Consider the following 72,089-nt stretch of genomic DNA (forward strand, 5'->3'; position numbering starts at 1 on the left):
TCTCTAGGCTTCTCGACGTCGGACTTCAGGTAGTTACCAGTAACCAGGTCAGGTACTTGCTGTTCTTTACTTTTAAGGCCTGTTCCTGCTGTCCAGGTCCTTAAGATGGTTTTTCTTGCTTTCTCCCACACAGGGCTCCAGGCTGGGCTCAGTCAGTAGGGACTAGTATCAAGGGTGGGTTTATGGACCCCACTCCAGGCACAAGTTTCCACCCCTGCTGCCTCACTCCTTCCTCCTTCAGGTTTCTGCTGCTCTCTCTTCACCAGTCAGGTGCCAACTGCCAGCTCCAACTGTCAACTCTGGCTTAGCTTCTCCGCATTCCAAACCGCCTCCAACTGTCACATGGTTCCAGAATGTTGCAGAAGGTTCTAGTAGGTTCCAGTGGGTTCTGATGATGTCACAGGTGGCCACCATTTTGTGCTCCAGGCCCTCTTGAGAGACCGTCTGCCTTGGCGTGGTCCACTCCAGGCCGATGTTCCACCTGAAAGTCCATTCCCTGTAGGGAAATAGACCACCTCAACAACTTGGGATTCTCCCCCTTCATCTGCATCAGCCAACGAAGGGGTCTGTGGTCGGTCTGAACTAGGAAGTGCGAGCCAAACAGGTATGGCCGCAACTTCTTCAGAGCCCATACCACTGCAAAGGCTTCACGCTCTATTGCACTCCACTTCTGTTCCCTGGGAAGTAGTCTCCGGGATAGGAAGACCACGGGTTGATCCAGACCCTCTTCATTGAGTTGCGATAACACTGCCCCAATGCCATGTTCTGATGCATCTGTCTGGACAATGAACTTCTTGGAAAAGTCTGGGGCCCTTAAGACCGGGGCCTCGCACATGGCTTGCTTCAGCTTCACGAAGGCCTGCTGACAAGCCTCCGTCCAGACTACCCGTCGAGGTTGTTTCTTGGACGTGAGCTCCGTGAGGGGGGCCACAATGGTTCCGTACCCCTTCACGAAGCGGCGGTAGTATCCCGTGAGGCCCAGAAAAGCTCGGACCTCAGTCTGTGTCTTGGGGGGTTCCCAGGCCATGATGGCCTCGATCTTCGCCTTGAGGGGTTGCACCGCTCCCCTACCCACCAAGTGTCCAAGGTACACTACCGACCCCTACCCGATCTGGCACTTGCTGGCCTTGATCGTCAATCCAGCTTGTCTCAGGGCCTGGAGAACAGCTTGCAGGTGACGCAAGTGATCCTCCCAGCTGTTACTGAAGACGGCTATGTCATCCAGATAAGCAGCAGAGAAACTCTCCATTCCGGTGAGGATCTGGTTTACCAGGCGCTGAAACGTGGCAGGTGCGTTCTTGAGCCCAAAGGGCATCACACAGAACTGGTAGTGGCCATTGGGCGTGGAGAAGGCTGACCTTTCCCTTGCTCCATCAGTCAAAGAGATCTGCCAGTACCCAGAAGTAAGGTCAAAGGTACTTAGATATTGGGCAGCTCCCAGCCGGTCAATCAATTCATCCGCCCTAGGGATCGGATGAGCATCAGTTTTAGTTACTGAATTCAGTCCCCGGTAGTCCACACAGAACCTCAGTTCCGGTTGGGCACCCGGTGGTGCAGCTTTTGGTACTAGTACCACCGGACTGGACCAGGGGCTGCTAGAAGGTTCGATCACTCCTAGCTCCAGCATCTTAGTGACTTCACTGTTAATGCTGGCCTTCACCTTGTCTGACATCCGGTAGATCTTGGACTTCACAGGTTGGCTGTCTCCTGTGTCCACGTCATGGACGCACAGGTGAGTCCTACCCGGAACAAGGGAGAACAACGAAGAGTACTGTCCCAGGACCTGGCGGCAGTCCTCCTGCTGTTCAGGAGTTAGAGATGGGGAGAGAATCACTCCCTCCACCGACCCATCCTTCTCTTGAGACGCAAACAAATCGGGGAGAGGCGTGCTTTCCGCGTCCTCTGCTCCGTCAGTCACCATCATCAAGATGACTTCGGGCCTCTCGTGGTGGGGTTTGAGGCGGTTGGCGTGCAGCACCCGTAGGGGCTGACGAGGGGTCTTAAGATCCACCAAGTAGGTAGCCTTACCCTTCTTCTCCAATACCTCAAAGGGTCCTGACCAGCGATCCTGGAGGGCGCTAAGCTCTCCTGGTTTGATCACCCACACCTTCTGGCCAGGCTCCAACTCCACCGGGTGAGCGTTGTGGTCATACCACGCCTTCATTACTGCTTGGCTGGCCTCCAAGTTGTCAGAAGCTTGCTTCCACAACTTAGCCATTTGGCTCCGGAAGGCCAGCATGTAGCTCACCACGTCCTGGGGAAGCTTTCTGAGAGTTCTTTCCCATCCGTCTCTCACCAGGTTGAGAGGTCCACGTACAGGGTGCCCATACAAAAGCTCAAAGGGGCTGAAGCCCACTCCCTTCTGTGGCACTTCCCTGTAAGAAAACAATAGACAGGGTAGGAGGACGTCCCATTTCCTCCGCAGGCTTTCAGGCAGACTTCTGATCATGCCTTTCAGGATTTTGTTAAACCTCTCCACCAGACCATTGGTCTGGGGGTGGTAAGGAGTTGTGAACCGGTAGGTCACTCCACACTCCTTCCACATGGCCCGCATGTACGCTGACATGAAGTTGGTCCCCCTGTCGGACACAACTTCCTTGGGAAAACCCACTCGGGTAAAGATTCCCATCAGGGCCCTAGCCACAACAGGTGCTGTAATGGTCCTCAGAGGTATTGCCTCTGGGTACCGTGTGGCATGATCCACCAGAACCAGGATAAACCTGTGACCAGCTGTAGTAGGTGGATCTAACGGACCCACAATGTCGATGCCCACCCTTTCAAAGGGGGTGCTAATGACAGGAAGTGGTTCCAGGGGAGCTTTTAGCTTCACCCCTGTTTTCCCACTGGCTTGGCAAGACACACATGTCCGGCAGTAGGTATCGGACGACACTTTCATTTGAGGCCAATAAAAGTGTGGGACAAGACGGGCGAAGGTCTTGCCTTGCCCCAGGTGTCCTGCCAATGGGATCTCGTGAGCCAACTCCAGAAGGAAGGCTCGATAACGTTGAGGGACTACCAAGGCTCGTGACGATCCATGTAGGGGTGCCTTGGGTTCACTGTAGAGGAGGCCATCCTCCCAGTAAACACTGTAGTTCCCTTCAACGTTCCCTGCTGCCTGGGCTGCGGCCTGTCGCCTCAGTCCCTCAAGGGTAGGGCACTCCCTCTGGCCCTGGCAGAATTCCTCCCTGGACGGGCCTCCCTCCACGTGCCACTCGGCCGGGATGGGTAGGTCCTCCAGTTTGGTAACATCCCCCACCGCGGACTCCTGGTCCACCACCTCCGGTGGCCTATCCGTCCTACGGGGGGCGGACGCCGAGGCAGGCTCCTCCTGTCCTCGGTTCTTCCCTTGACTGGCAGCTGGCTGGGCCTTTGTTCCAGGCTCCAGCCGAAACGAACTCCCTCTCCGGGTAGTCGCGGACCTTGTGCTCACACAGGCCCAGTCAGGTGTACCCAGCATCTCAGTATGAGTCCGGTATTCCACCTCCTTCCAAGCATTGTGCTCCATGTCATTCCCCAGTAGACAATCGACTGGCACGGCAGGGCTTACGGCAACTCGAAGTGAACCTGCAACCCCCTCCCATTCAAAGGGAACCTCGGCCACTGGATAGTGGCCTGTTCTGCCGTCAGCCATCGCGGCTGGGTGGAGTACATCGGGAATTACCTGCTCTGGAGACACCAGTTGGCTACGTACCATAGTCATACTGGCTCCTGTGTCTCTCAGAGCCTCCCCTCTTTGGCCGTTGATGGTGACCCACTGCCCATACTTTACGGTATTTGCGGGCACCTGGATCTTAGGAACCATCTCCCGTTCTCCCAGGGACACTAAAGTGACACCCGCCCACTCCCTTCCCTTAATTAAGGGCATCTCCTCCCCGAGCACTACACTAGCTACTCCGGGGGTCTTTCCTCCAATGGGAGGGGGTGGTCGTTTCGGGCACTTTGCATCTCCCTTGTAGTGTCCAACGCCACCGCACTCGTAGCAATGGACAACCCTTGGCTGCTGACTCTGGCCAGGATTAGGGTTTCTGGGTGGGTTAGCCCTAGGGGTGAATCCTGTTCCCTTCCCTTGGAAGTTATTTTGGGGGCCTTTGGAGAACTCCTTTTTCTTTTCCCCTCCCTCTTTCTTCTGGGGGGCGCCCTGTCCGGCCTTTTGAGTATCCCCTCCAGTCCCCCTTGTGGACACCCGGGTACTAGCCCAAATGTCCGCCTCCTCAGCAAGCTTCCGGTGATTGGTCAGCTTGCTATCCACCAGGTGTTGACGCAGTTCAGGGAAACATTTTTCGAGCAGGTGTTCCTTCAGTACTAAATCAAACAACCCCTCGTAGTTCCTCACTTCACTGCCCTGAATCCAACCCTCTAGTGCCTTCTTTGCATAGTCCAGGAAGTCCACCCAATTCTGTGGGCCCAGTTTGTGACTACCCCGGAACTTCTGTCTGTACTTTTCGGGTGTTAGTCCAAACTTTCTTATGAGCGCCACCTTCATGGTGGGGTAGTGGGTCTGCTCATCCTCCTCTAGGGCCAATAATGCATCCCTACCAGCTGGAGGCATGTACTTGTACAATCCCCCTCCCCAGTACTTCTCTGGAACCCCATGGGCCCTTAACGAGACCTCATAGGCCGCTAGCCACTTGGCGATATCGTCACCCGCTCCATAGCTAGCTACTATGTCCTTTGGCAAGTAGGGTTTGGGTTCCCTAGTGAACTCTTGGTCTTTGCTGCCACCATTAGGAACAGGGTGTGCCCTAGCTCTTAGGATCTGAAGATCTATCTCTTTCAGCCTTAACTCATGAGCCATCCTCTGTTCCTCCTTCTCTTTCTCCAGCCTTGCTAAGTCCCATGTGAGCTGTCTTTTCTCCCTCCGGTCTGTTAACTCCACTTCAGACAAGCCACCGCTAGAGGCACTGCTGCCCTTCCTAGAAAGTGTCCTGGGCCCCGCTAACAGGTTCCCCACCTCAGGTTGGTACAAACCAGCTCCCTCACTGTCGGGCTCTCTATCCCTGTCCTCCTCCTCAGCCTTGCTTTCTCGTCGTGCCTCCCCCCAAGCCCTTAAGCTGGTTTGGAGTGCACCCTTCTTTGCTCCTGGGGGACAATACACCCCCTCCCGCTGACAAAACTCCCTGAGTTGGGCCACAGTATAGGTTTCCAGGTCTTCTAGCACAAACTCCATTTTGCCCACTCAGGTCAGAGGACAGTTATTTGCAGAAGCTATGCAGGGGGGTACCTTATATAATACCTCCTCCCACCACCAGAGTAAATTTGGAAAAACAAAAACTCACAATTAGGAAGGCCGCTTTGAGAACTCCAGGTGTAGGCCTATGGACTACCCACAGTTATTGTCGAGTATACGTAGGCACAGCTCAATCCCGCCGCTGAACACCAATTATGTTAGAAAAACCCCACTCCCACACCGGAAGGGTGGTGGTAATGGGATTCTTCCAGACATACACTGTAGTAGCTTGGCTCGAGTGGTCAGGGGTCAGGCACCGTGTTAAGCATACGTCATACCCACACAATAACCATGCGTGCATCCGTTCCAAAAACGACACTACACCTTAAAAATCATACTGAAAATATATCTCTTTATCTTCTTTTCTCTTAGTTGCTGATTAAATAAATAATAATACAATCACAGTACACAAAGCTTTTTCTTAAAGTGCAGGTTAAATAAATAGTAACACTTTACAGGTGCAATAAATAGGATCAGGTCAAATAAATACTGTGAGGCAATAAATACTGTGCAGGAATAAGTTAGCTCAGGACAATAAATGCATCACAGGAATAACTTAGATAAATACAATAAATACAGTACCCTCAATAAATAATATCAGCCAACAATGACATTTGTAAAATCAGATCACATTTAAAATACTATGGGCTGATTTGGCCCAGTCCCAGCTTGTGGTTAGGTGGATGGCCTGAGGGGTATACTCCCTGGCTTGGACAAGGCTGAGGCCTAAACTGAGGTAGATCAAGGGGGAATCTAGAGATCTGGCTCTCCCACACTACACAACCCCTCTGTATTAGTCTCAGCTCACCCCTGGCACAATCAAGCTGGTTCCAGCACCTCTCTAGCCTCTAGGATAGTCTCTCAGGGCTCCACAGGGCCTTAGGCGCCCTCTATTCCACTTACTGCCCTTTTTATGAAGCTCCGACGCCGCTGGAGTCGTGTCGACGCCGTGAGGCGGTTCCGGTTCGATGTCGGCGGCCTCGGCGCTATGTCAGTTCTTGACGACGTCGATAGGCGGTTCCAGTTCGATGTCGGCGGCCTCGGCTCGATGTCGACCTCCGGTTCGATGACGTCGGGCAGTCTTGGCTCGATGTCGACTTCGGGCGGCTCCGGTTCGATGACGTCGGGCGGCCTTGGCTCGATGTCGACTTCCGGCGGCTCCGGAGTGCGATCTCCACTCCCGACCTCCGGTGCTCCTTTCTTCAGGTTCCGGCGACTCCGGAGTGCGACCTCCACTCCCGACCTCCGGCACGATTCTCTTCAGGTTCCGGCGACTCCGGAGTGCGATCTCCACTCCCGACCTCCGGCACGCTTCACCTCGGTCTCCGGCGACTCCGGAGGGCGGACTTCACTCCCCCGTCGACGCCGCTCACTCGACCTCGGGTGACTTCCTCCTCGACCTCTGGTACTCTCCACGACCTTCGTCGGCACCCTCTCTCAACCTCTGGCGGCTCCGGGTACGACGTCTGCTTTCCAGTCAGCGCCGCTTCTCCACCTCGGGCTCCAGGTCTCTAGGCTTCTCGACGTCGGACTTCAGGTAGTTACCAGTAACCAGGTCAGGTACTTGCTGTTCTTTACTTTTAAGGCCTGTTCCTGCTGTCCAGGTCCTTACGATGGTTTTTCTTGCTTTCTCCCACACAGGGCTCCAGGCTGGGCTCAGTCAGTAGGGACTAGTATCAAGGGTGGGTTTATGGACCCCACTCCAGGCACAAGTTTCCACCCCTGCTGCCTCACTCCTTCCTCCTTCAGGTTTCTGCTGCTCTCTCTTCACCAGTCAGGTGCCAACTGCCAGCTCCAACTGTCAACTCTGGCTTAGCTTCTCCACATTCCAAACCGCCTCCAACTGTCACAGGGTTCCAGAATGTTGCAGAAGGTTCTAGTAGGTTCCAGTGGGTTCTGATGATGTCACAGGTGGCCACCATTTTGTGCTCCAGGCCCTCAGACAGAAGTTCCAGGGGTAGATAAAATGGCTCCCTGAATCTGCATCAATACGAAAAAGTCTGGTGGTTCCCAAAAAGGAAAAAATACTAACAGGGTTTGAGGCAAAAGTGGGACAAAATAAATAATGATGAGGAGGGACCACCCAAAGGGCTGACAGGTCTAACACCCATACACCTGGGCACCAGACAGTGGTGCCTGCTTACCCCCCTGCTCTTTGCTCTGGTTGTGGAACCCCTAGCTATTGCCATTCGTCATGATGTGAATATATGGGGTATACCCATGGGGGTACAAGAGCATAAAGCCTCTCTCTTTGCTGACGACCACCTTTCATTATCATCCCCGTCTACGTCCCTGCCGGCGGTGGCTTTTCTCTGTAGGAGAGTAGGATCTGCTTCACTTGGGTACCCCCACTTTTTGCTGCTGTTTCACTGTTTTTCGACCTTAATCTGGCTGTGGCCCTGCTAATCAGGCCCACAGCCTAGCTGATTCCTCTCTAAAATGGTTTCCATGTACATTAGGTACATATGTAAATGGATTCTGGAGTGCCTTATAAGCCCCTAGTATATGGTATACTATGTACCTAGGGCATAGGTAACTCAGAGTCCTACCAGGGGCTGCAGTATGTATTATGCCACGCCTGGGAAGCACTCAAAAATGAAACCACATGTCTGCACCTGCAACCTGGGTAAGGGTGTGCTTGCACTCCTTACTGCGGTATAGGCTACCTATATCACTACCTTATACAGACACATATAAACCTATGAGCCACTCCTATGGTAGGCTTTGACAATCCTGAAGGCAGAGTGCTTGGTTTTATGTGAGAGGGTGCCCAAGTATGAGCTGAGCCCCTCTGCAGCATTCGGAAATTCTTCCTTATGCCTGTTCTGTGATACAGCCATACCATATACTCTTAAGTGCATTTTAACCTCGCGGTAAAAGCTAACTTTGGGATGGTTGCATCAAAACATGTCGTGTTTGGTGTCAAACGCTTTGGAATACTACCGCCCTGCCAGTTCTGGTGACGGGGGTAGAATTCCACCCTTCTAGAGGGAGAGACATGTTCACAATGGCTTAACCCGGTTAGATCCTTTCAAAACCCTGGCATCACAAAATGGATGCCACTGCCACAGACACGGGTCTGACCTTCTGCTGCAGGGGGAAACTCCGGCAGCGGAGGCCTGGACAATAGGTTTCCTGTCACAGGGAGGTGTAACCACCTCCCCAGATAGGCAGATGTGTATTGGGGCAGGGTGGGTGCCTTCAGAGAATGCTTTTGAGACACTGCCTGGGGCACACAAGGTGTCCCTGTGCATAGCCCGGTTCAAACTGGTTGCAGGGGCACTCAGCCCCTGCTCTGGCGAGAAACTGGACAAAAGGGAAGGGGTGTAACCACCCCGACCCCAGGCCCACCCATAGGTGGAGCCTTAGAGTTAGTCCATCCCCTAAACTTAGTATAAGTACAGGAACCCAGTCCCTAGGACTTTAGATTACCCTGGACGAACCTCTGAAACATATATCCTGGACCTTCGACTTTCTATCACGACTAGAAGATGGAATAAATCTCCCTTGGGGTCAAGGAGTGACTCCCCTGCTTGGCAGGCACCAAAGAAGCAACTGACCGGTCTGTATTACTGAAGCTCCCACCGGACGCCGAATCTCTGCATCCCCAGAGGTAGATTTCCAGACTTCGCAGAGGTTACCCTGAGTCCACAGCAAAGCTGAGGCCCATGGCTATCGTGGGTAATGTGGAACCGTGACCCCAGGACACCATGAACTTTTGCAGCAACAACACCTTTCTGGTCATCCTCGAAGTTGTGATTTTGGCGCTCAGTAGCCCCAGCCTTGAGCACCTTCTGCACTGAAGATTGTTGGCCTCCACTCCACGTGTGACCCGTGGGCCAGCTTCCAGTGTGACCGCTGAGGCTCCTTCACGATCAGTAGCCCGTTGGCTAGCAGGTCCCCGTGAAGGCAACTCTACTTCTTTTGGGGCTTTTCTAGTTGCTCCAGACTTGCTCTTACTTAACCTCACTGGGTGAGTCCATCAGCCCTTGCTGGTCTGCACCGCAGTCCTTTCTCTGATTTCCTGAGAATTGCCGTTGCCAAGGCTTGTTGCGTCCTTTCTGGTCGCCGACACCGCAGCACTCGACAAACTTTGTGGGACAGCTCAAATTCGGCTCTTGGACTTAGTCGACACCTCCTGGACCTTGTGGCTGAAGAGTCAAGACACATTTCAACTCACCTGAAGCACCCGACATCTGTGGGCATTGGTCCATCCTGCCCTAGGTCACTGGCAAGTGACCCAGACTCTGTCCCCTCTGCTTTCAGGTTCCTTACATCCTAGATCCAGGCTTGGATCTCTCCGGACACTTCTCCTCTTCATGGCAGCAGCAGTTCTTTGCAGGCTTCCATAGAAATCGATGACGCGACCCGACACCAAAAGACACCTATGCACCCGGCTTCCCTGGGTGAGGTAACTCAAGTACTCCGGTACTCTCAAGGGTGCTAGCCCTAGAACTTCCTAAGTCCAAGAGGGTTTGGTCCTAGTTTGATTTGAAGTGTCCCTAATCTTTAAAATTCCAACGTGACATTCCCCATAGAAAGTTTGCACACTGCATACAGCTCCCGTGGGTCCCCTGCGTCACTACCTTGGGTGGTTCCTTGGGGTCCCAGTGATTCTAGAGGCAATAGGCATACTACCTATTTCAGTCGTGGTTCTCATACCACTATTTTAGAATATGGTTTGGTACGCCCCTAGGACCCAAACGTGTATTTGTGCTTTTACTGATTCTTAAACACTTGTAACTGAAGTACTTCGAACTCCAGTCTCATAAAGAGACTAGAGAGGTGTGATGTATCTTAAATACATATATTTGGAATATATACCTGGTGTGGTTGTCTTTTCATTTGATCATTCAAGAGATTATAGACTGGTAAAACAAGCTGCTTTACATTCCTTCAAGACTTAGCCTGAAGGATGATCTCCATAGCTACCACTAGGATAGCTTTCACATAAGGTTGTCTTTAACCATTCACCATAACGGGTTGTTTGGACTGATACAAGGTGCCCATTAGAACTAGTGGACAGCATATATCAGGAAACCTTCTCACATTGATGTGCAGCGTGTGGAATTCCTGCTTGCTATTGTTTTACCAGATAATCTCAATTGAATTGATCAACTGAATCAACTAAAGGTACCTGAGGTACATATAATATCAAGTTTAGCTAAAGTAAGTTCTACTGAACTTAGAGTTGTGTGTTAAGGGATAGCACACCCTTTCTACAACTCAAGAGAGTTTAGTAGGCCACACTAGTGGAGGTAGTGCAATACACCACACCACCAGCCAGGAACCACTAATTCCCTACCAGGGACCAGTGAGCTCCTTCCCTACAAGTATGAGGATCACTCCTTTGCTAGACTTAGGGCCTTATGCACCATTAGGAAGCTGAAGACAGGCAAAAATCCATCCACACAGCATATTATACAGATACTGAAACTGGATGACATCACAAGTCCTAGAGGGCCTGTAGATGGAGACAGTATGGGTGGGGCAGCACCTGAGAATGGGTCCAGGGGTGGAAACTCCCCTGACCCAAACTCTGATGCTGACCAGACTGGTGACAATGACCAGACTCTGGTGGACACAGACCATCAGGATGAGGATAAGGATGAGGACAATAATGCTCCTTCCTTCATTCCTCCTGGTAGGCCTGGACACAAGGATAGAAGGGATAGATCTCTGTCAAGGGGATCTATTCAGTCTAACTCCTCTATTGGAACCTCTATTGGAACCAGGAGAGGAGAGAGAGACTGCTGAAGTATGAGCAAGACAAGTTCAACCTCAGAAAGCAGCAGATGGCCTGTTAACCTTCACTCACCTGAAAGGCAGGCTGTTCAACTTGAGAGATGCGTGGATAGCTCTCGACTTCCCCCAAGAACTTTCTCTGGACTCAACTGAATATTTAACACAGTTGGACCAAGTTAAGTTCCTAAGGGAAGGGGGAATTGGGACAAAATAATAAACTAAAAGACACTCCGACTTTCAGTGTGCTCTGTGCTCTCTTGTCAGGCTTCTCATGAAAACACAGTTCTAGTAATATATAAAGAACAACATGATTTTAGCACATAGCACATAAGATTTGCAAGAATTAGATATACATATATCTACATATATTTAGTACCTTGTTGGCCCAATATTCTGATCTACACCTGAACACAATGTGGAATATACATCTGCAAAGATAAAAGTAAAACTCTTGATTATTGTTGAATGGTAAACCTGATTATGCCAAGGTGCTGTTGAATGATGCTCAAAGTTGCTTTGTAAATACTCACAAGTAATAGTCTAAGAAATGCCAAAAGTTATCAATCCAAATGTCTCTTTTTTCTGTTCTGTAGGGTTGATTTTTTGCACCTTGGATTAGGAGAATGCGCTGCGCCAGAGTGAAAATCCACTTTAGATAAGTATTGTCTTTTATATTTGCATTGTTCTGTGCTTGTTTAATCACTAACTCTAACACTTGGCCAAGTATTAGTTAAACTAGAATAATGAAACGATGTCCGAGAAACTTACAGTTATTTTGTAGTAGCCAGCCGGTTACTCACTGATTGCTGAATGCTTTCTCTTTTGTTTCCTTTTCTCCGTAGGAATCTTTTTAATGTGACTCCAGATTTGCAGAAGGGAAGCTTGAGGCGTCTCCGTGGCAACGAGGGAAGAACTTTGGAACCGGACCGGATGCCTCGCAGGACTCGGGAGCCGATGCAGGATCACAGAGGAGAGTTTTCTGCCTTCAGGTAAGCGTTGGTAGAAAAACGAGCGTAAGCACTTTTGTAGGGGTTTCAGGCTTTAAATACAGTAGCTGGAGGGTGGGGTTAGCATGCGGAGGAACCAGTGTTCCACGTGTTTGGTTTAATGCTGGTTTGCCTGCAGGGAACGTGAGTAGGGAACGTGAGCTCAACTGTCTGAAGGGAACGTGAGCACAACTGTCAGAAATACAGCATGTTCTGTAACGTGCGCCTCTAAACTGTGCAAATAAGAATTATTCCATGTGCCCCACGTTTACAGCAGCAGGAGCAAAAGACAAAAGCCTAATGATTTCATTGCTACCAAAACGTGCACCTGTGAGGAGTTTTAGCACACAAGACCAATGAAAAGACTTTACCATTATTGCCATCGAGTTTTTGTCATTCAAGACTGATGCACAGTTTAACAACAAGCATTGGCAAAACGTACAAAGGAAAACAAACTAACATTACTATTTCTGTACATAATTACAAGGTGATTCTTCCAGATGGGTTCGAGCATGGTTGTTACAACAGACTGTAACATGGCCTTAGATAGGGAAGCCCTGGAGCTCTACAGAGCTAGTAAAAAGGAGGGACTAGAGTCCCTTGGTGGCAGCAATTTCCCTAGAGATAGGGAGAGGTCGTATGACCATTGAAACCTAAGTAAGATTGTCCCTCCCTATCAGAGTGGGGATGACATCCACAAATGGATAACTGCCTTGGAGAGGGCCTGTAAAGTACAGAAGGTCCCTCCAGGTCAGTGGGCAGCAATCTTATTGCTCTCCTTTGCAGACAAAGGTAGAGACAAGCTCCTCACTGTAAGAGAAGAGGATGCTGATGATTACAAAGTCTTGAAAAGTGCTCTGATAGATGGGTTTGGCCTAACCACTGAACAATACAGGTTAAAGTTCAGAGATACCCAAAAGGCACAGAATCAGGACTAGGTTGACTTTGTTGACTGTGCTGCTAAGGCTCTGGAAGGTTGGTTATTGGGCAGTAAAGTGTGTGACTTCAAAGGATTGTACAATCTGATAATGAGGGAGCAGATTCTTATTAACTGTCAAAATCAGCTGTTGAACCAGTACCTGGTAGACTCAGATCTGACCACTTCCCAAGAATTGGGAAAGAAGGCAGACAAATAGGTCAGAACCAGGGTGAGGCAGAAGGTACAGAACCAAGGTGGCGACCCTAAGAAGCAAGATTCTAAAAACTCTGATAAGGGTGGGGACAAGGGTAAAGACCAGAAGTCTTCACAAGGGCCCCAACAATCTTCTTCAGGGGGGGATTCCCAGTCAGTAAAGGGAAAAGGCCAAAAGAAGCCCTGGTGCAAAATCTGTAAGCAGGAAACTCACTGGACTAGTGACTGCACCAATTTCCTCCTAGCACAGTTACAATTGGTGGTGGAAATACACAGAATATGGGTGTAGTAGGGTTGACCCTGGTTTCTGAGATGGACTCTGGCCTAGTCAGAGTACCAACTCAAGCTGTGCTTGTCAGTGATAGGGGCATGGATATATCCCCCTTTGTGTGCCCCGTTAACCTGGGCAAATACAGACAGCAGCCTTTAATTAATGGAGTAGAAGCTTGGGCATTCAGGGACACAGGAGCAAGTGTCACCATGGTGACAAAAGAGCTTGTGGATCCTGGGCAGATTATACTTGGTGAAATGTACCAAGTGACCAATGCTAGCAACGTCAGAACAGACCATTCTCTGGCAGTTGTTAACTTCTCCTGGGGAGGGGTAACTGGCCTTAAGAAGGTTGTGGCAAGTGCAGACCTACCAGTACAATGCTTGCTTGGCAATGATCTGGAAACTTCAGCTTGGGCTGAAGTGGAACTCAGGACTCATGCAGAAATGTTAGGGATCCCTGCACATGTCTTTGCTGTGACTAGGTCACAGGCTAAAATGTCAAAGGCTGAACAGGCCCTGGATTCTGGAATAATGGACCAGGTGCCTCACAAGAGGAGGAGCAGTAGGGTTAAGGCAGAGCCTTCCCACCTGTCTCAGGATGCTGATCAGTCTCCTCAGGGAGATGATCTTGAGCCTGAAGAAGGAACTGTCCCAGAGGAGCTTGAACCTGACCAGGTTGAGTTCTTGGGGACAGGGGGCCCTTCCAGGTCTGATCTGAGCCAGGAGCAGAAAACCTGCCCCTCTCTTGATACCCTCAGACAGCAAGCTGCTAATGAGGCTGCTGGGAATAGTAGTGGCACCCATAAAGTTTATTGGGATGATGGACTCCTTTACTCAGAGAGTAGAGACCCCAAGCCTGGTGCATCCAGGAGGTTGGTTATACCTCTGAAGTTTAGGGGTTTCCTATTGACACTAGCCCATGATATTCCCCTAGCAGGACACTTAGGCCAGAACAAGACTTGGGACAGAATTGTTCCTCACTTTCACTGGCCACACATGTCTGAAGACACAAAGGAGTGTTGTCGCTCCTGTGTAACCTGCCAAGCCAGTGGCAAAGCAGGTGGTACTACAAAGGCTCCCCTGATACCACTACCTGTGGTAGGGGTTCCCTTTGAGAGGGTTGGGATTGACATTGTTGGTCCCATGGGTGCTCAAACTGCATCTGGGCACAGGTTTATACTGGTGGTAGTGGATCATGCCACAAGGTCTCCAGAAGCAATTCCCCTAAGGACCACTACAACACCTGTAGTGGCAAGAGCTCTCTTGAGTGTGTTCTCAAGAGTAGGCTTTCCTAAGGAGGTAGTATCTGACAGAGATGCAAACTTTATGTCAAGTTACTTAACTGCAATGTGGAAGGAGTGTGGAGTGAATTACAAATTCACCACACCCTATCACCCACAATGCAATGGTTTAGTTGAAAGGTTCAACAAAACCTTAAAAGGCATGATCAAAGGACTCCCAGAGAAGCTTAGGCGAAAATGGGACCTTCTCTTGCCCTGCCTTTTATTTGCACACAGGGAGGTGCCTCAGAAGGGGGTTGGCTACAGCCCATTTGAACTTCTGTTTGGTCACCCTGTCAGGGGTCCATTGTGTTTGGTGAAGGAAGGATGGGAGTTACCTCTCAAGCCCCCAAAGCAAGACATAGTGGACTATGTACTTGGTCTCCGCTCCCGGATGGCTGAGTATATGAAAAAGGCAAACAAAACCCTTGAGGCTAGCCAGGAACTGCTAAAAGCCTGGCATGACCAAAAGGCTGTGCTGACTGTTTATCAGCCAGGGCAGAAAGTGTGGGTGTTGGAGCCTGTGACCCCAGCAGCTCTCCAGGACAAGTGGAGTGGACCCCACACTATTGTTGAACAGAAACGGGAGGTTACCTACTTGGTAGACCTTGGAACCCCTAGGAGTCCCCATAGGGTTCTCCATGTAAACAAGCCATATGTGGACAGGGCTGACATGGGCTTGCTCATGGCAACTGATGAGGGACAGGAGGAAGAGAGTGACCCACTCCCCGACCTCCTCTCACAGAACCCTAATGATGGGTCAGTAGATGGTGTAGCCTTGACAGGCAGCCTCACTGCCCAGCAGCAAACTGATTGCAGAGAGGTTCTCAATCAGTTCAGACATATGTTTTCACTGACTCCAAGTCAGACTACCTGGTGCACTCATGAAGTGGACACTGGGGACAGTCTGCCTATTAAAAATGAGATTTATAGGCAACCTGACCATGTCATGGACTGTATCAGGACTGAAGTTCAGAACATTTTGGATCTGGGAGTGATTGAGCCCTCAGATAGCCCTTGGGCTAGTCCAGTGGTCCTTGTGCCAAAACCTCACACCAGTGGTGGAAAAAGAGAGATGAGGTTTTGTGTGGACTACAGAGGCCTCAGTGCAGTCACTAGGACTGATGCCCATCCAATGCCCAGGGCAGATGAGCTTACAGACACTTTGGCCTCAGCCAAGTATCTTAGCACATTTGACTTGTCAGCTGGCTACTGGCAGATCAGACTAGCTGATGATGCAAAGCCAAAAACAGCATTTTCTACCCCTAGTGGGCATTATCAATTTGTGGTTGTGCCCTTTGGTTTGAAGAATGCACATGCCACTTTCCTAAGGTTGGTGAATACAGTTCTCACAGGCCTGGAAGGCTTTAGTGCAGCATATCTAGATGATATTGCTGTCTTTAGCTCCACCTGGGAGGTTCACCTGGTCCACCTAAGGAATGTTTTGGAGGCCCTGCAAAAAGCAGGCCTAACTATCAAGGCTACTAAGTGCCAGATAGGGAGGAGTCAGGTTGTGTACCTGGGCCACCTTGTAGGTGGAGGCCAGGTTCAACCATTGCAGAGCAAGATCCAGACCATAATGGAATGGACTGCTCCAACTACCCAGACTCAGGTGAGAGCCTTCTTAGGCCTGACTGGGTACTATAGGAGATTTGTCAAAGGTTATGGATCAATAGTGACACCCTTGAATGACTTAACTTCTGAGAAAATGCCCAAAAAGGTTCAGTGAACAGCTAGCTGTCAAAAGGCATTTGATGACCTGAAGCAGGCCATGTGTACTGCTCCCATTCTGCAGAGTCCTGACTACTCCAAAAAGTTCATTGTTCAAACTGATGCATCTGAATTGGGGGTTGGGGCTGTACTGTCACAATTGAATGAAGAAGGTCAGGATCAGCCAGTAGCTTTCATAAGCAGAAGGCTGACTCCTAGAGAGAAACGTTGGTCAGCTATTGCGAGGGAGGCCTTTGCTGTGGTTTGGGCTCTGAAGAAGTTGAGGCCATACTTGTTTGGTACTCACTTCCTTGTTCAGACAGACCATAAGCCCCTCACCATAAGCCCCTCTTATGGCTAAAACAAGTGAAGGGTGAAAATCCCAAACTGCTTAGGTGGTCCATTTCCCTACAGGGGATGGACTTTACAGTGGAACATAGATCTGGGAGTAACCAGGCCAATGCGAATGGACTCTCTAGGTATTTCCACTTAGAACATGAAGACTCAACTGGTCAAGGTTAGTTTAATTTCCCTGCGTTTGGGGGGGGGGGGGTTGTGTAGGAGAGTAGGATCTGCTTCACATGGGTACCCCCACTTTTTGCTGGTGTTTTACTGTTTTTCGACCTTAGTCTGGCTGTGGCCCTGCTAATCAGGCCCACAGCCTAGCTGTTTCCTCTCTAAAATGGATTCCATGTGCATTAGGTATATATCTAATTGGATTCTGGAGTGCCTTATAAGCCCCTAATATATGGTATACTATGTACCTAGGGCATAGGTACATCAGAGGCCTACCAGGGGCTGCAGCATGTATTATGCCACCCCTGGGAAGCACTCCAAAAATGACACCACAGGTCTGCCTCTGCAATCTGGGTAAGGGTGCGCTTGCACCCCTTACTGTGGTATAGGCTAACTATATCACTACCTTATACAGACACATATAAACCTATAAGCCACTCCTATGGCATGCCTTGACAATCCTGAAGGCAGAGTGCTTGGTCTTATGTGAGAGGCTACCCAAGCATGAGCTGAGCCCCTCTGCAGCATTCGGAAATTCTTCCTTATGCCTGTTCTGTGATACAGCCATACCATATACTCTTACGTGCATTATAACCTCGCAGTAAAGGCTAACTTTGAGATGGCTGCATCAGAACATGTCGTGTTTGGTGTCAACCGCTTTGGAATACTACCCCCCCGCCAGTTCTGGCGGCGGGGGTAGCATTTCACCCTTCTAGCGGGAGAGACATGTTCACACTGGCTTAACCCGGTTAAATCCTTTCAAAACCCATGGAGTGACACCTCCTGAGCATCTAGGGGGGGCTTTGAGGGAACAGTGGCCCCCCTGTGTTTCCACTGAGATCCAGGCTGCTTCAGGCAGGAGGAGCTGTGGCGAGTGTCTCCTGGTCCAACATAAGACGACTGCTGGACAGGCCAACACACGGGATCCCTGAAGCTTGTGACTCCCTTGGCGGCTTTGGTCCACCGTTCGATTGCGCCTACTGGAGACTGATTGTGGAAGGTCCACCGCCCCCACGGGGGGAGCGGACGGCATGAGAAGCTATCTGGGGCCTGCGCACTGCAACTGAGGTCCTGGCTGACGAGTCTAACACATAAGAACTGTAGGGGGAGGCGCTTCGGCCCATACTGAGTGCCCTAGTCTGGTTAGCGACACACCTTGGTCATTACCATGGATCGTGTCAGGGGCACTGGCTCCCGTGGGTCGAAACAGGTCCAAGCAAACAAACCGGACCGCTACACAGTCTCCAAAGAGGCTCAGCAGGGCCGACTGTCCATAGATGCCGTTAAGGGGAGTCCCAGGGAAGATGAACTGGAGCAGTCACTTAAGGATGTCATGGCGGCCATTACTGGAGTCAAAACCTCCCTGGATACTGTGGCAATTGATGTCAATCTTATTAGGGCCCACCTTGGAAAACTTAACGAGAAAGTCAGGCAGGTAGAGATCACAACCTCTAGCCTCGTCAATGATGTCTCGCAGCTACAAAGAGAGGTCCGCGAACTCCAGGACTCATGCACCCTCACAGATCTCAAGTTGGATGATTATGAAGGTCGACTTAGGCGCAATAATCTTCGCATTTTGGGAATTCCGGAGAAAGCTAAGGGGCAGGCACAAGACCTATTTATTGAGGACCTTATTCTTAATCACCTCCAACCCATGAGCCTCAGTAAATTCTTTGTTATTGAACGTGCTCACAGGGTCCCAGGCGGCCGTCCCAAACCGGGCGCTCCCCCGCGGCCCATGCTGGCTCGAGCCCTCAACTTTCGTGACAGAGATGTGATTCTCCAGTAATTCCAGAGCTGGGCCCCCCCTTCACTACGAAAACACTGACATTTCCTTCTTTCCAGATTTCACACAGAGGGCACAGAGACAGCGGCATTCATTTCTTGCTGTGAAGCGCGACTTGAAGGAAAGGGGCCTGAAGTACTCAATGCTTTTCCCAGCACGCCTCCGGGTTGAGGTGGATGGGAGAGCGTGGTTCTTTGACCAACCGGAAGCAGTTGCGGAGTGGATTGAATATCAAGGTGCAAAGGGTCCTGTACATCGTGATGCTGGGGAGCATGCAGACTCTCATCCTTCTTGAGATACGGACACAGAGCATGGCAGCCTGTCACTGAGTAATTTGGGACATGGAGGAGGGATGGGCCAGGGAGGGTGGACACGAGTGTTTGCATGCTGGGGCGGAGGATTACATATGGCCTTCAGCCGCCCGTCTACTGGGGGCAATATGAGTACCATGGTTAGGGGCAGGGACGCGGAGCTCGCTATCTTATCCCTCTTTCTTTCTTTGAATTTTTCCTGGGGCGACAGGCACTCTGCAAGTTTTTCATGGGCAGTTTTAAGCCCAGTGTGCAGGGCAGCGGGGTGGGGGGCTGTTGGGCTGGGGTGTATTGCTTGATGATTTGGTGTTATTTTTGTTACATCGGCACGGCTTATGCTTATGTCTTTCGGAACTTAACAGGTGGGGTGCATGCGGAGGGTGGTTGGCTGTGTGCTGTGCAGGACAGACGTAATGGGGGATAAAAACTTTAACATTTTGAGTTGGAATGTTAATGGGTTAGGGGACAAAATCAAAAGAAGTGTTCTTCAGTACATTAAGAGGCAGGCTCCTGATGTAGTTCTGCTCCAGGAAACTCACCTGGTCGGGAACCTACGTAAGGCAATGCATAGGGGGGGATATAAAATGGTCGCCCACTCTGGGTTCACCACAGGTTCCAGGGGGGTAGGTATCATGACAAGAAATGCGTTTCCACTAGCGGTGAATTCCCCCTGGGCACACGATCGAGGCAGGTACGTTGGAATGACAGGGACGTGGGGGGGCCGGGTTCTTACCCTCATGTCCATCTATGTCCCTCCAGGCTTGCAGGGCAGAACATTCGCTAACTTGGGTGCCGTCCTACTCACCATTACAGAGGGTCTCTTAGTAATAGGGGGCAACTTCAATGCAGTGGTATCAGGTACATTGGATAGATATACCCCCCGGGAGGTGAGACCTTTGGCTCGGTGGTTATCTGACTTTCTTGATGCAATGGGACTGGTTGATGGACGGAGAGAGGTCCGCGAACTCCAGGACTCATGCACCCTCACAGATCTCAAGTTGGATGATTATGAAGGTCGACTTAGGCGCAATAATCTTCGCATTTTGGGAATTCCGGAGAAAGCTAAGGGGCAGGCACAAGACCTATTTATTGAGGACCTTATTCTTAATCACCTCCAACCCATGAGCCTCAGTAAATTCTTTGTTATTGAACGTGCTCACAGGGTCCCAGGCGGCCGTCCCAAACCGGGCGCTCCCCCGCGGCCCATGCTGGCTCGAGCCCTCAACTTTCGTGACAGAGATGTGATTCTCCAGTAATTCCAGAGCTGGGCCCCCCCTTCACTACGAAAACACTGACATTTCCTTCTTTCCAGATTTCACACAGAGGGTACAGAGACAGCGGCATTCATTTCTTGCTGTGACCAGATACAACACACCTTTCACTCTGGGGTGCACCACAGTCTTTCCCGTCTAGACTATTGTCTTGTCCCTGCCGCACAAGCCACTTACATAAACGAAGCTAAACACTTAGCTAGGGGTATCTCCGACCACTCGCTTCTCTGGGTCCATCTGCTCATAAGCCCGGGCACGGTGGGGAGGATAGCCCCCATTAACCCTTAGTACCTGCCTGACCCTAAGATCTGCAAAGACCTTATTAAGACCATTGACGAATATTTCTCTGACAATTTGGGATCTGTGTCCTCTTCGCAGACCTTATGGGAAGCGTTTAAGACGGTGATCCGGGGACAGGCGCTGTCTCTGATATCTGGCTCCAAAAGAGACAGGCAGAAGGAAGTGCTCGACCTTGAGTCTGATATCTACAGGTTAGAAAGCGGCCTGGACTCTGGGGTGACACCGGAGAAGCTCCATCTGCAGAACCTGAAGCAGCATGACTATAAAACTTTAGTTTCCGACAGGGCCACGGCCCTCAGCAGGGAGCAGCAGGGCAGACTCTACGATCTTGGTGACAAGGCTGGGAAGCTCATAGCGTGGCTAGACAGAAAGGAATTGGCAAGCCGGGGAACTCGTCAGGGATGCCCACTGTCCCCCTTCCTTTCCTCCCTGGCCTTGGAACCCTTTGCTGCTTGGATCCGTTGGGATCCAATGATAAGAGGGCTGCGGTGGTCCCCGGATGGGAATACCATATATCTTTATACGCAGATGACATCCTACTCTATTTGGCTTCTCCCAGGAAATCTCTTACGGAAGTGCTTGATATCCTCTCTATTTTCGGCAGATTTTCTGGACTCTCCATCAACTGGGGAAAATCTTTATTATTTGTACTGAGCTGGAGCCCCCCTTTTCCACCCGGGGTTGTCAAATACAAATCAACAAGTCCGGATTTAAGTATCTGGGTATTTTTATCTCGCTGGACCCTTCAGCCTGATATGCCCAAAATCTCCTTCCCCCTCTTTGAAGACTCAAAAGTGACATTGCTAATCGGAAGACACTCCCTATTTCCCTCCTGGGCAGGGCTGCCCTCTTCAAAATGATGGCCTTACCACGATTCCTCTATGCTTTACAAAACACTTTAGATCTAGTTCCGGCTCATTACTTTAGGGAAATTGAGGGTCTGCAGAGGGACCTATTATGGGATGGTAGATCCGAATTGCCCTCAACAAACTTACGCTCAACTGGTACGACGGGGGCATCAGCCACCCAGATATCAACTGTGGGGGGTGGCTCAACTGCCCACTCTGGAAGCTTTTGTTTTAGAAGGGTCATGATTTGAAATGTGCAGCAGGTACAGTGGCACAAAGCTCAAACTTTATCATGAACTCCTCGAAACACCTAATATTGCTATATTTTACTACTATATGGGCAGACACAATAGCAGTTATCTTGTAGTTAAAAGGGGCTTGATTTGAATGGTCTAGCAGGTGCAATGGCACTAGGGCCAAACTTTGTCAGAACTCCTCTAAACACATAATATTGGTATCACATCAATGAATTTTATTCTTTCCTTCTTTCATTTCATTTTTTAAAACTTTTCTATTACTTACCTGCCTTATACCACTTGTAACAGCACAATATTTTGCCTTTTTGAACATAAACAAATCATAACACTTTAACAGACTTTCTGCAACTCATACTGTACAGCTACTCAGCAAGCTACAACTTACAAAAAAAAAACAGCTTATTATTATTCACATAGGTGAAACCTAATGCATTTACCAATGCTTGTTCAGACTTTGAGTTTAGCTGTCTTTGTACCGGTTCCGCTCAGCAGCCCTATGCTGTCTGTGGTCAATCCCAACTACTGGATGCGTTGGGTTTTGCCCCGGGCAGGTTAAGGAGCTGTCTGCTGCTGGGGAGAGGTTCCCTCAGCAGTTAGTGGGCACGCCATCCTCATTTACAGGCTGCTTCTTCAGCACAGAAACAAACATTGTAAAACACACACTCAAAACAAGCACACCTTCCTATCACACAGCCAGAACTATAGATTTCCCTATCAGATGCACAGTTTAATCAGGCTGGTACACCACTATCTGACTGGCATGACTAAAGATACAAGATTTGCCATATGTGGGTCACACATTGTATTTTTTTGCACTATCTGGGACGTGCATAATTACATCCAAAAGCATAGGGTCACCTCACACACCAAACAAGTCACATGACTTCCAGCTTCCGCGTCAAATGTTCGCCATAGATCCTGGTGCCCGAATGTCGTCACTCAGGTGATACCAGGGAGTGCACGTACATGTTGCAAAAAAAGGAAAGGAAAAAAAAGTGTCTAAAGTAGGACATAGGACATCAGATACTCATCTGTAGAGGGGTACAGCACACTACTAACCCAATCGGAGCTCTGGACATAGACAGGTTGGTTGAGGGCACGACGGCCAGTTACAGAGTGGACAGATTAGACGTGAGATCATTGTTTGAAGATACTTTTTGTTTCCTTGCCTTTATGGGGCTTATAAACACATTTTAAGTGTGTGCCTTCTTCAGGTAGACCCACATAGACGCCCATAAGCCACACTGGGCCAAAAGTTAAACAATGTCAACAGCAAGCAATGTGAATGAGTGGCAAACAGGATGAAATAGGTTGGTGGTTGTTGAACATGTTTGAGAGATGCGGATCTTTGTCTGATAACGTCACCTTCAAGATTAGACTGCTAGATTATAAGCATTCTTTGGAGTCTTTGATACAAACAGGGGAGTAGCTTCCATAGGTGCAGGAGGTGCAGTGGCACCGGGACTCATGTGCCTCAGGGGCCCACTGAAACAAAATACAAACCTTAGGAACGGCTCCCAGTGGTAACATGCACATGAAGAACGCAAAGTTATGTAAAATAGAAAGATAGTGATAGTGAAAAAACTTTAGTTTATTCAAACAAAGGGCAGCACTTATGAAATAAACCCAGCCCTGACGTAAGAAATAATTGGTGCTGGCTGCAAATAAACTTTGGGAAAGCTTTACATGCCCCTTGCGACATCTCTACAACACTGTTGCGTCACTTCTATGACGCAGCGGCATCGTAAATAATGTGCCACTATGCGACATATTTACAACGTGACGCATTTAGGTATATGCATCACGTTGTAAAGCCCTGTGCCACAATATACCACCATCTACAAGATTTCACGGAGTCACTTTTACGACCCCGCTGCGTCAAAACCTTATGCCTGTTTGAAGCAGGCGTAAGGAGTGACACAGTACAATAGGTATAGGCCGCCCCTGAGCATTGCTGGAGTTGCGACGTGACTCCAGCAATGCGCTGCCCTCACGACAAAAGATGTGACTATCCTTGCGCCGCGGTGCACCACATTGTAAATGCAATGCATCCGTGGTGGCGCGAGGGTATTTCTACATGTCGCATCTTTTTTTTTTTTTTTGGAAAAACCTTTATTGACATTTCAACCAATGACAAGTATGGGCCTACAACCCCCGGGGCCGGCCGCTAAGCAGTCAGAGTAACAGAAATCAATATTTATCACAGGCAGCACCTCGGGGAGCAGACTCTCCATGCTAGTATACTCTCGGCCACTGAACAGCCCAAGTAGGAGACCAGGATACAAAAGGTTTTCATTTTATAATAAGGGAGGATGGAAGGATCAGGTGCCAAACAGTTTCCCGGCAGCAAGAAATGGCAGGCAGAATAATAAACGTCAACAATAAACAGCAATTTATCTAGTCAATGGCGCTGAAACAAGAAGTTCAGGATGTGGAGGAATATCACGGCCATTTGCGCCTGCAGTCCCCTGCCCTAAAACCCAGAAAACACCACGGAAATTGTGGCACACATGAAAACACAGCGATTAACCACGAAGGAGTTCTACCATGCTGATCCCAGAAAAGAAAGACAAAGAAGAATAAGAGAAGAAAAAGGAGGCCATGGAAAAAAGGGTTAAAGACTAAAGGATCCCCTCCCCCAACCCCCCACCCTGCACCTCTGCAGATGAGTACGGCCCCCCCCCCCCCCCCCCAGCAGTGTGCCTGTCGCCCCGGAGCCAGACCCGAAATATAGAAGAAACCGAGAAAGAGGAGTAAGAAAAGAAACCCCACCAGACGGGGGGGTAGAGAGAATATTAATAAACTGGAGGAGGGCCTTCAAAACATGCCCCCGGCTTCTCCCTCCCGCACAATATGTTTTCCCCCAAGGCAAACAATAAGCAACACAGAATCGACCAAGTCAAAGAAGAATGGGGAGCATTATGCACCTATTACACTAACAGTTATGCCGTGAGAGCACGCAACCCCTGAGCCCGCCCGCCTATTAGATGACCACCTCTGAAGGATCAGCCTTATCCTTGGCCACTCTTTGCGAATCTACCCATGCATACCCATCGACCCAGTGCCATGTCCAATGTTACAAAGAAGAGGAGCGTCCAAAAAAGAACAGGAAGCGACACACACAGGTAGGGTGGAAGTCTCTGAACACCAACACAGTCAGCAGTATGGAGAGTCGTCTTTCCCAGTGCCGCCCCAGGATCTGCACTGCACACAAGGTCCAAGAAGGCGAAATCAGCCAGAGCAGGCGACCGTTGCTTGAATATTGCCTGGGTCGCCGGAGGCCATGCACGGGACAAGGCCACCACCCCCCACTCAGGTCCAAGACCTCGAACAGACCAGACCCACAGCCAGCCGATCACACGTTAATATACTGTCCGGAGTTTCCAGCTGGTCACTATCCACAGGGGCGGCCACGACACTGTCCTCCTGTGTGCAGTGTAGGAAGTCCCCGTGTACCTGGGGACAGGCAGGCAGCAACTGTTCCGACGCTGATGCCACCCCATCAAGCTTACTCCCCAATACCCAGGCGCCGTGAACCAAGGTGGAATGAAGGGCACTGAGAGCCTCGAAGATCACCATACCCCAGCACAGCTCTCGGCGCTCGCTCCGCTACGCTCCTCATAGTCGCACACTTCCAATCGTGCTGCGACCCAGTGTACAGGATGGTAGACTTCGTCCTGTCAAGATGGCCGCCGGGTAGGTCCAACCCAGATTGGGACCAGGACTCAGGGACAAGCGCCTCAGGTTCCATGTCACTGGAATCAGGGTTTCGGGGGCAGGCAAAAAATATATCCGGTGTGTGGTCACGGGCAACAGTCATCCCCACCACGGACCTGCGCCCGCGAAAATCCGGGAGCAGTCCGCAAGAATCAGGGCGAGTTACGGGCGGCGGCCGGGCAGCTCACCGGCGAAGGCTGAGGCAATCACCGGGGAATCTTGGATTAGCCACCTCGGGCATGCACTCGTTCCGCTACGCTTAGTGGTAGGAACGACCACGGCGAAATGTAGGCCGATATTCGCACCGCTCCGGTTAGTCCGACTCCACCCAGTCACCAAAGGCCGCTGTTGTTGAACTGCCGCCCGGCCATGTTATCCACTCGAGGTCCCGGTTCCAGGGTTGCACAGGCTGCAAACTTCAAATGGACATTTCTCCGGCGATACCGCCGCCAGAAACTTCGGAGTCACACGATCGGTCGCCGCTCTCATTCACCAACACGGGCATATAGCGCAGGCTAAGGATCTCATGCAGGATAGCTGTGCGGGATGCGGAGGTTCACGGAGCCGGGAGCCTACGCTGCCGTCCCGGTCGCCATCTTGGCTCCTCCCCCCTACATGTCGCATCTTTAACGGTCCGAGTAGTAACATGCTCCTGAATAAATAAATGCAGACCTGTCTAGGCTTGGCCAAAAAAGGTGATTAGATTACTTATTTCCCTTTTAACCCATTTGAACATGTGTAGAGGAAGTCATTGGTGCAAACAGGGGAGTAGCTTCCAGAGGTGTAGAGGGTGTAGCAGCACCGAGGCTCAGATGTCTAAGGGGCCCACTGAAGCGTGCCCTTGCGGCCATTGGTATAATATTATAATTTTGTTAGACCTGGCACCTTGGCGTGAGTCTCTCTTTGTCTTTTTGTCGCTGTGCCTCATGTGTTTTTTATGGTGTTGGCCACTCAGAGCACTGTGCTACTGCCAACCAGTGCCACAGTGCAAGTGCTCCCTATGTAAATTGTTTATGTTGGTTGGATTCCATGATTGGCTTATTTGGTTTACTATCAGGCCCTAGTAAAGTGCACCAGTAGTGCCAGGGCGTGTAAATGCAAATGCCGCTGGTGGGCTCGCAGCACTGGTTGTGCCACCCACAGAAGCGGCCGGGTAAAAAATATCTAGGTCTGCCATTGCAGAACCTGCGTGCAGTCTGGTACTGCCATGCTGACTGGGCAAGTGCACCCACTTGCCAGTCCCTAAACCTTCCCTTAACTTCATATCAGTCACCCCTATGGTAGGCCCAAGGGCAGGGTGCATTGTAAGCATAAGGTAGGACAAGCCCTGGTGTGTGTGGCATGTCCTCATAGTGAATTACAGCCATATTCGTTTTTCACTATGTAAGGCTACCCTGTTCTCATAGGCCAGAATGGGCTGTTAAGATCGTTACATCCTATGATCCTAACAGGCCCAGGGAACATGGTAGAAGATCGAGTTTAGTATGCCTGAACTCAGAATAATAAGGTACACCTTCTCGTAAGATTTATTTTAATATTCCGCGTTTGCAAATGCCGCTTTTAGAAAGCTGGCCTTTGCTTGCCTAAACCATTTCAGCCGCCTCTGCGCGATGTGTATCTGCTGTCTGGCTTGCGTGAGTGACAGGGCTGGAGGAACCCAGATGGGCAGGGCTAGGTAGCCTGGTGATGAATAAGATGATTGACAGGTAGATGGGTGGGAGGAGTGCACCTGAGCTCTGAATGGAACTGTGCTCTGCCACCAAAATGCCGGCTCCGCCCCCTGTGGAGCGTCTGAGGACTCTGCCCTGCACCTTGAATGAAAGAGCCTGCATCGCGTAAACAAAGTGCTCCAGAACTGGAATGAGCTAGGCAAGGGCCCCCCTGGCCTGAGAGAACAAAAGAATTATGGTATGAATGTAGGAGCCCTGCTCCTAAGAAATTAGATCCTGCTACAAGACGAACCTCTGCCTGAGGAGAAGGAACCAAGGAAACTGTAGGAGGAGTACTGTCCCTGACCTGGGGGATTGGCCTGCAGTGGTTGCCCTGCTGCTGAAGGAGAGGAGAAAGACTGCTGATAAACTTTGCTTCAACTTGTGCTGTTTAAGGTCTCCAAGGGCTTGTGCTGAGCTTGCCCCCTGAACGAAGTCCCAGGACCAGTGGACTTCACCTCCTTTGAGAACCGCCGTTCTCCCTGCAAAGCTGACGCCGAGAGAAGTGTTCGCCTCCCAACCCGGCGCGTACTTCCGCAAGCCTGTGCCCCCTGACCGGCCCGAGCACCGTGACTAAGGGCCCCGAGCCGTAGCTCGCAAAGCAAAGGAACGACTTTGTGACACTTGATTTGCCCCTCTGCATCGTGCCACTTTGCGTGCCCCCCCTACCCTTGCTGAGGGCAGGCTGTGGCTCCTAGAGTGACTGGTACGCGGCTCCCCACCGGAGCGTGCTGCCGGCTTCGCAGTGTGCCAAGAACAGAGGCGCCGTCCTCAAAGGTCCGGCTCGAACGCCGCAACGTCTGCATCGTCCCCCTGAGCACCGCGACTGAGGCCCCCTTCGAGCCGGAGCTCGCACCGCGATTGAAAGGACTTTGCGCTGTACGCGCGCGCTGAGGATTACTGTGCCGTCCCTGACGAACTTCTATAAAGATTAAGGTACTGTGCCCCTTCGCACCGCAAGGTGCCCGTGTCCCCCGGAGTGTCTGCCAACGCTCGTGAGCCCCGCTCGCAAGCCTCTTACCGCCGCACGAACCGGCCGACGCGCACGAAGCGCACAGATCGCCTGAACTAAACTGAAACCAAGAACGCTTTAAACAAATAGTATTGTGGGCCCGTTTTACACGTTATTGGGTCTTGTGATAAAGTCTGCTTATATAAAGAAGTCTATTTTTGATACACCCAGTGTGGAGTCCATTTGTGGGGGTAACATTGAATTGATGTATGTGATCACAACTGCTTAACCATTACGCCTGCGATAACGCCTTGTCTGCTCGCGCCAAGCTACCTAGAGGGTGAGCAGGGGTTATTAAAGGAGTGTAACCCCTTACCCTGACTGGAAGAAAGGTTCCCTGCTTGGCATTAGTACCCACTGGTGCCAACTAGAGAATCTGGATTCTAACAAATGTATTAAAAATAAAGAAGTAAACAAAGTTATTTTATTGGACAAAATTGTAATGTTTTGTGTTTCGTAGACCAAGCACATTACATAGCGCAGTGAAGGCGGTCCCAGTGGTAACATGCTGATAACGAAAGCAACCGTTACATTCAATAGAAACACAGTGGTTCGGTGCAAACAATTGAATTAACCTTAGTTAATAAAATTAAAGCACAGCAGTCTTGAAACATTCAGAAAAAATATATGCACACTGCAAGATGGAAACTAAATCCAATCTTTAGCATGGGGTACCAGCGGTACCATGCTCTTGAAATACATGCAGCCCTGACAAAAACAGGATTCAAAAAGAATTTGTCCAGTCTGCAAGAAGGAAACAAAATACAAACAGTAGGAACGGGCCGAGCAGTAACTTGCTCCTAAATAAAACAGTAAACGCAGAACTGACGATAAAATAGAACATTAACCCCTCCGCTGCCAGGCCTTTTCCCCCTCCTGTGCCAAGCCTTTTTTTGGCTATTTGGGGTAGTGCGCGATGAGGCCCCTGTAACTTTTTGACCACATAATTATCTACGCCAAATTTGCGTCCTTTTCTTCCAACATCATGGGGATTCTAAAGGCACTCAGGGTTTGTGGATTCCCCTGGAGGGGTCACAGAAATGAGCCAAAATACAGCAAAATTTTTTCCGGAAAATGGGAAAAACGGGCTGCAAATGAAAGCATCTGGGTTTTTCCCTGCAAATGTTATCAAAAAAGGGTTTGTGGGGTTGAAATCACCATTTTCCCAGCTTTTCGGGGATACCAGACTTTTGTCAGAAACCCAACATTTTTTACACAGTTTTGGCATTTTTCTGGGACATAGCCTATTTTTGCTATTTTTTGTGCTTTTGACCTCCTTCCAGTTAATGGTAGAAATGGGTACAAAAGCAATAATGGATCCTGGAAAGCTATACATTTTAGAGAAGTAGACAAAATTCAGAATTCAGCAATGGGTCATTTGTGTAGATCCATCAAGGTTTCTTTATAGAAACTAACAGTTAAATATAGGATAAATTGAAAATTAGTTGAAAAAAACAGCCGTTTGTGTCAACATTTTCACCTGTAACTTCTTCTAATTCGGACAGCTCTTTGAAAGCAATATACCATTACATCTGCTGGACATTACTGGTTGTGGGGATATATAGGACTTGTAGGTTCACCAAGAACCCGACGAACCCAGAGCCAAAAACTGAGCAGCAACTTGCAATGGTTTTTTATTATGTACCGGGTATATAGTAATTATTCAGTAAAAATGTGTACATGGAAAAATCGGTATGAAAGACACCTATGTATTTCTGAAATGGGAACAAAATATAGAGTTTAGAAACAGTAGATATTTGCACATTTCTGAAATTGGGAATACTCATACTAGCATGAGAATTATCAGTCATTTTTTAGAATGACTTCTTTTTTACACAATATCTTTCATTTGGAAGGCAGAAATGCATCGAAAGTCAATAGATAATAACAGTTCCTTTACAAATCTGAATTACCCTAACTCTCCCGATAAAAATGGTACCTCACTTGTGTGGGTAGGCATAGTGCCCGCGACAGGAAACGGCGCAAAACGCAATGTGGTCACAACTCAATATCGCAGTGAAAAATTACCCTTTTTTGGCAAAGTGCCTAGCTCTAGTTTTTGAACCCTAGCTCTGCGGGCACCTTGGGAAACCTAGCAAACCTATACATTTTTGGAAACTAGACACCCAGGGGAATCCAGGATGGGGTGACTTGACTGCCTCCCACTAGGGTCTGTTACCCAGAATCCCTTGCAAACCTAAAAAATTGTCCAAAAAAACAAATTTTCCCCACATTTCTGTGTGATGGAAAGTTCTGGAATCTGCGTGGATCCACAAATTTCCACCCACCCCGCGTTCCCCAAAGTCTTACGAGAAAAACAGTACCTCACTTGTGTGGGTCGGCCTAGTGCCCGCAACAGGAAACGGCGCAAAACGCAACGTGGTCATACCTCAATTTCGCAGTGAAAAATAACCCTTTTTTGGCAAAATGTCTAGCTGTAGTTTTTGAACCCTAGCTCTGCGGGCACCTTGGGAAACCTAGCAAACCTATACATTTTTGAAAACTAGACACCCAGGGGAATACAGGATGGGGTGACTTGACTGCCTCCCACCAGGGTCTGTTACCCAGAATACCTTGCAAACCTAAAACATTGTCAAAAAAAACACATTTTCCCCACATTTCTGTGGTGGAAAGTTCCGGAATCTGCGTGGATCCACAAATTTCCACCCACCCCGTGTTCCCCAAAGTCTTACGAGAAAAACGGTACCTCTCTTGTGTGGGTCGGCCTAGTGCACGTGACAGGAAACGGCGCAAAACGCAACGTGGTCCCACCTCAATTTCGCAGTGAAAAATTACCCTTTTTTGGCAAAATGTCTAGCTGTAGTTTTTGAACCCTAGCTCTGCGGGCACCTTGGGAAACCTACCAAACCCATACATTTCTGAAAACTAGACACCCGGGGGCTTCCAGGGAGATATGGCTTGCGTGGATCCCCCAACGTTTCCTTACCCAGAATCCCCTGCAAACCTCAATTTTAGCTGAAAAAATCACATTTTTCACACATTTATGTGTGGGAAAGTTGTGGCATCACCGGGCTCACTCAAATTTCCCACCACCCAGCGTTCCCCCGGGTCTCCCGGTAAAAATGGTGCCTCACTTGTGTGGGAGGCCCAAGTACCCGCGACAGGCAAGTGCCCAAAACGTAGTGAGGCGACATCAAAATTGCCTATCTCAAAACCACCTGGTTTTGCAAGGGGGGTCACCTGGGTTTTTGGCCCGATGCTCGGCGGCCATCGAGGGAAACCTACCAAACCCATATATTTCTGAAAACTAGACACCCGGGGGCTTCCAGGGAAGTATGGCTTGCATGGAACCCCCAACGTTTCCTTACCCAGAATCCCCTGCAAACCTCAATTTTAGTTCAAAAAATCAAATTTTTCACACATTTTTGTGTGGGAAAGTTGTGGCATCACCGGGCTCACTCAAATTTCCCACCACCCAGCGTTCCCCCGGGTCTCCCGGTAAAAATGGTGCCTCACTTGTGTGGGAGGCCCAAGTACCCGCGACAGGCAAGGGCCCAAAACATAGTGATGCGAGATCAACATTGCCTATCCAAAAAATGTTTTGGGACAAAACAAAGACAAAGATTCCTGCGCAGCCATCTATTCCTCAAACACACACACATACTGGTTGGATTTGGCACGAGGACGAGTGATGGTTCATTATATTAAATTTTATTAACAAGAGATTTCACAAAAATGAAATGCACTGTCAATAATTAAATGGAGAAAAAACTGAACCAATGACTCGCATCTCCTGAGCTGTAAAGCCACGACAAGGCACCAACCGCTTTACAGGCCATTCATACACCTTTCATACGTGATACACACAAGACCATTCACACCACCAGGCACAAAACCAACATATCACAACATTCACAAACAGGGACAAGGTACACCCTGCTTCAGGAAGACAAAAAAAAACAAATATTACTGCACAGCCATCTAATCCTAAAGCACACACACATACTGGTTGGATTTGGCATGAGTGTGAGTAATGGTTCAGTATATACAATTTTATTAGCCAGTGATTTCACAAAAATGAAATTCACTATTAATAATTGAAAGGACGAGAAACTGAACCATTGACTCACAGCTCGTGAGCTGTAAAGCCACGACAAGGCACCAACCTCTTTACAGGCCATTCATACACCTTTCATACATGTGACACATACAAAACATTCACGCCGCCAGCTGCGGGCCCATCACATTACAACACTCACACCAGCCGACAGCGCCATTCAAGGGCCCATCACTTCCACACGCCCACATTCCTGACACAGCAACTACACAAACTGATGGATTGCGTGGAGTGGCGCTCAGCTAGCAGTGTGTGTAGTGACCAGCAGCAAGTCACTACTCACACACCGCCAGCGGCGTGCCAGTGCACGCACACCACCAGTCCACGCACACCGCCAGCCAAGTACCAGTCCACGCACACCGCTAGCCAAGCACCATTCCACGCACATCGCCAACCAAGTGCCAGTCCACACACACCGCCATCACATTTAGGATTTTTTTAGACAAAAATAAAAACACAAACAAATCGCAAATAGATACAAATCTACAAACACAAAATCAGAAACTAAATACATTGCACTAACGCCAACCTTGAAACAGAATCACATTTTTCAAAGAATACAGACCAGGCAGTTCACTTTACCACTCATGACTGCTCCCAAAAAATCTTTTGCGTGTGGTACGCTCTAAAACAAGCAGGGACACACAGCCCAGGTTTAGAAGGACAGTCAGGGCAGTACATACGAATCTCCTTCCGCGTACCTCTTCGCCAACAGACTCTACATCTCCTACAGGGAAAATCTTTTGAGGGTGTGGGAGGAATGAGATCAGGAAAGTGGCGATCTCTCAATCTAGCAACATCCTCCACCACTCCAAATCTAGGAACACTTGCCTGTTCCACAACAACAAGGCTAGCTATCACAGAGTGCTGAAACTGAAGAAATGTCAAGTTTGACGCAGGAGAACACTCCTTGAACACAATAAAAGCATTGAAATTTGCTAATTCGAAGAAATGGATGGCCAACTTCTTATACCAAACATAAGCCTTCTGAATAGCAGAGTAAGGTTCCAACCTCTGATCTACTCTGTCAACACCACCCATGTGCTTATTGTAGTCTAGAATGCACACAGGTTTGCGCACTTCAGCAACCTGACCCCAAACAGCCACAGGTGAAGTACTCTCATCATGGATGGTAGTCAGCATGTACACATCCCTCCTGCCCACAAACTTTACAGCTTGTAGTTCATCACTACGCAAGGAACTGCACTGCCCCCTCTGAAGTTTTTTGCAAACAAGCTCTTTCGGATAACCTTTACGGTTAGAGCGGATTGTGCCACATGCAAAAGTGTCCACTTTATACAATTCCTTAAATAATTGCACAGCAGTATAGAAGTTATCAAGGTACAAACGGTGGCCTCTGTTAAACAGTCTTCTATCAAGATCCCACAAATTTTCTCTGAAACTCCAAAATTGGACGGACAACCTGGGGGGTCAATAGTAGAATCTCTACCAGTGTACACACGAAAATTAAAAACATATCCTGTACTACTCTCAGACAACATATACAGCTTAATTCCATAGCGTGCCCTCTTGCTAGGGATGTACTGCCTAAAAACCAAACGGCCCTTGAACAAGACCAAAGACTCATCAATAGATACTTCTTTCCCTGGAGTATAGATCTCAGAAAATCAATCTACAAAGTGATCAAGAACGGGCCGAATCTTAAAAAGACGGTCACAGTCAGGGTGATCTCGTGGCAACGCCATAGAATTATCAACAAAATGCAGCATACGTAGCAAAAGTAAATACCGATTACGAGTCATAACTGCAGGAAATATGGCAGTTGCCAACAAGGGGCTAGTAGACCAATATGAAGCCAAGGTTGGCTTCCTTAACACACTTCCTTAACACACCCATTAATAAAGTCAAACCCAAAAACTTCTTAATCTCTTCCAGATATGTGGGAGTCCACTGGGTAGGTTTAGACTGGGGCCTAAGTTTGTCACTGTTGTCCCTCAAAAACTGTTCAGCATACAAATTCGTCTGCTCAACAATCTCACCCAAAAATACATCATCCATAAACAACTGAAAAAACTGTATAGGCAAAAAGTGTTCACAATCCACTGTACACCCTGCATCACCGCTAAAGGCAGGCAACACCGGCTGCACCATGTTTGGATCAACCCAAAGTCCAGCACTTCCAGTAGGAAGCCTAGCAGCCTCAGACTTCAATCCAGATGCCTCTTGCACCATCGGCACAGCAGTTTCCTCCTCTAAGACAGGCACTTCATCCGCACTGAGAGTTGCTTCATCCACACCAATAGTACCTTCATCTGCACTGAGAGTACCTTCATCATCCGATGATTCCATGTGGAGAGAAAACTCACTGCCAGAATCTTCCCCTCCCTCCTCTCCCTCAGACGCACTGTCAGTCTCATAATCATTCTCAGAGGAAGATTCAAGAAGCATACCAACCACCTGTTGAGCAGTCATTCTACGGCTAGCCATAATGCTTACTAAAAAAGGTAACTTGTCAAACAAGTCAACAACAACAAACACTTTGTAAAATAAGTAATAAACAAAAAGCACCTTTATCAAAAACACATATATACTCCAAAACAATACCACTCACTTGCCAGAGGCAGCTAAACTACTCACCACCACCTACTCTGCACAGACACAGTATGGATCAACAATATCCCACTAAAAAAGAAAGAGAAAAGAAATTACACATAAGACTATGCAAAACACATCGCAAAGAATTTCATGCTCAAACCACTAACTAAATATGCCGCCATTATGACATCACTTACAAAAAAAATCATTCAAACATTACAATATTACTCATTTGGAGTAAATACAACAAAAAAAAAATTCTTACCAAAACAATGCAACTTCACAAAACTGCAGAACAACCACTGTCGAAACCGGAAACAGGAATCAAAAGCTTTAGACTAGAATATAAAGGAGAAAAAAACATTAATGTCACATATGCATATAATGCTCTAGACCTTCACGTACTGCGCAAAATTTATTGCTTGAACCTCCCACTTTCAAGAAGGAAAGATCGATGGCCCAATCCTTTACAGGCAACGCGGCGAGAATCTGGAACTCAGCCTCAGCTCCGGACCACCCCCTCTTCCCAGTCCTTCAAAACTGACCTCAAAGTTCTCCTCCTGCAAAGACACTTCCAAACTTAATTCACGCCCTCTCTATTGTCTGAAGGAAGTCTTTACATTATAGGAAATTCTGTTCTCCATGCCTATAGAAGTGCCTTCCCAGTGTGTTCCTGTGTTTTGAGTGTCTGCCATTTATTGCACTTTTATACCTCTACTTGTACTTTGTACTCTTTTGTAACTTGCACACATGTCACTTTTCCTCTTGTAACGTATTGTTTGCTACCTCTTGTATTTTGTTTGCTTTTGATACATGCACAATTACAACCATTGCCTCATGTAACGTAACGTTTGCTCTTGTTTTCTGAGTGTCTGCCATTTATTGCAGTATTTTACCTCTACTTGTATTTTGTACTCTTTTGTAACATGCACACATCACTTTTTCCTCTTGTAACGTATCTTCTGCTACCTCTTTGATTTTGTTTGCACTTTAAAATATTTAAAAAATAATGTGGTCATAAGGGGAGCGACCCTTGCCTAAGGCGCCGCTCCCACAAACAACCCCAAACCTAAAAAACGAAAAAAAAAAACTGGCGCTAGTGGCCATTCCTGCTGCACGATCGAACGATCATGCAGCAGGAATGCATAAAAGAGACATCGGGGGCAGAGGCGTAGCTAGAGCTTGTGGAGCCCGGGGCTATCTCTCAGATTGCCGCCCCTGGGTAAGGGGGGTTGCTGGGGAAAAAGGACGGCGACCACTTGAAAGAGGTTCGAGACACACTTAGTATCGCCGCTAATAGTTACCTCGATCATGCAAGTTACATGCACATACATGACATGGTCCAAGGCTACACAGTTGAATACACCAGTGACTGGCAGTACAAAAGAGAACACACAGACTGCATGATCTATCTGGGGACTCAGAAAAACCGCATGTGACATCCATCAGAGAGCTGCGTGAATAATTACCTGGTAATCCCCTCCGCACAATGCAAACATGCACATACATGACACTGTTCAGGGATCCATCATCTACAGCTAGCATTAAATGACCATTCATCATGGTCCCCCCATTAAAGCAGTGCACTTTGTCATCTGCATGGTACATGTTCTTTGCAGCAGGCACATTAACCCTCTGTGCTACCTTTCCAGGAGTCAACCCTTCCACTAGACAAAACTCCATATCTCTCTAGGAAGAACATTAATCACCAAAGTTATCATGACATTTTTATTGTTTCTGAAAACTGCTGGAGGCCAGGAAGGAGGCAGCAAGTTTTTTTCAAACCATAATATACTTGCAAACACTACGCACCCACCCGAAATAGGTACCCAGTGAGGTCACACCGTTCGCATCGCCCTAACCTGCTCAAGGTTCATGTGACCTCAGTAACAGAGTCACAGCGACTGGATCACTGTTGCTCTTGGGTGTCCTGCTTCGTAGGCCTGCCCGCAAGACTGGAGATGGATTGTGGTGGACAGGCCTTCAAGGTTAACCCACAATAGACACCACTAGAGTACACCTGCTTGTGCTAAGACATCAAGCCTTCTAAAGTCTAGTGGGGCCTTCTACGGTCTAGCATGGGAATGTGCTCCCTCAGTAGAGTGGTCTGGTGGACTGGTCATGAAGGCTGAACGCGGTTCCCCAGTTCCAAATTCGACAGCTCTAGCCATAGTGCCACATCCTCTCCCCCACTGAACACCATACTTCCCCACTGAGAGAAACTCGCACTGCCTTCAGCTATAACCTAATTGTGCCCGCTATAAACACTTGGGTGTGGCTCAAAACAAATTATGCACTTGATAAGAGTAATAAGCTGCCTAAAAAAAAAGTAAATAATATAATACGAAAAACAATGGTCCTGGACCATAAATCAAGATAGGTGGTAGTTCCTAAATTAGTGATATCATTCACATATTCTGAGCTACATATAATCTATTTTGGTAGCTCTTAGTATCCAATACAGTATTGCTCATAAGGTCAACCATGCAACAAAACGATATCCACAGTTAGTAAAGCATTTTATTCTTTTTTTATAAAAATTTCTTTTTTTTTTTTTTTTTTTTTTTTTAAATTTCCATTAACAATTGTGTCAAGGTTGTTCCAAGGGGAACGTGCAAATAGTAAGGGTGCTTGAGTAAAGAGAGTGAAAAGGAAAGCGGGAATTATTTCAGAGGTTGTGACATAAGAAAAACTTAAATAAGTTAAGCAATGGACTGGTTGTCATTCACCATCCAAGTGCAAAAACCTGGTCACGTGTATCAGTTTATGCGATAGATAAATCAAGCGATTATACATTCATTAGAAGCCAATTCTAATAGAGCACGTGGGCAGATAGGCGTATCCCAGGTATGTATGTATGGGGCGTCGACGTTTCGATCCGTCTTGGTGGCCTAGTGGTGGTTTGAACCTTGGCCTTGCGGATCTTCCTCAGGACTGGGGAACAACCTGGAAGGGTTGGGCCTAGTGGATTGCCTAAAATTAATAAGAGTAAAGTAAACATGTGTTGCATGGGACTATGATTAAAAACCCCGTAAGAAGGCCTGTGAAGGGGTAGGGAGGGCTTACCCGCTGCGATGCGTGAAGCGAATCCCTTTAATGGAAATCCAGTGGTGTACCACATATGGCTGTCCTCCGTTAGTAAGGTGCCACACAGTAGTACTGGTGGGGGCTGTAAATATGAAGAACCGGCTATCAATTAACAGAGCCAATCTTGTAATTTGTAAAATGCACGCATGAGAGTGAAGGAGGATTACCTCAGTCGCGTGATGCCACCCACTTGCGTTCCAAAACTTTTTTCTTTATTTCACCACGATTGGAGTCAATCCCGGGCTAAGGACGGGGATGTATAAAAAAGAAGAGTGTGGTTAGAAGGCGAGTGTGCCCAGGTACTCTTAACAAGAGGCAGACGATCTTCCACACAAGCTAAAATTACCTTAGCCGTTAAGATCCGGCAACCATCCGTAACGCGTTGTGTTTGTCTACTAATCACCGCGCACCGCGAGGACGTCTATTTGAAAGAGGCGTCGACGTAAGGGCTACGGTACCGGGGCGTGAAAAAGGGGAAAGAGTTAAAAGACTCAAACCGGACTGCCGGTTGCGAGTCCTCCTATCATGCGTTCATAAGGAGTCAAGGTCTTTCTTAAGATTGCGGAAAACTTTTAATTCGAGTTAGTAATTGTATCCGCATTAGACCTCCGATATATAAACTTCAAAAACGAGAGGTGTCCCTTATACTTCTGTAGATAGTATGGAACAAGCATTGATTAAGACAGTCAAACCTAATTACAATTTTACATATATTAACAAAACAACAAGGAATTAATAATGAAACATATTAGCCATTAGGTAAACATCATCTAAGTACGTAGAACAGTGTTGTACAGGGATAATGGTTAAACAATGTGTACAACAGAAATTATCAATTACGCGTGGTAAACAAAACTGGTTGGGTGTGGTACATGGTGGTTAAGCATCATAGTTAGACAATATGTACAACAGAAAATTATCAATTGCGCGTGGTAAACAGCGTTACAGGGTAAGCTACCATAGCAATTGTTAACAAGGATTGAGGATCATAAAACATTGGGTGTTGGTCATGACTAACTTATTAAGAGGCATAGTAAGGTGGAGTTAATTAATAGCAGGACTGGTATTTCTCCTGATATACTGTGACTCAATAAATCATATTTGACCTACTCAGGCCCCGGTGACTACATGACCCATTATGTATGTGTTCCACAAAGGTGGATTCATCCAATATTCATAATCGAGATCTGCTTACTGATTTCCTCAAATTCATTCAGACCCCTGGCGATCGTGTCCAGGGAGTGTATCCACCTGCATTCTCGTTTGCTGAGTATACTATTGAAATCACCACCTCTTGGGTTGGGTGTGACCTTCTCAATTACCCACCATCTCAGGCTATCTGCAGGGTGTTCAAAAGCAGAGAAATGCTCCACGAGGGGGGCACCTTGTGTCTTGCAGCGTATGCGGCTGCAATGTTGCAGAATGCGACATTTAACTTTCTGGATTGTCTGGCCCACGTACATAAAGCCACATGGGCAGACAATGGCATAGATAACTCCCGTGGTATTACAGTTACTATGTACGTTGAGTTGATATGTCTGATTGTTATGTGAAAATTCCGTTATCTCTTTTGTCAGTGTACAGGCCTTACATGATCCACATTTATGGTGACCTCTAATCGGCGGAATTCCCCAAAGTGTGTTTTGGTTTGCTGTGTGAGGTGTGGGGAGTAGAGATTTAACTACATAATCTCTTATATTTTTGCCCTTCCTGAAAGCGTGTAAGGGTGGTGGCATATTACCCAAATCTTCCGCTATTAAGTGCCAATGTCGATTGATAGCCTTTTTAATAGCACTGCTTTTTGTGTTAAATGTCGTGACACATACTAGACGTTCATCCTTGATGTTTGTTCTAGGTTGTGGGGCTAATAAGAACTCTCTATGGTTGTGCCAGGCCCGTTTTCGTGCATGTTTTAATAGTCTGATGGGGTATCCACGTTCTAATAGTCTAGCTAAAAGACTTGCTGACTCGTCAAAGTAATCCTCTTTTTTTTTTAACAGTTCCTACGTAACCTCAGGAATTGACCAAAGGGTAAGTTATCCCTGAGGTTACGCGGATGGTGACTAGTGTAACGCAGTAGTGTATTTCGTTCACTGTTTTTCCTGTAGAGACTCGTGTGCAGTTTGCCTGACTCTGACTTGATAATGATATCCAGGAAGTGTACCGCTTCTCTATTAGATTCTAGAGTAAATTGAATGTCAGCGGAGCATGTATTGAGCCAGTGGTGGAACGTTACCAATTGTTCATCGTTTCCTTGCCAAATGATTAGTACATCATCGATGTAACATCGCCAAAGTGCTATATTGGCCCTATAAGGGTTGAGATCACTGAGGACAAATTGATTTTCATAATCATTCATATAGATAATGGCCAGGTTGGGAGCGAAGCTTGCTCCCATCGCTACGCCTTTAGTCTGGTTGTAGAATCTACCTTGAAAGGTGAAGTAATTCCTGGTCATTGCGATCCTGAGTAGTGAGATTATGAACTCAGTGGGAACTTCATGTGGGGCAGGTCTGGTGTTAAGTGCTGATTCCATGCTGGTAAGTGCTGAATGTTGTGGAATATTAGTATAGAGGGACGTTATATCCATAGTGGCCAATAACTGTGTATTGGAATCAAAAGGGCGTTCGTCCACTAATTGGATTGTTTGCATCGTGTCTCTGAGGTAAGTCGCAGTATTCTCAGCGATGGGTTTTAAAAATACATCCACGTATTTACATAAGGGCTCTAAAATTGACCCACATCCAGAGATTATTGGTCTACCCGGTGGATCCTCCATACGCTTATGTATCTTTGGGAGGGTGTAAATAGTAGGTATTCTCGGGTGTTTGTTATTTAAATATTCATACTCGAGTTTGTTTAGAAAACCCGATTCTAAAGCCCGTTTTGTCACATCACTTATGATGTTACTTATCTCATGTGTGGGGTCCCTGCTGAGTTTAGTGTAATTACCTTCAACTGACAACTGTGCTAGGATCTCTTTTCTGTAATCATCCACGTTCTGAAGGACAACTGCGCCGCCTTTATCCGCGGGTTTAATCACGATGTTGGTGTTCAAAAAAAAAGTAAAAGCAACCACTCATAGGGAATGCAAGATTAAGTAAAGCATGTGAAATGTAAGCAGAAACAACATGGTTACCTTAACGATCTCTCACTCACTATTCAGAAATCAGCGAGTGGTTTCACCTGAAAAGTTATGGACATGACTAGAGGGCCCGAAGGGAACCGTTTCAATGTCCATTGCTTATATCCTTACAAAACATAAGCAGTATGGTATAAAAAGACCACATCCATAAACACAGAGCCATGGTACACATTGTGTTTTCCAATCCACCCATCAACCAGGTATTGCAGTACCTTCATGGTACACTTTCCCACCTGGGAACCACAATGCTGTTCAAAGAAAGACGAGAAAACGAAAGTAGCGCTTCACTGGCAAACTCTGTAAAGTGAGGCTGATGTATTTGGATGTAAATAAAAACAATCTGGCCACTTTGCAACCCCTCTGTCTTGCTTTATTTAGTTATGTATCTATTTTTCATATTGAAAACCTAGTATTTCTCTCCATCCCGCTGCACTTTGGAATAGAAAAATGTGAGCAAAAGGGCATTTCTGCAAGAGTGTGTTTCTTTTTTGGATCCATTTCACAGGGAAGCAACTGAAATAAAGCAGAACTAAACCGAGCCGAGCGTAATCTGAATGCCTCTGTCCTCCCCCAACATTGTGCCCACACCGCCCCACCCTACCTAAGCCACGGATCGCGGAAATCCCCCCACCCCAGCCCCAAAACTCACCTTTCCTCTCCGACGTGCAGGAAGCAAATGGCTTCCTGCACGATGGAGAACAAAGGAGAAACCTCCAATGACGTCAGCGCGGCTCGCGCGCTGACGTCATTGATGACGCGGGGGTGGGGGGCGGGGGGAGGCAGGGGAAGGTCTTCCCCTGCCTTCCCAGTAAAAAAAAAAAAGGATCGACCACTCACGGGGGGAGCGCCAGCGCTTCCCCCGTGGGTGGGTGTCATGACGTGCTGGACTCGTCATGGGCACAGCGCGACTGTGCTCCATGACGAGTCCAGCACGTCATGGCCACAGAAGGGGTTAAAAAATCATTTGTGCAGTCTTGCAAATAAACAAAGAGTGCGCCAACATAAAAGGAAACAAGCAGCGCTGTGTTGGATGTATGATGGTACATCGCAAACGTTAACATCGTATGCCCTCACATCACCTTTTTTACATCGCTTGTCCCTTTACATCGTAAGTAATCACAACGCACCCAATTACGTCGCATTTCAATTGAAAAGCATGCAAAATACATTCCCACCACATACAAACACCCCGCATGGTTCTAAATCACGATTTTTACCCCTATGCGCATTCCCCCTGACCCTAAGGCCTAAACTACACTGTAAAACACACTACGACCCCCTAAGCCTAAAACTCTATCAAATACGACCCTTAACCCTAAGACCTAACCCTAAAGCTTAAAACACTACCATGTACGCCCCTTAACCTTAAGCCCTAAAGTCGAAAACTATACCATATCTGACCCTAAGCCCTAAGCCCCAAAAGCCCTAACCCTAAAGTCTAAAACACTACCATATCCGACCCTAAGCCCTAAAAGCCCTAGCCCCTAAAACACTACCATATACTACTATTAACCCTAAGCCCTAAAGCCTAAAACCCTCCCCCTCCACTGCACTCCCCACCAACCACCCTAAAGCCTAAAACACAACGAGGACATTGTCGTCCTTACCTGTCTCTTGTGGTTCCAGAAGCGTTGTCTCACCGCCGTCCGTGTCCGTTGTAAGCGCCCGCGATGTACTGGCATCTCCGTTGCAATGGCGTGCGTAGTGAACGCACACGTCGTAACGTCGCGTGCGTTGTGACTGCACGCGACGTAAACGCATGCGATGTGACGCGTGCGTTGCGATGGTCGTTTGCCGCTGTGTCTTGCATCAATGAGAGGGCAGAATAGAAAACAAACATGCTGAAAAACATGGGAAGTCCATAGCTGTTGTGCCTGCAACAGCATGTACGAAAAAGTGATTAACAAAATAGTAACCTGCAATTGTAAATAAAGCAGACAGAGAAACATCACATGTAACGGGGCAGTCCTTGTGGGAGTTAACAACAGTCGAAAAGGAGGGACGAAGTCGTGACTAATGAAAAAATTAACCAAAGACAAAAAGGATTTCCAAAATACAGTCAAGGGAGACAATTGAAAACATGGGTGAGAAATGGGCAGAGCATAAAGCCCATATTCTGAGCAAAACACGTCTCGAAGAGACAGTGTAAGCGCTGCCTCGGCGAAACCTAAAACACAGGACCTCATTTACAAGAAAAGGACACATCATCATTGATGCGTCATATTTCTGGCGCCTGCATCAAATGCCCTTGCGACGCCATGGATGCGCTGCATTTACAATACAGGGCTCCATGGCACAAGGATTAATGGATGCATCAGAAAATCTGACGCATCTGTTGGCGCCAAAGTGATCCATTGCTGGATAGCGTCGTAAAAATGCCGCAGCTCCAGAAATACATCAGAACACAGAGGCGAGTCCCATTTTAAAAGCCCTGCGTCAATCATTACGCCTGGTCTGAGCAGGTGTAGATTGCTTACTGCACTGCACTGCAGCAAAACCTCATAAATGAGGCCCACAGGGGCTTAATTACAAGCCCCTGTGCACCTCCGGAACGTCACTTTTAACGACGGTCCGGCGGCTCACACCTACAAGGCCACGTAAAGCCACCCTGCCTGGCTTTTTCATGTCCTTGTAGATATCGACTGAGGCAATGCAGCGCAGGTCGCTGTGTTGCCTCATCCTGCAACAGGGAGACGTGCCATGGGTGTTACGGTGGGTGTTTCCAAGCACCACCCATGGAATTTGACACATACCCTGATTTACAGGAATGCGTCAAAAGCCTACACCTCCCCAAGTGAGGCGTAAGGGAGGCACAGCAGGGAGAAATACCTTTATTTGTCCTCATTTTTACTTTTTCTGTGCACACACAGAAAGAGGAAAACACCTCTTGTGATTAATTTTGGTGTCACTTCCTTCACAAAAGAATTATCTCTGCAAATCCTGAACCCTTGCACCATGGTGCAAGGGTGCGTGCGTTGACGCATGGCAGTATATTGTGTGACAGTGCAGGGGAAAACGACAGGAATGTGCCAGATCTTATAGATACAGCGCATTCCTGCCCTTTTTTTGGTGACGCAGGGCAGCGCAACAAGTTTCGTTGCGGCGCTGCCCTGCACCAAATCCTCATAAATTAGACCCTCACAGGCCAAGAGTTATAAAGGTTGTGTGTCTGTCTAGAATGCATTAAAAAATGCACCCCAACGCAAAACCTTTTGAGGATTTACGAACCAACGTAAATTGGTATTGGAGTTGGTTTGTAAGGAAAAGTAGCGCAAATCATTGTAAAGTGCTGCTTTGCATTACTTATGGGCATATTCATGAAAATGTGTCACAGGGAAAATGCAGAAATGCGCCGTATGTCATACAATACAGCGCATTCCTGGCCTTTCCCCTGCGCTGGTGACAATGGGCTGGCCAACGCAGGCACTTTCAACCTTGGTGCAAGGGTGCCTTTGCTTTGCCTGTTTTTGTGAAGGAAGTGACACCATCATGCACATAAACAATCCTAGGAGGTATATTCCTGCAGATTGCAGAACACATAGAAAGAGGAAGTGATGTATTGTGTGATTTGTTCGGAAATCTGAGCCACAGTGGCAAAGCCAGATGTTTGTCTTTTTAGATGTCAAAGTCCTTGGTAATTGATGGATGAATATCTGTGCACTGAATACTTCTGTTAACATCTCCACAAGGCAAATCATAATCCAGTGGGAGATGGAAATGACACAACGATTTGTGGTCTGTCATCCTTTGCTCATAGCAAATAATTAGTAGAAAGCCCTGCCGAGTGTCACAAGTCACTTGTTAGGGTAACACATGTTAGGCGCAGATGTAGAAAGGTTTTTTAATGCAGACACAACTCAAAATCATTTCTGACATTTACAAACCAACGTAAATTGGTGTTTGCCTTGGTTTGTCAGAAAAAGTAAACCAAATCAGTGAAATGCGCTGCTTTGCATTACTCTGCGTCAAGGGGGCGTTCTGTGGGTGCTGGATGGGAGTTCCTGTGCTACAACCCATGGGTTTATACACAAATCCCTATCTACTAGCAAAAGTAGACAATGATTTGCAGCAAAAAAGAATGCACCTTGAAAGCAGGCTGTAAAAGGGGAAATGTTTTAATGTCTCCTTTCTTTTCTGACTTTGCATGTGTTCCGCACTGTACAACGTAGGAAAAGTTTTAAAAGTTGTCTAGGCGTAGTAGTTTGTGCTGGAAGGGATCCCTTTCAGTATAAAAACCTCGGCTAGTCTCATGCACACACCCTTGCACTCTGGTGCAAAGGTGTGTGTGTGTGGCGCCGGTGCTAGCGAGAGGAGAACAGAGTGCCTTATCACTGTAGATATGGCGCTCTCCTGCTCTCTCGCTGTCACGCAACACAGAGCAGCAACTTTGGGTGCTGCGCTGCATGACAGTTTTGCAGAATAGGTGGAAAAGATGTGAAAGGTCCGATCCTGCAGGAACAACGTCTTTTCAGGAGCAAAACACTTTCAGTTTATCACCTACTTTAACTTAAGTAAACCGCTCGCAAAAGGGAAGGGGTCCCTGTGTTTGCGAAAATATTTTTTAAGAGCACGCAGTGCTCCCAGGGAGCACTGCCTGCCCTTAAAAATGAAACTGAAAAGTTTAATTTTTCTTTTTTAAATGCATCGGAAACCGGGCTGCATTTTTAAAAAAATACTGCTTTATTTGAAAAGCAGTCAGAGACATGATGGTCTGCTGACCCCAGCAGGCCACCATCCCTTGGAGTGCTAGCCATTCCTAAAGGGGTCACAAAATGCGTTTGCCTCATGATTATTAATGAGGCATTCAAGTTGCGACCCCATTGGGAATCACAAACAGTGTCTGAGACACTGTTGTACATTCACTTTTGCGAGTCACAAATTCGACGTAATTTGCGACTTGCAAAAGTGAATGGTCATAAATCTGGCCCTTAATGTTTGGTAAGTTGTTTGTTGACGGCTTTCTCCAGAACTTTGGCCAGAAAAGAGAGTAAGTAGATGGGCTGGTAGTTCTTGAGTTCACTGGGATCGGCTGACGGCTTCTTGAGTAGGGCTTTTCCCTTGGTGTGTTTCTAATCTTCTATAAATGTGGTCATGGTTATCGAGGTGCTCAGCAGCGAGGTGAATTTGTGGCTGATTCTGTCACTTCTGAGGTTGATGATGTGGTGTGGGCAGGGGTTCTTGGAGACCCCTGAGTGGATGGAGATGATGATGATGATGCAGTTTCCTGGAAGGGGAGCAGGTTCTCTTTGCTCAGTCGTTGGTCTGTGGTGGTTACAGAGTGGGCCTGTAGGCTTGGGCTGGGGTTTGAAGTTTTTGTAGATGGTGGCGAGCTTGTCGTGAAAGAAATTGGCGAGGTTGTCACAGAGCTCCTGGGAAGGGGTGATGCTGTTATCCGTGCCTGCTGGTTTGGAGAACTCCCTGATGATGTTGAAGAGTAACTTGCTGTGGTTGGAGATAGAGTCAATGGTAGCAGCTTGGGTTTCACTCTTCTCCACCCTCAGTAGAAGATGGTAAAAGTTTAGGAAGTCCTATCGGTGGTAGCTTTGCTAGTGTGCGATCTCCTTTCCTCTTGTTTTCAAGATGCGTTTTGCTGCTCTAAGTTCTTTGGTGTACCACCTAGCCTGTTTTGTGGATCTCCTGTGGTTGGCTGCTGTCTTTGATGGAGGCGATGTTGTCCGCACAGTTTCTGATCCAGTAGTTGAAGTTCCTGATACTCAGGTCGAGGGATGCAGCCGTGTCAGGATTGGAGCCATTGAGTGCGTCAGTCCATTGGGTCTTGCTTGAAATGAAGAGAGCAGATATGCACCATACCTCCTCAGATATGGCGCACTGCTGTTTCCTGTTTGCGCTTGCGCACTTTATGCTGCCTAGCGCTCGCACAGGCAGTGTCGCGCCCCCCTGCAAGTGTGCCTGTGTTACAAGCAGGATTGTTTTATGTGCAGGATAGAGGACCTTCCTGCACAAAACCAATCCTTAAAGGTATTTTCTCTTTTCTGTGTGTGATGCAAAATGCATCACAGCTAGAAAAAGGAAGTAACAAGTAGTACTAAAGGTATTTCTCTTTTTTTACTTCTGGGAGACTTACTATTGTGGTGCAATCTCAGGTTTACCGACCGTAGTAAATCTGTAATTGCATAAAAAGATGTGAGTGGATGCATTGCAAAGCCCATGCTTTACCCAAGTAATGCTCACCCGATGCAAGGAAAAACAACGCAGTGCTATTTGTTTCGTTGCATTACTTTGTACTTACTAAACCACGCAAAGTGGCTTTGCTTGACTTAGAAAATCCCAAATACGGATTTACATTGCCTTGCGACGACTTGCGTCACGCAGGGACAACGCAGTTTCTTTATAAATCTGTGCCTATATGTTCGGGAAGAGCTTTATTAATACAAAATCCAGTATAACGAACAAGTGTCCAGTCTTTGTAATGTTAATGCCCAGACGGACAAAAAGGGGAGAGAGAGAGGTTGTTGTGTTGTTGAACTTGATGAACCCGCAAGTAGCATCCCCAGGTTCGTCATGGGGGGTTTAAATTGTGTGCTACATGACCACACAGTCACACAGTACACACATGTAGGAATTACAACTCTTGTCCGATGTTATTAGGGAGGCCAGGCCTTCTGATGTCGGGAAGAGGTGTGGTGCAGCGGCTAGGGCGGCTGACCCCAAAACACTGGGGCTCACGGTACGATCGCCGGCGTCAGGTTAGCCCGGCACCATGTGACTCTGGATAATAGCTTGCTTAATCTTACCGACGGCCCCCAGCGCCTTGACACCCTTGGGTGATTGTTTGCGCTTTACAAATACTGGTATTTATTATTATTATTTATGTCTATGTAAGGGGCCATGATAGTGGGGCTGGTTTCACATGGTATTTGCATACAGGGAGTACTACATCCAGGTCAGATTACATTGTTGTTGCTGTGGTCATAGCGGTGGAAACATGGTTTATTTTTGGCTTCCCTTTATCCAATCACAGGATGTTGTCAGCAAGTGTCTCCTTCAAGGGGTTGAATTGAGAGGGTTGGGCTGTTGGTAAGTGAATCAATGGCTCAATACTGGAAGCTGAAACAATATCTGCGGAACATGTACATGCATTTAAGGCCTGGAACGAGTCCAACAAGTCAATGATGTTCACTCAACTATTGTGGGGTTTTGTAAAACACAAACCTAAACTCTTTTTCCTACAGATGGGTAGAGAAAAAGGGAAACTAAAGCAAAAAGGAGTTTGATGTATTGCAAACTAGAATGGCAATGATGGGAACATTGTAACTTGAAGGTATGGATGTGTCCAACGCTTTTTGAGTATTACAAAATTGATTGGAAACAATAGGGAAAAAATAAACATTTAATTTTACTTGTTTGGCATTATGAGCATTTTTCTCCTTGTTATGCCTCCCCTGGAAAGGCGAACCATTATGATGCATTCCCAGTTTTACTAGCTTTATTAAATCTGGGAATGCGTTAAAAAACATGGGTGGATGCGTGGGAACACCCATGCTCCACCCATGGAATGCCTTACTAGGACAGAGTAATGCAAGCCAGCAACTTGCACTGCCATGCATTACTCCAGATTCTCAGTGGTATCTGTATAGGCTGCGCACGTCATTTCTGGAGCAGATCAGCGTCAGTGCGTAGCAGCACTATGTCATCTGATGGTGCACAGAGGTACTGCTGAAAACTTTCCAGATCCATTCTGACACCTGGGAAATATTCAATAGGTGAGGAATCTGTGGCTAGAAGTCTATATCAGAATGTTTAGGTTTACCTCAATGATGGGCAGCTTAAGTTCTCGAGCTCATTTACAAGTTTTTGTTGCAGGGCAGCACAGCAAGTCACTTCACTGCGCTGCTCTGCGTCAAAAGAAAAGGACAGGAATGCGCCATATTAACGATATACAATGCATTCCTGCCCTTTCCCGCTGCGCTGGTGCCATTTCGGCTGCCTTGCGCCAACGCAGGCACACGTATACCATGGTGAAAGGCTGTGTGCATTGTTGGCATAAAAACAATCCATGGAGGCATTTTGTCTTCTTTCTATGTATGCTGCAAAATGCAGCACACCAAAATAGGAAACAACAAGGCTAAAGAAGGTTATGTTTCATCGTTACGTCTTCCCTGGGGAGGTGTACAGTTTGACGTATTCCACGGTTTACAGATTCTTGTAAATCTGGGAATGTGTCAAAACCCTTTGGTGTTGCCTAGGAAACCCCACCACAATGCCCATGGAACGTCCCCTGACGCAGTGTAAGACAACACAGCGACTTGCACTGCGTTGCCTTACACCATATCTACGAGGACATGAAAAGCCACGCAAAGTGGCTTTATGTCGCTTTTTAGATATAGGTCTACATTCTTCGCTGCCAGCGCATCATAAAAAGTGATGCACCGGTGGCGCAAGGGGCTTGTAAATAAGCCCCTTAGTGTCTCAACCACACTCTGAAACTCTACTGTCAACGAGGCACTTTCTTCTGTTGGACGACCATGTGACATGTCAAGCTATGTTTCATGAGATATATCTAGAACATTGGCATTTTGCAGGTCTTGAGACAGTGCATTATCAGTGTTTCTGAGGGGCCATATGGGCCTCCTGTTCTGGGTCAGAATCTTAGCTAAAAAGAGAATAGAGCCTCTGCTGGTACTGGTGTCGGACTTGCCACGTATGAGGCATTTGCATCGCTTTTCACTTTAAAAACTATGCAAACCTCACACAATATTTCCCCACTCTCACCATGGCGCAGCAGGAGGGTGCTACCACCCAGGAGGGTATTTTCCAAGGAGGCGGCACTGTCCAGGAAGGTAACAGAGAGTGGAAGTGAATTTCACTGAAGAGGAAAATCAGATTTTGTTTACAGAAGTGACAAAGCAAGAGGAGAATCAGTTTGCCACCACCGAATGATCATTATCCAAGAAGGACACTTTATGTAGAGCTATAGTTGACAAAATGAGTACATTCGCACCAACACACAGGACTGCTGTAGAATGCAAGAAGCGGTGGCATGAATACAAGCACAGGAAGTAGGAACAAATACCATTACATGTGCAGGCTGGAGGAGGACCAAACACCTGTTGGACTTGGCCCTTTTTGCAGGTTCATCTCTGAATTTTTTGCCTTCCTCCCGTATTTTCTTTGACATGGTGTTGGTGGTTTTAGGCCTCTGGGCACTTTAGCACTGTGGCCCAGTGTAAAGTGAGTGCGCTCTCTGTGTACATTTAGTAAGGTTAGCCTGCCCTCCCATAAGAATGCATGGGGGATTCCCTTATAAAGTGTGTCAGTGGTAATTCCTGGGATAGGAGGAGCAGCACGGTCGAGGTTAGTATGTATGAACTTGTGAGAACAAATGCTGCGCAATGGTGTGCGCAGATTTGTTATGACTGTTTGAGAAATGCCACTTTTAGGAGTTGGCATTTATGTGTGCTATGTGTCTACCTGCCTGATGTGAATTGCATGTATGGCTTGTGAGTGACAGGGGCTGGAAGGTGTGTGTGGCTCCAGGAGGGGCAGGGTGAGTCAGCACTAGGCTTAATGGGACACCTGTGCTGGGAGTAGTGGGAGGAGAAATCCCCTGACTCTGAATAGGACTGTGCCCAGCCTGAACAATGCTGACTCCGCCCCCTGCGGTGTGTCTGATCACCTTGCCCCACCTGACAAAGGGGAAGAGGAGCTTGGAAAACAAATTGCTCCAAATCCCCCCTGAACCAGTTGCATGTGGTTCCCCAAGCCCTGCGCTGCAAAGGATTTAGATCACTGCTGAACTAAGGAACCTGCCAGGAAGAAGAACCGGGAAAGCTGGAGGAGGAGTACTGTGTACCCCTGTGCTGGTGGGGTTGGCCTGCAGTGGTTGCTACTCTCCTTGGTAGGGAAAGGACTGCGTGTGCTTTCATCATCCTGCTGTTAGAGTTTTCTCGAAGGGCTTGAAGTAGAGCTTGCCTCCTGTTGGAAGTCTCAGGGATAGAAAAGACGACCCTCTGCCGAGAAAGAGCATCCGGAGATCGCAGGAGTTGTACTGTCCCTCTGCCAGAGCGCTGTAGTGGGTTGGCCTGTGGTGGTGTCTCTCGTGCCAAGGAGAGGTAGAAAGGACCAAGGAAGAACCATTCATCATCTTGCAGATTATTTTCCAAGGGCTAGAATTGAGATAGCCTCCTGTTTGATGATGCAGGGATACCAACCACTTCACCTCTTCTGTTTGAGCAAAGCTGGAATTGCTGTTTCAGCCGCTACAGAGGAACTCTGCAACTCAAGCTAGCTAACGTAGCCGCCATCTGCCACGAGACCGTGAGCGCTGCTCCGACTCGCACAGTAGACCGACGCCAGCCGCTGTGCTGCACCGACTCCGAGATCGCCATCTGGGCAGAGCCGATCATCGACAAGAGTGACCAAGCCCTCATTGACTCAACGACCTCAGCAACGGCCTGTGGTGCCGGCGCTGCCATAACGTCACCTCCTCTCCGGTAAGGACCGAAGCCGCCCTCTGCCTGCATCCACAGCCAGGTTCCTGCCGCATCGCTTTCCCCCGAAGCAAGGAACCAACGCTACCAAAGTGACACACGACATCGCAGCTCCCTGACACCGAGAAGAGCCGTTGTTTTCTTTCTTAAAGGTACTGTCCTGTGAGAGTCTAGTTGTGACTCCGGGCCCGACGCTGCGCTCCTCGCAGGAGGGCTGTACCTTGAGAACTCTTTTGTGCGTTGAAGTGATAACTCCGAGGGGGTTATCTGTTGCCAGAGACACTTGAAACTAAGAACCCATTTGTGAGTAACCATAAAGCATGTTTGTATTGTGGATTTTTGACGGTAAGGTCTTGTGTTAATTATATATATAGCGTACTTATTTTTGATACATCTCGGTGTGGTGTCCATTTGCAGTGGTTCATCTATCCTACTGTATGTGTTCACAAATGCCTAACACACTGCCTCTGAGATAAGCCTGTCTGCTCGTGCCAAGGTACCTAGGAGGTGAGCAGAGGTTATCTACAGCGTGTAACTCCCTTGCCCTGACGTAGACGAAGGGTCCCTACTTGACAAAGGTGCATACCGTTGCCAAATAGAGACTCCGGGTTCTAACATTTGTAGTCTGCGGTGAGGATTTGGACTTGCATTTGTGACACATGTACAGTTATTGGTGAACACTACAGACCAAAACGCGACCACGTACTGAGTATACTACTTTCCATTCAGACCGGTAGATTTTTGTTTACCGAGACCTGCCTATTTTTGCTATCATGAGCAGACCGGCGTCCATTGCATCCATGGATCTCGAGTTCGAAGAAGAGAAGCTAGAATGTTTCACCGCTAAACAGCTGAAGCAACTCTGCTGGAAATTGAAGGTTGCAACCCCTGGTATCTCCAAGAAGGAAGCGTACCAAAAGGCGCTGAGGGCCTGGGTCGAAGCACGAAATGCGCCCATGCTGGTGGTGGAACCAGCCGGGGATGGAGAAGTGCTGCTGGATAACCCATTGATTTCAGCCTGGGCGGGGGTGCCATGCCCGCCCAGCAGTGGCGTCTCTTCGAAGGACCTATTTCCCGCAGAGTTGGAGGACAGGTAGAGAGATCGGAAGCATAAATTGGAGATGGCCAAGCTCACGTTAGAGGGTCAGATGGACCTTGAGAATAGCCGGGTGTCCTTGGAAAGAGAGAGAATGCGTTTAGAGCATGAGTTGAGAATGAGGGAGCTTGATTTGAAGCTCGAGAGGCTTGAGGCCATGAGTGTCTCAGCCCAGCAACAAGAAATGTGTGTAGCTCAGAGAGTGAGCTTTGCTGAGTTGGAGGTAGAATCTAGCTCAGATGGTGGCAGCAATATTGAGTGTTGAGGGGGTAGTGCACATACCCAGAGATGTGGCGCCTGACTTGGCGCGGGTTCAAGGATCTGAGGATCGCTCCGGTGGTGCGCAGTGTTCCCGAAGTAGATGGGGGCACTGGCACAGGGGTTCATGGTCCTAGCGTTTGGAGGGACACTCCACTGACTGTATGGGGCTGCCCCATGGTTGAAGTCCTGGTGTGTGAATGTGGAGACCGCTCAGAAGAGTGTGGGTTGAGTGACAGAGACAATCAGGTACAGTCTCACCAATCTCAGGAGAGTAGTGTTGAGTACGATGAAGAGGTGGAAGATAGTTTGGTTAACCCTTGTAGGGGGCTGTGTGATCCAATTGTGGAAGAGCACCTGTTTTCCAGAGCTATGCCCACACCTGTTGGAGAGGGAGCTCACCAGGGAGGCAGACCTTTTGGTGGATTCCAGAGGGTCTGAAGAGGTAATAGGGAGTGACTCTAAGGGGAGTGGCTCAGGTATCTTCCAACCCGAGTGGTGGAAGTGGTACAGAGTAGCCCAACTAGGCCACCCGTTGAGGGAGATCCCCTAGGGTCTGGTGAACTGGAAGTATCTGTTAGCAGGCCTCCATCAGTTCTGGTGTCTGGCGGTACCACTCCTAAGTGGAGGGTTCAGAAGTCCAAATTGAAGGGTGAGAGGGGGAAAGATCCCCCAGTGGAGGAACCAGTAGGTCAGGGGTCAGCGAGAATGGCTGAGTCACCAGTGACTGACCATGGTGCCACCACTTCTGTCCTGGGGGATCGTCACACACTGTCTGATGGACAGGGGTCAGAAGATCTGCGCCATGCAGACTGTCACAGGACACATGAGTTGTGTGTCACCCTCGGGGGAGCCATATGTGCTCCCACTGAAGTCCGTGTGCGTTCAACAGCAGGGGTCGGTCCCTATGTTGGGAAGCCAGGTTCAGTCTTTGCACACTTGGGAGTAGATTTACAAGAAACTGACGCATCTGTAAAGATGCGTCAGTTTCCCTGTGCCAGCCTGCGATACCCTTGTGCCACCATGGATGCGCCTTATTTACAATACGTCGCACCATGGCGCAAGGGTTGACAGATGCGTCAGAAATTTCGACACATTTGTTGGCCCAAAAGTCACGCATTGCTGGAGTCGTGTTGAAAGCACGACGCAACTCGAGCAATGCATTTTGAGGCCTATTTTCACTACACTACGTCACTCATTACGCCTGCATCCAGCAGGCCTAAGGTTTCGTTTGCACTCTAGAATTTAGTCCTATAATGCTTTGCTGGGCCTTTGGTTGGCATTGCATTTTTTGCCCATAACTTTGATTGGGGTGGTCCTAGGAGAATGGGACCACCACAATCATTGAGCATGATAGTCTCTTTGTGTTCAAGGCATCTGCTTGGTCCTCCCCCTAGGTTAGGGGAGACCTCAAAATCATCACCTCTGTCATTGCATGATATTTTTCAAAGCTCATTTTTGTGAATTGGTTATATGCTTTTTAGTATGTAAAGATAAAGGGGCAGATTTACAAGCCCCTTGCATCATTTTTGCTCCGCTGTTGCGTCACTTTTTGTGACGCAGCAGCAGCGTACAAATGCGGCCCATTTACAACGTGACGCATCTAGGGAGATGCGTCACATTGTCAAGCCCTGCGTCACATTATACCTGCGTCAGGTATAATGTATGCAGGGTGGGCGTTCCAACGCAAAAAAGCCTCGTAGAAGTGACGCGGTGAAATCTACAAGATTTCACTGCGCCACTTCTAGGATGCCACTGCGTCAAATTCCTACGCCTGCTTGAAGCAGGCGTAAGGAGTGACGCAGCACAATGAGGATAGGCCTCCTCCTGCATTGCTGGAGTTGCGTCGTGCTTGCGACACGACTCCAGCAATGCGTGACTTTTGCTTCAACAGATGCGTCAAATTTCTGACGCATCTGTCAATCCTTGCACCATGGTGCGCCGCATTGTAAATACAGCGCATCCATAGTGGCGCAAGGGTTTCTAATGGTGGCGCAGGGAAAGTGACGCATCCTTTCTTGTAAATCTGCCCCAAAGTTGTTTTATCAAAGGGTTGTTAGTGCAATAGCTTACTCCAGAGATTAATGTTATGCATATTCATAAAACTGTAATGTTGATTAATACAACCAAAATCTCACACACCTTTAGTAAAATTCCAAATAACTATCTTTATGTGCTAAAAAACATATCATCTCTCAAAAGTGAAACTGAAAACACAACAAACAGTACATTTAGTTAAACAATAATTAGTTCTAGCTTTACCTGCTAAAATGCATATAGTCATCTCACAAAAGTGAAAATGAAAATACAGCACGCAGTGAGAGTGATGATTTCGGGGTCCTCCCTAATCTAGAGAGAGAACCAAGCAGATGCCTTGAACACAAAGAGCACATCATGCTGAATGATTTGGTGATGGTCCAATCCTTCTAGGACCACCCCAAGCACAGTTATGGGCAAAAATACAATCCCAACCAAAGGCCCTGCAAAGCATTTTATGACGAGACTCTAGAGTGCAGTGAATATTATAGTATCCAATATCAAAACATTCCTCAAGGGGCAGGCTCTCAGGCTCAGCTGAGAGCTAATACTATAATGTTCACTGCAGTCTAGAATCTTGCCTCATAATGCTTTGCTGGGCCTTTCGTTGGCATTGTATTTTTGCCCATAACTTTGCTTGGGGAGGTACTAGGAGGATGGGACCACCACCGTATCGTTCAGCATTATATGCTCTGTGTGTTCAAGGCATCTGCTTGCCCTCCCGCTGGGTTAGAGGTGACCCCAAAATCATCACCTCTCTCATTGGCAGGTATTGTTCAAAGTTCAATTTTGTTGAATTTGCACATAGTAGGCACTAGCACTTTACTTGGAACTAATTTGCACTAGCACTTTATAATATTTATAATATTATATTATAATATTTATATTATTTATTGTAAAGAAGACAGTCTAATATAAAGAAGGGTATGTACCATAAAATGATCATTCTACATCTTTCTTTTCTCTTTCCGGTTTTTGTTCACAATAAGGTCTGAACAGTGGATTGACAGAAAATAGTTACTACGTTGTACCTGATCAATACAATGACTGATGATTAACTGATGATAATGATGGGGCACTTGCCCAGGAAGCTTGCATCAATTTTGAAAATTACCACTTTCTCTTTGAAATATATGAGTATGAATCATATTACTGTGTAATGCTGTATAAACATTTTTTAAGCTTTTATGCTTGAGAATTATTTTGCTCCCAGTTTCCCCTGTGAGAATAATTGGTTTTTTAATATAATTGTAATACTTTAAGTATTATGGTTTTTGAAATCCTTAAATGAAAAACAATTTTAGGATTTTAATATATTAAGAGAGGAGGGAGCATGGCACTATGTTATAATCAATAATATTGTGTTAAAAATTATTGTGTCAAATGTATCAGCATTACGAGAAAAGTAACGTTAGTCTGTTTTCAGTGGTTATTTATGAAGTGGTCATGTGACTCTGTGACTTGTATTTAAATGAAATTGATTCGTGATGTTAAATTGTGTGAGCAAGGCAGTTGTGCCGAAACGCGTTGCAAGAAGAAGAATAAACCCTAGCCGGATGGCTAACAGCATCTCCTGTGTCGGTGTCCGATTTTATGAAAGTCGGGTTTGGTTGTGATATATATATATATATATTCACTGAAAAAACCATAGGTTTCAGGGGTGTTATAGTTAGCTGGACTTTTCACTTGTACAAAACCATTGAAATTCCCCCGTTATAGTTAGTTCAGCTAACTATAACTCGCGCGCCCGCAATGCACTGCTGATGACGTCACATATTACATCACTCATGACATGGTCAGTGACATCACTCATGACATCACTGATGACATCTCAAATGACATCACTGATGACATCACTGATGACATCATCCAGTGAATGTGTGTTTTTCTGAAAATTAAATATGTTTTATATATGTATATCTCAAGGTCGATGGAAGAATAAATGGGTATATAAGTGTCTAAATGGATGATTTGTTTTTGAAAAATTGATTGTGTAACTGACTGATTAAGTGTATCATAGTGAATACATGGCTTAGTGAGTAATGTTTAAATATGTAAATATCTGTATCAGTCTCTCACTTTGTGTATAAGTGGCTGCATGGGTTGGTGAGTAGCTACATGGGTGTCTATATAGGTTATTAGTTGGTTTTTTGAGTATCAGTCTGAGTGTCTGCATGGTTCGGTGGGGGGTATTACGTAGTGCATAGGTGCATGAATGAGTGACTCACTGTTTGTATGTGTTGAACACAGCATGTGTGCAGGACTGTATGGGTGGATGAGTGTGTGTATGGGTGTGTTAGTGAGTGAATGACTGTCTCAATAGTGTCTTTATGAGTAACTACATATGTTTTAAACTAGTATATGTGACTATTGGTGTATATATGTGAGTATATGTGAGAGTGAGAGATTGAAAGAGTTCCTGTATGAATAAGTATGTGTTTCTATAAGTGATTGTTTAAAAGACTAAGTATGTGTAAGTTTCCGTAGAAGTAAGTATGGTGGTGTGTGTATAACTGTATATGCAAGTAAATGTATGTTTGATTCTTTATTAGCATGAGTGACTATGTGTGTGAGTAACTCTATGGATGAGTGGCATTGTGTAACAGGATGTATAGGTGTATGAGTACATATGATGAGTGAGTACATGTATGAGTGACTGTATAGGACTGTTGGTGAATGAGTGGATGTGTATGTGGATCTTAGAATTACTGAAGAGGTTGTTGTAACTGGTATTGGTATGTCCATTGTTTTGAAAATTTTAGTCTCTATTTTTGAATGTGTGTATCAAAGGTTATATTAGGGTGAGAGGAGGTCTGCCACTCTATCACAAGGATGATGTCATCAGTGATGTCATCAGTGATGTCATTTGAGATGTCATCAGTGATGTCATGAGTGATGTCACTGACCATGTCATGAGTGATGTAATATGTGACGTCATCAGCAGTGCATTGCGGGCGCGCGAGTTATAGTTAGCTGAACTAACTATAACGGGGGAATTTCAATGGTTTTGTACAAGTGAAAAGTCCAGCTAACTATAACACCCCTGAAACCTATGGTTTTTTCAGTGAATTTCTGAGGTTTTTTAAATGCTAATTCCTAACTATAACGTGCCTGAAACCTATGGTTTTTTCTGTGAATTTCAAAGGTTTTTTAAATGCTAATTTCTAACTATGCCTACAGAGATAGGACATGTGAAGAAAGAAGAAAAAATGCACAGAAAGAAACAAAAGAAGTGCAGAAAGAAGCAACAGAAGTCCTCAAATACGAAGATAAGTGCAGGAAGAAGGATAACGTGCAGAAAGAACAAAAAGAAGAGCAGAAAGAAGCCTTGTTGCAAAATCATCCTGTACCCTCAACTTTTTCAGACGGATACTGGTGGTAACTGAGTCTGACTAACCAGTCCTAGAGCCAGTGCTATGTTAAAAGACACTTAGAATACAGTGAAAACACCTACATACACTAGGGAACATTATGCGTTGGGGTCCCCCTGTGATTAGCATGACCTCCTCTGTAAGCCCCTAGTGTATAATAGGGCATGGGGATTAAAACTACCTCTTAAAACAGGCCACAGGGCGTTTTTGCACACGTTAACTCAGGCCCCGTCCCCTCCCTTCACCACTGTGTAAACACGCCCTGTGTCCATTTTTAGTTGGGAGATTAAGTTCATTTCAATCCTGAGGGTCCCTAGGGTCCAACTAGCCCACTAGGTACCTCCAGTAAGTGCCACAGAGCTGCGTTGCAGAGAGGTGTAAAAAGTGGCACGGCCTGGACCACCTCTCTGCAATGCAGCTCAGTGGCGCTTACTGGAAGCACTTGGTGGGCTAGTTAGCCCCCAGGGGCCCTCAGTATTGAAGGGAAATTATATCCCCAATTTAAAACGTGCCATAGTGCGTGTTTGCACACGTCACCTCAGGCCCCGTCCCCTCCCTTCACCACTGTGTAAACGCGCCCTGTGGCTGTTCTAAGTTGAGAGATTAAGTCCCCCTGAATCCTAAGGGTCCCTAGGGTCAAACTAGACCACTAGGTACCTCCAGTAAGCGCCACAGAGCTGCGTTGCAGAGAGGTGTAAAAAGGGGCTTGGCCTCAGAACACCTGGCTGCAGCGCAGCTCCCTGGCGCATACTGGAGATGCCTGTTGGGGGCGCGTTTGCAGAGTGCTGCACGGAGGGGGCATGGCCTCCGGCACGATGCCAGTCTTTTATTTATTTTAGTTTTTTAAGAAGGGGGGCTGTTTGGTTCCCCTTCTTATTCTAAATTATTGGCCCTGATGACCCCATCCCCCAGGGCCAGTCTCCTAATTATATTTTTTTTACCCCAATCCCCAGGGCCGGCCACTGTTTTTTCTTATTTTTAAAAAATAGATATTTATAGACACACCTAGGACATGCTGGACAAACCATACGTACCTATCACCATGACGATTTGCGTGATATTCATTAAAAGGCGACTATGCATGCAATGAATCCACGTGGAATGTATTTACACCACTAGTGAAGCTCTGACATGTCTGATGCCCTACCGTGCCTAATCCTGGTAGACACCCTTGTCGTTTATTTATACAAACATGGGTAGCTATTGACGGGCACATTTAATACACATGCACACCAAGCCATTCAAAGGGGATTCGACAAAAATTCGACCAAAACTATGCAAGAAACCCCCCTCACGGTTAATAAAACACACATCCACTGCCGGATGTGTAATACTTTTTATTTTACTCTCTGGAAAGGGGAAGAACATCACTTGAGAGTCACAGCGTGCTCCTGACAGAGCCCAATGCTGTGTTACACCCACCATTGCCTGCCGAGTGCCACACACCTCTGTGTTGTATTCCACTAGCTAGTGCATATGCTATGACACTCTCTAGCCCATGTGCACTGTAACACCACCCCGTGAATATGTCATGCCACACTTGTCTTCGCACGGGTTATATTGCCCCATCTAACGTGCCTTTCTCGATGCCTATGTTATAACGCACAGTGCTATACCATACATATTACAATCTGGGATCCATATCTTTGTCACAGTGCATATGCAACGTTACACTCCCCAGCACATATTTTATATTACAACTTTAGAGACTAGTTAGGTTACACAACACTGCCCTGTGCATATTACACTCCAAGGCGCATATCGCATAGCACGCGCTAGTGCCTGTGCTATCTCGCGCTCTCCAATGAATCTGTCATTGCGCACAATCTATTGCATATTATATTTCACGCCCGGTTCATCTTATATCACACTTTTTGGTGCATAGTTTATACCATACACTATATCTAGTTTTCATTTTCAATCGTGCTCTCAGGACTATGTTCTATATAACACTGTGTTCACCTACCCTTTTCACGGGCATTACATTTTGCGATAGGGGGTGGAGGGTCAGTTGGTGTTTCTGCCAAGTGAGCCCGGAGTCACAGTCACAAACGTCCTCTTCTTCCTGAATAAAAGTGAGATTATGCTGCATACTTGTTCATATTTTAAGTAGTTCGCACAGACACAATGTTTTAAAAACAATAAAGTTCCTAATACCCGCCTTCTCTGAACAGTTAGCTTGCTGCCCCATCCCCTTCCTCCCTATCCTCTGTTGTGTGAATCCATGGACTAGCCTCCTCCCTCCTGCCATGCATGGTCTGATGTGCTGCCACTGCCCTCAATTTAGTATGATGTACCAGTCCACTCCTCCTGCCCTCCATTGCCCAATTCTATGCCCCATCATTGACCTCCTGCTTAAACTCTGTGCTTAGCTTGCTGCCCCTATTCTCCTTCCCCCTGCCCTCCGATGTCTTTGTGCATGCCCCTGCTCCATCCTTTTTGCCCACCATGTCCCATGGACCTGCCACTCCTATCTACTCTGAGTGTTCTGTTGAGCTGCCACTCCCCTCCCACCTGCCTAGCATTGTCAGATGACTGTAACCTGTCCCTGCCACCTCCACCCTGCCTGTCCACATGCCATGCCCCTATCCTCTTCCTCCTGTCCTACATGGTCCATTGTACTGCCACACCCTTCTGCCCTCCCTGGTCTGTTGTGCTGCAACTGCTCCTCCTGCCTGCCCCGTGTGGTCTGTTGTGAGGTCCCTTCCCCTGAACTTTCTTGTCTGTGCACAGGTCCTGACCCTCCCTTCTATCCTCCATCGTCCTTTGTGCATGCCCCTCCACCCTCCTTCTTGCCCATCATAGCCATTGTGCTGCCACTAACCCTCCCACTTGCCATGCATGGTCTTCTGTGCTGCCATGGCCCCTCCCACCTTCCCTGTGTGGTCAGTTAGCTGCCCCTGACCCCCTCCCACCTTCCCTCCATGGTCTGTGTGTATGCCATCACAGTCTCACTGTTGCTCTTCATGGTGTGTCTTGCTTCTAGTGCCCATCCTGCCTGACCTCCATGGCTATCTTGCTGCTCCTGCCCTGCCCCCTTGCCCCCAGCCCTACTCCCTCCCTCCTGGCTTGTCTGTTCCATTGTAATGCCCCTGATCCGTCCCTCCTGCCCTTTATGGTCTGTTATGCTGCAGCTTTCTCTCCTGTCTGTCTATTATGGTCAGCTAGCTACCATTGCCTCTTGCCCCTCTGTTCTCTGTTGTCCATGTGCATGGTCCTGTCCCTTTCCTCTTGCTTTCTATGGATTGTTGTGCTGCACTCCCGTCCTGCATGCCCTGTGTGGTGTATTGTGCTGCTGCAAACCCTGATGCCTGGCCTGCAGGGTCAGTTTGGTGCACCTCTCCATGTCCCTCCTGTCCTCTGTTATCCAAGTCCATGTCCCTATCCCATTTCCTTCCATGATCCAATGTACCATACTTGCGAACATTTTGAACTTGGTAAGAGGGAGATTTTGAAAAAAAACTGGGGTATTGATTTTCCCCTTTGAGTTACATTGAAAAAGAGGATATTGTAGACAGGAGACAGATCAAATAAAGCCCATTTGAGCTTAAAAACATTGGACGTTTCCTGGCTGAATCGGGTCTGTTGGCATGTATGGTTGTACTACCATTGCCTCTTCCTTCTGCCCACAATGGTCTATTACATTGCCACAGCCTTGAAGGAGGGTAGATTTTGTATCACAGGGGGCCCCTGACCCGTTCTGTCCACACCTGAAGTATGAGACCCTTGTCCTTGCCCTGCCAGCTGCATTTGTAGGCCGTATTAAATTGACCAGCGGGTCCTGTGTTGCTATATAATTATCCTGAGACATCCTTACCACTCAGCCAGCATAAAACCCCTGTGTAGGCCCTTCTGTTCAATATGTAGGCCTCTTTGTTAAATTGACCATAGCTCTGCAATTTTAGTGTATAGCAGTCTGAAGGCAGGTCTGCGAGGCCTTCTGATCCAAACTAGTAGCCCCCACCCTACCCGAGTGCTCCGTGCTCGGTATCAAAGTTCAACATCCCCCTGAAGCTGTCGACATACAGTAGGCTGCATCCTGGACTGGTACTTGCTTCCTGGGCAGGTTTCCCCCTTTTAAGGAAGTGGCAACCGCAGAGCGTCAAGTTAGGAGAACTGAGGAGATTTTATACATGAATATATTGAATTCCCGTACAATACCCATTATTTTCTGCTTGCTCTATGGAACTTACGATAAGCGATTGGCCTGAGAGACTGACCTTTTCACCCAGTCCATTGTCAGCATTAAGTGGGTAAATGACGAAATGTCTGGTAAAATCTGCAGACGAAGCTTTTGGGTAGCATACGTAGGTAGATGTAGAGTGCAAAGGAGCCCACAAAATGATATAAAAAGGGAGCACCCACAGATATCGACGGACTACCTCGCCGTCTGTATGTAGGTTAACAGGCAGTGCAGGTTTTCCCCAAGAGCTGGGAGCTCTTGTCTTCCTTTGCTTAAAATGTCTTGCTCTGCTTTGCTTGAAGTATCTTATTCTATTTTACCTATATGAAATGTCATGTTATGTTTAACCATTGTTCTCTTTACTTTTGCATTTAAAAGATTTTGTATTGTAATTGCAGGAATGCTTGCTCTAAGAGTAAACGTGAGTGTTCCTAGGTAACATTTTCCTTGGTGTAACTTGTTTCTCATGATGCATTTATAGATGTGTTTTCTCTCTCTCTCTGTCAGTACATTAATTGAGATACAGAGAATATTATGACAGCTGTATGATTATCTGGATTCTGTATTTTGTACTTTATGTCTCTATTCTGCGGTTTCTTTGAAGTTGCATCTTCTCATTAAACTGCCATTGTATTCTGCCTCCAATTCCATGTCTCATATGTCTGTTTTCTTCATTTTTGGAGCAAGCGTTCCTAGGCACCCCGGCTCAAATTAAGGTGCCCCTTTTGTCCCTGACTCACTCTCCTGCTCAGTTCTGTGGTGGCTCCCGGGGATCTGGGGACCGCCCCTAGCTTCCTTGACCCGTAATAGATCTTCCCTCCAACAGCCTCTCTTGCAAGTCCTGTATTGTTGGTTTGTTGCCCCTGCCCCCCTTTCCACTGCCCTCCATAGTCTGTTGTGCTTCCACGGCCCTTCCTGCCTGCTCAGTGTGGTTAAATTGTTGCCTTTGCACCCTCCTACCTGCCTTCAATTTTCAGAGTCCGTGCCCCTGGCCTCTGCCTCTCAACAGTATCCTAATGAACAACTAGATTGCTAACATTCTATATTTATTACAAAAGTGTGGAACGCCTGACATCATCTTGATGTAATCAAAACTGTAATACCTAGAGCATTTCCTTTAGAAATTACATATATGAGAGGGTCTTATTGGCATCAAAATTATGGTTAGTGCTCTAAAAGACTAAAATAAGGACATATTTTCTGAGTTTTCAAATAGCGACAAAGCACTTTTAAATTATTTGTTATCTTTATGTTTTTTTATCCAGTTGACCACTTGATTAAATGTTGCACTTAGGGGAGAGGATGTGGTGTTACTTCCAGAACTGCAGACTTTGCAACTGGGGAACCAGGTTGAAGTTTCTGCTTCAGCTCGACATTCTGTGATTCTGGTCAAATCACTTAGTCTCCCCATGTCTACAACCAAAATGAATTTGTTCTTGTGTGATGTAACCAATGCTCATGTAAAGCACTCCAATACCTGACAAGTCTGCACTATATAACACTGCAAAAACACAAAATAATAAGTGTTTTGCACACTTCTGTCATTGGGCTATATTTGGGCTACATCTGGGTGATTTTGGGCTACATTTGGGCTCTTTTGTCTCCGGTGGCCATCTTGGGAGATTTATTTGTTATGAAGTTTCCTAATTTCCTCATGTACTGCAGTCTCCTCAGTAGGAAATGCTTTCAGTTTTTTACTTTGATTCCATCATGAAGGTATTCAGATATGTCACACATTTGCCATAAATTCTGAATGTTAGCACTCTAGTTGCTCATTAGATCACTGTAGTAAAACTACTGCACCATGGAAGTCTGCTCCTGGTATTAAAAGTGCATGTTTCAGTCTGCATGTCAGAATGTTTTAATGAAATAGAAGAGGATTTGAGAAGTCACTCAAAATGTGCCCTCATTTTCTTTCTTCAGCATTAATCATAATTTCTATGGCAAAATGAACCTCCTCATTGTGTTCCTTTTTAAATTAAATGTTTTAAGTGTTACCAGTTTATTCCAATCAAGATGGCTTCAGGTGTGCCATACTTTTGTCATAATGAAGACAGTAAGCGCTCTAGTTGTTTTTAAGAACATTCTGGGACATTCTGTCATTGGGCTATACTTGGGCTACATCTGGGTGATATTTGGGCTACATTTGGGCTCTTTTGTCTCTGGTGGCCATCTTGGGAGACTTATTTGTTATGAAGTTTCCTAATTTCCTCATTTACTGCAGTCTCCTCAGTAGGAAATATTTTCAGTTTTTTACTTTGATTCCATCAAGAAGGCATTCAGATGTGTCACACATTTGCCATAAATTCAGAATGTTAGCACTCTTTTTGCTCATTAGATCACTGTAGTAAAGCTACTGCTCACCAGGGAAAACTGCTGCTGGTATTGAAAGTGCATGTTTCAGTCTGCATGTCAGAATTTTTTAATGAAATATAAGAGGATTTGAGAAGTCACTCAAAATGTGCCCTAATTTTTCTTTCTGCAGCACTAATCATACTTTTTATGGAAAAATGAACCCCCTCATTTTGTTCCTTTTTAAATTAAATGTTTTAAGTTACCACTTTAATCCAAGCAAGATGGCTTCAGGTGTGCCATACGTTTATCATAAGTAGGACTGTTAGCGCTCTAGTAGTTCTTTGGAACACTCTGGGAAGCTGCAGTAGAACACAAAGGAATCAACTGACAGTCTCTGCCCTTGTTGGATGTACATGTTTTACTGAGAATGTCAGACTTCATTCTCACATGACTGAGAAAGATAATGTGAATTTACAGAAAATAAGCTCTCAGTTTAGCCTATAGATCACCTTCCAAACCTCTGTGGTAAAAGCATGAGAAAATATTTTTCTCTCAATCATGATATCCCAGCAGAAGGCTTTTTCACATGGTGAAATCACCTTAGAACATACCACAATTCCTAAAATGAGTATGGTACCATCAACAAATGATTTATAATGTAACTAAAGTCTTAAAACCTTCTATTAACTGCAATGCTTTTTAATGAGGTGCTATCATGTATATTGGTCCCAAGATGGCTGCCAACACTTCTTGGATGAAGTGCTGACAGCCAATCAGATCTCAGGATGAGATGTGTGGTTAGGCTCCACCCACATATATATATGCTTTTAAATGCTATTTTCTCAGGAAATACTGAACAGATTTACACCAGACCTGCAAAAGGCACTTCCTTGACCTTATGGCTACCTCTCTGCCAAATTTCAAGTAATTCTGTTCAGCCGTTCGGGCTGTAGCTGTGTCTAAAGGTCCTATGGAAAAATGCATGGGGAAAATGCGTTTTGGGACCCCCCTTTTTTCTCGGCCCCTGCTTGACGAATCCCCCCGAGACTTTCAGGGTAGGAGCGGAGCGTAGCGCCCCACCTATTTTGAAAATTTTGCGAGGATCGGTCGACCGGCGCCAAAGTTATTCCAAATAGAATGTTGCAGATTTCCTATGGAAACAGGGTCCTAACTATAACTACCTACTGGCGACCGCCAGTAGGTAATATATATATATATATATATATATATATTCACAGAAAAAACCATAGGTTTCAGGCACGTTATAGTTAGGAATTAGCATTTAAGAAACCTCAGAAATTCACTGAAAAAACCATAGGTTTCAGGGGTGTTATAGTTAGCTGGACTTTTCACTTGTACAAAACCATTGAAATTCCCCCGTTATAGTTAGTTCAGCTAACTATAACTCGCGCGCCCGCAATGCACTGCTGATGACGTCACATATTACATCACTCATGACATGGTCAGTGACATCACTGATGACATCACTGATGACATCTCAAATCTCAAATCTACATTTTGCGATAGGGGGTGGAGGGTCAGGGGGTGTTTCTGCCAAGTGAGCCCGGAGTCACCGTCACAAACGTCCTCTTCTTCCTGAATAAAAGTGAGATTATGCTGCATACTTGTTCATATTTTAAGTAGTTCGCACAGACACACGTTTTAAAAACAATAAAGTTCCTAATACCCGCCTTCTCTGAACAGTTAGCTTGCTGCCCCATTCCCCTCCTCCCTATCCTCTGTTGTGTGAATCCATGGACTAGCCTCCTCCCTCCTGCCATGCATGGTCTGATGTGCTGCCACTGCCCTCAATTTAGTATGATGTACCAGTCCACTCCTCCTGCCCTCCATTGCCCAATTCTATGCCCCATCATTGACCAACTGCTTAAACTCTGTGCTTAGCTTGTTGCCCCTATTCTCCTTCCCCCTGCCCTCCAATGTCTTTGTGCATGCCCCTGCTCCATCCTTTTTGCCCACCATGTTCCATGGACCTGCCACTCCTATCTACTCTGAGTGTTCTGTTGAGCTGCCACTCCCCTCCCACCTGCCTAGCATTGTCAGATGACTGTAACCTGTCCCTGCCACCTCCACCCTGCCTGTCCACATGCCATGCCCCTATCCTCTTCCTCCTGTCCTACATGGTCCATTGTACTGCCACACCCTTCTGCCCTCCCTGATCTGTTGTGCTGCAACTGCTCCTCCTGCCTGCCCCATGCGGTCTGTTGTGAGGCCCGTTCCCCTGAACTTTCTTGTCTGTGCACAGGTCCTGACCCTCCCTTCTATCCTCCATCGTCCTTTGTGCATGCCCCTGCACCCTCCTTCTTGCCCATCATAGCCATTGTGCTGCCACTAACCCTCCCACTTGCCATGCATGGTCTTCTGTGCTGCCATGGCCCCTCCCACCTTCCCTGTGTGGTCAGTTAGCTGCCCCTGAACCCCTCCCACCTTCCCTCCATGGTCTGTGTGTATGCCATCACAGTCTCACTGTTGCTCTTCATGGTGTGTCTTGCTTCTAGTGCCCATCCTGCCTGACCTCCATGGCTATCTTGCTGCTCCTGCCCTGCCCCCTTGCCCCCAGCCCTCTGTTTACATGTGCAGACCCCTACTCCCTCCCTCCTGGCTTGTCTGTTCCATTGTAATGCCCCTGATCCGTCCCTCCTGCCCTTTATGGTCTGTTATGCTGCAGCTTTCTCTCCTGTCTGTCCATTATGGTCAGCTAGCTACCATTGCCTCTTGCCCCTCTGTTCTCTGTTGTCCATGTACATGGTCCTGTCCCCGCCCTCTTGCTTTCTATGGATTGTTGTGCTGCACTCCCGTCCCGCATGCCCTGTGTGGTGTATTGTGCTTCTGCAAACCCTGATGCCTGCCCTGCAGGGTCAGTTTGGTGCACCTCTCCATGTCCCTCCTGTCCTCTGTTATCCAAGTCCATGTCCCTATCCCATTTCCTTCCATGATCCAATGCACCATACTTGCGAACATTTTGAACTTGGTAAGAGGGAGATTTTGAAAAAAAACTGGGGTATTGATTTTCCCCTTTGAGTTACATTGAAAAAGAGGAGATGGTAGACAGGAGACAGATCAAATAAAGCCCATTTGAGCTTAAAAACATTGGAAGTTTCCTGGCTGAATCGGGACTGTTGGCATGTATGGTTGTACTACCATTGCCTCTTCCTTCTGCCCACAATGGTCTATTACATTGCCACAGCCTCTCTTGCAAGTCCTGTATTGTTGGTTTGTTGCCCCTGCCCCCCTTTCCACTGCCCTCCATAGTCTGTTGTGCTGCCACGGCCCTTCCTGCCTGCTCAGTGTGGTTAAATTGTTGCCTTTGCACCCGTCTACCTGCCTTCAATTTTCAGAGTCCGTGCCCCTGGCCTCTGCCTCTCAACAGTATCCTAATGAACAACTAGATTGCTAACATTCTATATTTATTACAAAAGTGTGGAACGCCTGACGTCATCTTGATGTAATCAAAACTGTAATACCTAGAGCATTTCCTTTAGAAATTACATATATGAGAGGGTCTTATTGGCATCAAAATTATGGTTAGTGCTCTAAAAGACTAAAATAAGGACATATTTTCTGAGTTTTCAAATAGCGACAAAGCACTTTTAAATTTTTTGTTACCTTTATGTTTTTTTATCCAGATGACCACTTGATTAAATGTTGCACTTAGGTGAGAGGATGTGATGTTACTTTCAGAACTGCAGACTTTGCAACTGGGGAACCAGGTTGGAGTTTCTGCTTCAGCTCGACATTCTGTGATTCTGGTCAAATCACTTAGTCTCCCCATGTCTACAACCAAAATGAATTTGTTCTTGTGTGATGTAACCAATGCTCATGTAAAGCACTCCAATACCTGACAAATCTGCACTATATAACACTGCAAAAACACAAAATAATAAGTGTTTTGCACACTTCTGTCATTGGGCTATATTTGGGCTACATCTGGGTGATTTTGGGCTACATTTGGGCTCTTTTGTCTCCGGTGGCCATCTTGGGAGATTTATTTGTTATGAAGTTTCCTAATTCCTCATGTACTGCAGTCTCCTCAGTAGGAAATGCTTTCAGTTTTTTACTTTGATTCCATCATGAAGGTATTCAGATATGTCACACATTTGCCATAAATTCTGAATGTTAGCACTCTAGTTGCTCATTAGATCACTGTAGTAAAACTACTGTTCACCATGGAAGTCTGCTCCTGGTATTAAAAGTGCATGTTTCAGTCTGCATGTCAGAATTTTTTAATGAAATAGAAGAGGATTTGAGAAGTCACTCAAAACGTGCCCTCATTTTCTTTCTTCAGCATTAATCATAATTTCTATGGCAAAATGAACCCCCTCATTGTGTTCCTTTTTAAATTAAATGTTTTAAGTGTTACCAGTTTATTCCAATCAAGATGGCTTCAGGTGTGCCATACTTTTGTCATAATGAAGACAGTAAGCGCTCTAGTTGTTTTTAAGAACACTCTGGGACATTCTGTCATTGGGCTTTACTTGGGCTACATCTGGGTGATATTTGGGCTACATTTGGGCTCTTTTGTCTCTGGTGGCCATCTTGGGAGATTTATTTGTTATGAAGTTTCCTAATTTCCTCATTTACTGCAGTCTCCTCAGTAGGAAATACTTTCAGTTTTTTACTTTGATTCCATCAAGAAGGCATTCAGATGTGTCACACATTTTCCATAAATTCTGAATGTTAGCACTCTAGTTGCTCATTAGATCACTGTAGTAAAGCTACTGCTCACCAGGCAAGTCTGCTGCTGGTATTCAAAGTGCATGTTTCAGTCTGCATGTCAGAATTTTTTTATGAAATAAAAGAGTATTTCAGAAGTCAAAATGTGCCATAGTTTTTCTTTCTGCAGCACTAATCATAATTTATATGGCAAAATGAACCCCCTCATTTTGTTCCTTTGTAAATTAAATGTTTTAAGTGTTACCACTTTATTCCGATCAAGATGGCTTCAGGTGTGCCATACTTTTGTCATAAGTAAGACTGTTAGCGCTCTAGTTGTTCTTTAGAGCACTCTGGGAAGCTGCAGTAGAACACAAAGGAATCAACTGACAGTCTCTGCCCTTGTTGGATGTACATGTTTTACTGAGAAAGTCAGACTTCATTCTTACATGACTGAGAAAGATAATGTGAATTTACAGAAAATATGCTCTCAGTTTAGCTTCTAGATCACCTTCCAAACCTCTGTGGGAAAAGCATGAGAAAATAGTTTTCTCTCAAACATGGTTCATGATATCACAGCAGAAGGCTTTTTCACATGGTAAAATCACCTTAGAACACACCACAATTCCTAAAATGAGTATGGTACCATCAACAAATGATTTATAATGTAACTAAAGTCTTAAAACCTTCTATTAACTGCAATGCTTTTTAATGAGGTGCTATCATGTATATTGGTCCCAAGATGGATGCCAACACTTCTTGGATGAAGTACTGACAGCCAATCAGATCTCACGATGAGATGTGTGGTTAGGCTCCGCCAAGATATACATGTGATTTTACTTTTGATTTTCTTAGGAACTACTGAACAGATTGACACCATATATGCAAAAGGCACATGCCTGACCTGGCGACTACCTCTTTGCCAAATTTCAAGTAATTCTGTTCAGCCGTTCGGGCTGTACCTTCGACTAAAGGTCCTATGGGAAAATGCATGGGGAAAACGCGGTTTGGAACCCCCCTTTTTTCTCAGCCCCCGCTTGACGAATCACCCCGAGACTTTCAGGGTAGGAGCTGAGCGGAGCGCCCCATTAGTTTTGAAAATTTCACGAAGATAAGTCAACCGGCGCCAAAGTTATTCAAAATAGAATTTTCAGATTTCCTATGGGAACTCGGTCCTAACTATAACTATCTACTGGCGACTGCCAGTAGATAATATATATATATATATATATATATATATTACCTACTGGCGGTCGCCAGTAGGTAGTTATAGTTAGGACCCTGTTTCCATAGGAAAACCGCAACATTCTATTTTGAATAACTTTGGCGCCGGTCGACGAATCCTCGCGAAATTTTCAAAATAGGTGGGGCGCTACGCTCCGCTCCTACCCTGAAAGCCTCGGGGTGATTCGTCAAGCGGGGGCTGAGATAAAAGGGGGGTCCCAAAACGCGTTTTCCCATGCATTTTTCCATAGGACCTTTAGACACAGCTACAGCCCGAACGGCTGAACAGAGTTCCTTGAAATTTGGCAGAGAGGTAGTCTACAGGTCAAGGAAGTGCCTTTTGTAGGTTTGGTGTAAATCTGTTCAGTAGATTCTGGGAAAATAGCCTTTAAATCAATATATATATCTGAGCCAGCTTACGGTGCGCTTACCGTACGCGTACGGTGACGTGCGCGAGCGCGATTCTGATTGGCTGTTCGATCTAAGTAAACATTCGAATCGGTCGAAACCAGGAACCGGCGCCCGCCATTTTCTCTCTCGCACTCTGAGGGGGGCAGCAAAAACAAAGACAAAAAACATCTAAAGGGGCAGTATATTCAGTTCTTAATCAGCCAGCATCGATATAGGTGTCCCCAAACAACCCCCAAGCCCAAAAAAACTATTTTATTTCTTTTCGAAAAATCGCCGATTACGCTTACCGTACGCGTACGGTTAAAATAAAAAAAAAAAAAAAAAAAAAATTATCCACACTATCCCCACCCCGTGTGCAAATGTTGCCCGAAGGGCACCATTTCTGCATGGCATATAAGCAATTGGAACGTACAAATGAATACCTTTCACAACGAAGCGCATAATATGTCCCCCATGTGTGCACGGTGCGCGAAGCACATCGTGCGTACATGGCCCATCCCGCGTAACGTGGGCACGCGGTGCGTGCAGTGCACCGCGTGACCACCGTGCGTGCACGGTACGAACTGCGTTAACTGGGCGCGCACGCCACGAATGGCGTAAAGTAACTTAGCATTTAAAAAACCGTACAAATTCACTGAAAAAACCATAGGTTTCACACACGTTATAGTTAGGAATTAGCATTTAAAAAACCTTGCAAATTCACTGAAAAAACCATAGGTTTCACACAAGTTATAGTTAGCTGTACATTTCACTCGTAAAAAACCAATGAAATTCCCCCGTTATAGTTAGTGCAGGCAACTATAACTCACGCGACCGCAATCCTCTGCTGATGACATATGTGTCTTTATGAAAAAAAAATATTTGTAATATATGTATAGCTAAAATTTAATGGAAGAAGACATGGGCAAATAAGTGTCTAAATACAGTATTAGCATCAGCAGAAGATTGCGGTCGCGTGAGTTATAGTTGCCTGCACTAACTATAACGGGGGAATTTCATTGGTTTTTTACGAGTGAAATGTACAGCTAACTATAACTTGTGTGAAACCTATGATTTTTTCAGTGAATATATATATATATATATATATATATATTTTTTTTTTTTTCATAGCATATACAGGTAATGTTCTTTTATCAAAGGGTTGTG

This window comes from Triturus cristatus, chromosome 4_2 (genome assembly GCF_964204655.1).
Source record: "Triturus cristatus chromosome 4_2, aTriCri1.1, whole genome shotgun sequence".
Lineage (NCBI taxonomy): Eukaryota > Metazoa > Chordata > Amphibia > Caudata > Salamandridae > Triturus > Triturus cristatus.